General features: G+C 40.3%; 4 protein-coding genes, 1 long non-coding RNA gene and 1 other non-coding gene across 7 annotated transcripts in view; 5 read left to right on the forward strand and 1 right to left on the reverse strand.

Moving 5' to 3' along the window:
* Window positions 1–1,161: 1,161 nt before the first annotated feature.
* Window positions 1,162–41,344, reverse strand: LOC135482488 (protein unc-93 homolog A-like). The gene is made up of 3 exons (XM_064762555.1): window positions 39,936–41,344; window positions 5,097–5,364; window positions 1,162–3,930 (listed from the first exon to the last, which is right to left on the reverse strand). Exons 1-3 carry the CDS (start codon window positions 40,986–40,988, stop codon window positions 3,674–3,676), a joined length of 1,578 nt encoding a protein of 525 aa, XP_064618625.1. The 5' UTR covers window positions 40,989–41,344; the 3' UTR covers window positions 1,162–3,673.
* Window positions 37,910–37,982, forward strand: Trnat-ugu (transfer RNA threonine (anticodon UGU)). The gene has a single exon. It is a non-coding gene; the product is annotated as a tRNA-Thr (tRNA).
* Window positions 41,345–48,683: 7,339 nt separating the features above from the next.
* Window positions 48,684–51,587, forward strand: LOC135483614 (uncharacterized). Its single transcript, XM_064764592.1, has 3 exons — window positions 48,684–49,495; window positions 49,914–50,139; window positions 50,635–51,587. Exons 1-3 carry the CDS (start codon window positions 49,163–49,165, stop codon window positions 50,862–50,864), a joined length of 789 nt encoding a protein of 262 aa, XP_064620662.1. The 5' UTR covers window positions 48,684–49,162; the 3' UTR covers window positions 50,865–51,587.
* A 2,836-nt stretch (window positions 51,588–54,423) lies between these two features.
* On the forward strand, window positions 54,424–56,759 carry LOC135483615 (uncharacterized). Its single transcript, XR_010446348.1, has 3 exons — window positions 54,424–55,404; window positions 55,824–56,049; window positions 56,541–56,759. It is a non-coding gene; the product is annotated as an uncharacterized LOC135483615 (long non-coding RNA).
* Window positions 56,760–59,042: 2,283 nt separating this feature from the next.
* LOC135482489 (uncharacterized) lies at window positions 59,043–62,800 on the forward strand. 2 transcript variants are annotated; one of them, XR_010446226.1, is made up of 4 exons: window positions 59,043–59,746; window positions 60,779–61,004; window positions 61,387–61,749; window positions 62,383–62,800. XR_010446226.1 is itself a non-coding variant. In XM_064762556.1 (3 exons), exons 1-3 carry the CDS (start codon window positions 59,411–59,413, stop codon window positions 61,614–61,616), a joined length of 792 nt encoding a protein of 263 aa, XP_064618626.1. In that variant the 5' UTR covers window positions 59,043–59,410; the 3' UTR covers window positions 61,617–62,800. The 2 variants fall into 2 exon arrangements, 1 of the variants encoding a protein (XP_064618626.1); XM_064762556.1 differs by having other exon boundaries at window positions 61,387–62,800.
* A 4,610-nt stretch (window positions 62,801–67,410) lies between these two features.
* The window catches only part of LOC135499313 (uncharacterized), a 14,468-nt gene continuing 9,789 nt past the window's right edge, over window positions 67,411–72,089 (forward strand). Inside the window, exons 1-8 of the mRNA XM_064790045.1 lie at window positions 67,411–67,599; window positions 67,987–68,619; window positions 68,836–69,034; window positions 69,389–69,463; window positions 69,806–69,971; window positions 70,093–70,273; window positions 70,887–71,034; window positions 71,434–71,632. Coding sequence (XP_064646115.1) covers window positions 67,501–67,599; window positions 67,987–68,619; window positions 68,836–69,034; window positions 69,389–69,463; window positions 69,806–69,971; window positions 70,093–70,273; window positions 70,887–71,034; window positions 71,434–71,632 — 1,700 coding nt within the window. The 5' untranslated portion in view covers window positions 67,411–67,500. The remainder of the gene's footprint in view (window positions 67,600–67,986; window positions 68,620–68,835; window positions 69,035–69,388; window positions 69,464–69,805; window positions 69,972–70,092; window positions 70,274–70,886; window positions 71,035–71,433; window positions 71,633–72,089) is intronic.

A 72,089-nucleotide genomic window follows, 5' to 3' on the forward strand; every position in this document is an offset into this window, starting at 1 on the left:
TAGATAGTGTGATTTTTGTGAAATTTGCGAATAAACGAGATTCGCAAATTTTCTTTTGATTTGGAAAACCTGAAAGAACTTTCGTAATAAAGAAGCCAAAAATGGGCAGTTTGCTATCCAGCAATATTTTGAAATGATCTCCGATAATGTAAATGGCTGGATGCAAGGTGATGAAGGCATTAACATAAAAGGCGTCTCTCCTCCAAACTAAATACCTCATGGAACTTTGCCACTTTTTGGACTTTTTAGTTAATCAATGAATTACCACTTTAGCTTTACTTCAGCTCTCAGGGGGATGGCGATAGTTTTTGAAGATGTTTAACTGGTTAAGCCATAAAGTACCTCTATTTTGGATTTTCCTGCCAAATCAGATTTACAAGTAGCGAAGGAGCTTCATCGTAGATTACTTTCACGCAGCTTCAAACCCTCACCTATAATTGGTACAAGAATCTGGGCATTATTGGCTTTTGAATCGAACTGAACTTCTTGGCAGTTAGACCAACGGAGTGGTAAAACCGTGAGTAGTTCACGATGTGGCGTCTTGGGTTTTCTTCCTTCTTGCTCCGCGGCCTTCGGAGTATCGCCTGTTTCTCGGTGGAGTAGACCAGGGCAATAATGCACCATCATTTAAATCAGGAATGTTTATTTTACCAACGGGAACTTTCAGGTATGCCTCACGAGATGATCGATTCCATTCCACATTCCCGGGCTTCGATCGCAGGATTCCACACGTCTGATACGCATCAAGCCATGGCCAAGACGGTTCCGATCAAACTTTCTCATCATTCTTTTCAACTGAAATCCAGTATCAACTTTTTGCTAAAAAGATCTATGCATGGCGTATTTTGCCTCATTAGTTTGTCAATTAGTTGATGATCAAGAGTTGATGGCAAAATGTTTCCAATCGGTTTTTTGTATTTGCGTAAAAGATGTTGATTTTCGGAGAACTTGATGACAAGAAATGAATGCATTTGACACTTCATAATTAGAGTTGTTGACTATAGTCATTACAGTACGAGTCCCAACTGTCAGAATGAAAGATAACATCATTATCATCATGACCATTTGGGACCCTTACAATGAGAAGTCGACAACTCTAGGAAAAGAATAAAATAACAGTATAACAAGTTTATCTCTTATATAATTTCAGTTTATTTCTGAACTGCCTGATAATCAGCATTGGTCAACTGCGACATCACTAATGATGGCATACAACATACATTTATACACGTACATGTATATCCATAATATAAATTTGACATAATGTTATATTATCACAACCACATTTGCTACGGTACAAATGTACATGTATCATATTACTTTAAAAGATACTGATATTATACACCAATAACTTAAAAGTTCCCATTCAAAATGACTAGATAATTCAATGTTCCCCTCCGAAAAAGATTCGGAAAAAAACAGTAAGTTGCACAACCCACTTACTAATATAAACATCATAACTGCATTATCCTTTAAAAAAACCTTTAGCAGCGCTCCAAGGCCCGACCCACTGCACCCAGTTGTTGATGACATTTCTCAAGTCTATTGCCATGCACCGATGTAATCAGTCAGTCTTATCTCAAACGATAAGTACAATGCGAGTCGTGTCAATTTCCTCAGAAACTGCATGGTATCGAAATCCTTGCGGCACGCATTCAGTGCGTTTGATCTGTGCTCAGTCGCGCCGACACGCTCAGTCCTTGATGAAGTTATTCGAATATGTAGTATACACCATGCCGTTCACAGAATCTCGATATTTCCCTTAATAGACATCTTACTGAAGTCCGTTGGCAATGACGAGAATGATAAATGGCTAAGTTTCATTTTATTAGTCAATAGGTCCAAAACAAAAAAACCTTAACATTTCCTTAATTTTGACTCTAACCCCCCGGAATCGACATCAATCTAATCACATTGTGCCTATGATATAAACATAATGAAAAACTGAACAACACGTCATCTGAAAAGACATCACAAAGTTCTCCTGTGTACGAGATTATCCAGGGCAACGTAATTTCCATACCTTTCTTTAAGAAAGCTTATAACTTTCGCTGTGTCTTCTCACTTTGATAGTTGGGTGTACGATAGCGCCTACCAACTGATAACTCATCCAGGTAGCCTTCTAATGCATAGCCGAATTTGAAAAATGCATTACGTGATGTACTATTAGAACCTCCATCTGCGGTTCTGAAGGAGTGAATGGCAGATGATCTGTCTCCTTTTATAGTGGAGCCCATGTTTAATCAATCAACAAATCTCAAAATCCGGATTATATCCACAACACCTTACTTTTTACGACCACAGTGTGCGTATAACATGAACATCAGAAAGAAACTGAACAATACATCATCTCAATATGAGACCGTCATATGGGATAGTTTATAAAAATAATACTTTCTTTTAGCACATGATGATTAGTAAAATGTTGGATTACATGATATATGGATCGCCATCTTTTGTGCGAATGAAGACGAGCTGTAGAAAAGGGTAGAATAGGAACACGATATTGATATTAACATGATATGACAAGATTGGTGTCTGGAGTATAAGTGTACTATACTTAAAAGCCTAACTATATAGAGTCCTACGTCATAATATTTATCTACATGTAGAATGTTAGAGGGTTATATCATTTTTGGCATCGTGCAACATGTTCAAGGAATGACCAGTGTACTCCATAGCAAGCTGGCAACCTTTCGTACGGATTTTGAGATAATCTTATATTGATTATGGAGAAGATGAGATGAGAGGAATTTTAATCTATTTTTGGCAAATAAGTTAATAAAGGTACACGTTCATCATACGAACAATGTTAAACGCAAGTTAGTTGGTATTTCGAAGGAAACTTCGGAATAACCTACCGACGCCCGCCTCGGAATGCCCCTCGAAAAATGCCTCGCTTCATCATCGGTCCTGGAAAGGTATTCAAGGTACATGTATTATCATGACTTCATGTTTAGTTTATGAATCATAATATTTCAGCATTTTACTTATAGTTGTTAGAGTCTCGGTCATTTCCTGTTGTCAAGAAAATGCATTTTCGGTGATGGAGTAAGCAATTTCAGAGGTCAATGTCTTGTTTTTAATCACCGCACGATGATTAACGGAATACCTGATTAAGTATCAAATCATTGCTGAATGTCTGATAAGCTGCGTTGACAGCAACGACAATATTTGTCGTATCCCTGATATTGCCAGTACGGGGTGATTAAAAAAATCCCACCCATGATCATGTCGATGCTACTGCAGAAATCCACGAGGACAAGCCCAAAGCAATCCAAAACCTGAAAACGGCAATAGCAGTCATGGAAAAGCGTAGCCTGTCAGGAATGCGTTTCTGTCGTATTAACAATGAAATGTGCTTGATATGCCTTTTTTTGTTTTGACCATTTTCTTGAAAGGGCATACTACAAAGCCTAAAAGACCATCGTCGTGAAACTTGGTATGAAAGTCAGGCATAGATTTAACTTAATGTATAAGCTCATAATCTGGACTTGATTCGATAGGATACCTTCGATTCTAAATTTTATCAAAATGTTCATGGGTGGCACTTTTTTTGGGTCATCCTGAATAGATGGTCCCACACAAAGTTTACCACATGAAAATTTATAACTTTTTCACACCGCCATTGAAAATACAGTACATCAATATCACTGACGACACTACAATCTGCTTACAGCGTCACTAGTTGTGCTTTGATATGGTGGCAATCACGATGATGATGTCTGTGATGACTCTGTTTCAACCTGAATTCTATTACGCTGTATAATCCAAGTGATATGACGAGCACAGAAGCGAGGATATAGAGTTTGGTCTCCACACACAAGAAGTAACTGTAGCCGAATGCCAAGGCGAATCCCAAGGATTGAAATATACGATACGCTGCGAACGCGGCCTCTTGCTTTTCAGGAAACAGCACCCCGAACAAGGCTGAAAGAAGATTATACAGGAAATTAGATTTGGCAGATATTTTAGCACATCAGTACCCTGAAGGATGTCTATTAAGTGTTCTTCGTATTCTAAGAATCCGGGCCAAAAAATACCGACAGATTGCTTGGATATTCTCAGCAAATTGGTTCCGTAATTTAAAAAGGATGGTGATGAGATAACGTCCCAATGTACACCACATGCATTGCTATTTTTTACGTATCAGTTCTACTTTTTTTAGATAGAAGTTTCTGATAAATTATCTTCATCTGTACAAACGTGCAAAGGTTTACTGAGGCACAACCAGTGCCGCTGTCCAAAAAATAAAACAATTGTGATTGTCTCAGATACCGACTAAAGACTTTTAATTAGTTTTCTTAAAGATATATATTTTTCTTTTCCTTTTTAGTGACAACTAGTTAAATCAAATACACATTCGAAAATTCAATAAGGTCTGATTTAAAAAAAATTAAACCTGAAAAGTGTTGCCCATGTGTGAAGTGTATTTAACGCCATAATAATAATAATAATACTAATACAGCATACAACCCATATATTATCACCAATGTATTGTATCTTCTCCCAGATAGCATTTGTTGATTAGTTGATCTTATTGCAGAGTTAACCTTTCATCTGTACAAATGAGATTTACTTGTTCCTGAATATAATAACTAGCTCATTGCTGGCGGGGATTGTCAGACGCTAGCTCTATCACGTTCTGTCGCAGTCGCTCGAAACAAATTTAGCCCCAGGGAAATCATTGAAACAGACCGAAAATTCCGTTGTCATTCCAAATTCGGATGTTATAATGTCAAGGGAGAAGTTGATTTGGGGGTAAAGTCACTTAACCCACGCACTATATTAAACAATGCACATCGACAGAAGGAAGCTACTGGTTTATATTTGATAGACCAGAAATTACATTTTTTTCGATAATGGCTCACTGGGAGACCTATTTGGACTAAATTGAGCGGAGTTGCAATGTTTTCGCAGAACCACATCAATAAAAACGCCATTAACTTCAATTTAGGGTTCCTCATGTGTCCCGTGGGTGTAATTGGTCGAATATGAATTTGGAAAGGTAGATATTTTCCGTCGTTTTTGTCAAAACAAACTTGGCATTTCTAAACTCTTGGACTGCAATGAAATTAAGTTGCTTAGCTACTTACTGTTGCTCTGGGTCTGCCAAATAGCGTCACACAGGCCCAGACACGCTGCTACCACGTAGAACATAGGAATGTCTTCGATGCTCGGCTTCCAGAGGTAGAGGGCCAGAATGAGACTGGCGTGAAAGACAGCACCAGCGATTACAATAGCTATCCTCTTGATGTGCTTGACTAGGAAACCAATGACGAATGCACTTGCTGCAGTGATAGCACCAAATGTAATCATGGTGAAGCCGATATTGTGGACACCAAGTGCACAGTTCACGTACGACTGGAACGAGAGAGACGAGCATTGGAAGAGTTAGGCGTTGTTGATAGGAAAGACTGTAATACGATAGAGAAATAGAGGTAATTCAGGTGTTCCCCTAGTCTGTTCCATACACGTCAGACAGAATGTTTCTCGCGACTGAAAAGTATGGCCACATTAGCTGTCTATTCTATACATGGTAATACTGAAATTTCGGGAACAACCAAAACGTCTCACCGGTATTAAAGAGACAAGCTTCAATCTGAAAAAAAGAAATACGATGGGTGAAGCAAGCTATAGGCTTTTCAGAAGAATATGCTCTTTTAGATGATCTAATTGTGACCAAGCACAATTTCTAAGTAAAGACATCTCATTTTCGTCTTCATTTGAGCGTTTTTTTGGTCTGGATAGGGGCCGATCCTTCTCATAGATATTTTGAAACTCGGCTCATTACATGTGGAAAAGATACATGATTTTTACCTTACATTCTGAAAAAAACCTCTAGATACTCAGGTCAAAACCCGAACATTCGACCATCGTCACTAGAACTCGATTCCATGTTGTGTTATGACCACTTTTATCGTCTTCCATATGCCAGCCTGCATATGATCGCAAGCAGTTTCGCCTGAGTCTAATTAGCTTAAAAGCATTCCCTAAAAAACGTAGTAGCCGCCACTCTAAGTACTTAAGATTAAACATATCTAATTTCCAAGCAAATAATGTTATAACAAGATAGATTAAATACAATTATTCCATTTTAAGACGCACTTCGAGTCTTGTTGCTTCCGCTATTTAGAATATTTTAGAGACATACATTACACAAAAATCTAATATATAGAGGCTTAGATGTAAAGAAATGAATCTATTAGTATACTTAACAGTATCTGCTTGAGGGGCTAAAGAACATTTGTTATGCTCACGAGAAATCCGTTCGATAGTAAGGGATTTTGGTACTATTTGTTGGCTCTTCGTCTATTTCATATCAAATGACTCAGAAACATAGCTATTCAAATTTATTGTCATCCAACCATAATAATTGATAATGATAAAACAATGTCAGCTTATGTTCAGAAAATACTGTAGTGTGCATTTCATGAAGTATCACGACCCGACGATCCTGATTTCCCCGGGCCCAATAGTTCTTCGTTCTATTTCCAGCACGGAACACACAGGAATAGGGTCATGCCTATTATCGCTTCATAGGGGTGAGGTGATGGCCTGAAGCCCCTTTTATCAAAGTAAACAAGACCCAATTCCATTCATCTAACGTCATAAACAGAAACTGCGTCGGCGTTTGTATTAATTTTCAAACAATATTGCTGCTGCGCCATGAATACTAATGCAAATGCTAAATGAAATTGTGATCTCTTGGGATTTTCTTGTTTCCATAACTAACCGTCTCAGCCGTGCTTGCGCAAACGCGCGGCTGCCCGAGACACAGTACGAGGAGAAGAGCAACGCGGTGGAGCAAAATGAAACGGCGAGTGGAATGATGTATGATAGGTATAAAGTTGCATTGGAATACTTTGATAAGTAATGGGCCATTCGATCGTAGTTATGAGCTTCGAAACTTTGTCGAAGACCCCGTGTTTACGAGATTCAACCGTTGTAAATCAAATTTATTACAACGTGATGCTTTCAACCTATCAGTCAATTTAATCAGAAAAATACACTCCGATTATTGGTGATTACTCACCGAAAACACAAGAATTGAACAAATTTTCGATATCTTGAACGGTGTTTGTAATGTAGAATATGGAAAGGAAAATTCCTTCTTAACATTGTTCGTCGCTGTTGGTTGCCTTGCGCCGACACTAAGTGAGCAATTTCAACAAATTTGTAAAATAAATGGGAAATCACGATATATCAGTTTGTTTGATGATGTTGCTAGGGGAAAGGAATTGAAAATACAAATTTCAACTGTTCCATCTGCTTCTGCATGGTATTGGTAATGAGGTATAGCTTATCACTGCGAGGCACGGCGCTGGAAATTGTTTAAACTCCAGCACCGTGCTCGGCCCAGTGGTAGCTTCTTCAGCCGAATATATAAGATCAACGGCTTCCTCGTAAAAGTAGGTGGCCGGAACAAGACCCGCTTGTTGGCGCTTCCGAGATTTCCTTCACTCAGAAATGCCAGGCGCCGTGAGGTATGCGGCGCGTTTTCCGCGGCTAAACGGTAACATGATAAGATCATTAGGAAATAGCGCTAACAAAATCGGCGAAGTGTCGCGCAGATTCGCCTAAAAACATTTCTTTAATGATAAATCTAATTTGTGACTGCAGATGAAAGATCCGTGAACCTATTAGACCCATGGGGAATCAAGGATTCAATTATTGCAGAAATGGCCGAGGGAGTTCTTGGGAAACGATGGTGCGGCTTAATTTGGGTCTCCCTCGCGATGATTTCGCGCCGATACTACCTCAATGGCCTTCAGCGCATGGTTTGTGATCGAATCATAGATCCAATGATCAGGAATCGCTACAAGCTAGGAATTAATGAAATGGGAAAAGCAGCCACTCAATGGTACCGTGATTGTTTTCTTAGGGTGTGATAACATTCCGGGGGACTCGAATATGCAACAGTTACTTCCTGGGTCATGACTGGTTCAACACAACTGAGGAAATGAAGAACGAGAAAAAAATGGAGGTATCCGATATTACAAACCTCGTTCCATGTGTTTGCAGAGTTGGAATGGTATACAACAAGCATGCGAAAACTCCCACGTGTTGCTCAGCATTTTCACTATAAAAGTGAGCTTTGTCTAGATTTTAACTGTTTTCCCTCTTGTCATATGTTTTCTTTTATCGGTATGCCAGGCTAACAACGGCCAGGATACAAAGTTGATAAAACTCTGGCTGCATGGGATAATATATCTTGTACTCTCTCCGCGGACTTAAGAGGTCAGAGTCCCATTCTTACTCCAGCCTTTTCCTACATTCTTATCACAACTAAATGTATGACTGGAATCCATTTTTGACCTGTCTACAATGTACCATTCCGCAGCTATATGACTGGAAAACGTCCTCTGAATTCAAATTAACGCCCTACACGCGGAAAGAAAAGTACGGCATCTATGCGAAACTGACCTCTCATATCTATGGATAGAGTACGTGTATGTTTATGACGTAATCGCAGGACGTAATCAGCTTTTGCATCTCATTTGAGTCATGCTGTCAGTCAGATTGTGACAGTTGGGTTAACGTCGTCGTTCAAAGCACAGTATTATAAAGGGATTTGTTTCCCTGTTGTAGTCTGGTAGAACACGCGTCTGATCGAGAGCGCAAAACCATTTCCGACAATGCAATATTACTTTGTATAGTTATCATATAACTTCTTTATTTCCACGCCGGTTGCAGGCTGGCAGCGATCTAAAGCTCCTTGCATCTATTAGCGAATGTGATAAAAAATAGCCTTTGATGAGAAACCGCATGGTACATGTATATTGTGCGCATGGCCGTCTTTTTACAGTACGACGAAGAAAAATATCAGACGTTTTTCTTTTTTTCAGAAGATGCACGCTTTCCTCCACAATGAAACTACCACAGATGTTTGCGGTACATAATTATGAAGTAGTTATACCTTAGAAGTAGTTACAGTCTATCATTTGTGATCCACATCTTCCCATTGAAAAAAGGCACTCAATGTAATTATCTTGGAAACTCAGCAATTTTGACAGAAATGAACATCATCATCGCCTTCGAGTGCTTGGATTAGAATTATTACCAAGTTCTTTTTGAAAGCGAACTCTAGTCATTCAGATCACCTTGTTTGTCAGTATGATAAACACCGTTTTCTCGTGACCACTGACAAGTTTTAGTTACCCTGACTTAAAAACAAATTTTCCGTATCTAATTCGAGCGGAGATAGCTTTTTTCATCGTTCGGCGATGTTGTCGCATCACAACGCTAAACCGCGAACGTGTCCGCAGGTATAACGTCTAGTGAAAGGCGAAGCTTTCTTTTCTATTCTTAGACAGAATCTTGACCGGGTGCAAACTCAAATCACTGTTGTATAGCCTACATTGGATTACGTTTCCTTTCCTGAAATGACGTTGTCCGTAGACAGATGAGGCCGATTGGTTGCGATATGTTCAATCATGTGGGAGAGGCGGCCTATGCGTCCACCTCGCTATATACCAGAGCAGTCATGATATCAGATTCTCCCATATCTTTGATAGAAAGAGATAATCGAGTTAGGTCATCGGCGTCGGATATGACGGCGTCTGATGGGCACAGAGAGGCAAGAATGCCCTGTGGATCATTGCGTCTTCTCGTATTATTCACTTCCTCATCATGTTTGGTCTCGACCATCCTGAGAAATAAAGGGTCAATGTTCGCCTCTCCGACTCTGCACACAAACCCCTGAGACATTTTCCCTCATTGACGAAAGTTCAGACGTTCATCACCTTTAGTCATCATCCGAGCCTTAGCTGTCAACTACCCGATCGACTCATTGAATCATCTGCTGACTGCGCCATACACTGTGCACCAGTTTAGCACTGTTGATGGTTTGGCCACCGACGTACAAACTGCCCTGTCAACTACTCGTCGACGAGTTACTGAACCGTCTGCTTCAGACACTGTGAACCAGATTAGCACTGTTGATAGTTTGGCCAACGTTGTACAACTTGGCAAACTACATGAGGCACTGAACCGTCCGTAAATTGTATGCGCCATGCACTATGTGTACCCGCCTTGCAGACTTGATAGTTCGGCAACCATTCTATGCACTGCCCTGCCAACTACATCATGAAGCACTGAACCGTTCGCATACTGCGCCATGCACTATGTAGCTTTGCACTGTACTGTTGATGGCCATCATTGTCCGTACTGCCCAGCCAACTACTCAACTCAGTGAACAGCTAGGCACTTCTTTCCATCGGTCAGGATTGCGTGTCGTGATGGATGATCCAGTTGATGGGAATCTGATGTCTGGTTTGCCTAACGATGTGATAATCGTCCCATAAGACGCTATATGATATTGGTCTAATTGGTTGCCCGGGAAGAATATGGAAGTGATCGCATAACGGAACTGACGACAATGTAGGGGACAGTATCGGTCATGTGCGGCTGAGACGGGGTCAATTTAATATGTCTTTGTGATGACAAACGGCTGGCCTTCCTGTGACGGGATGAATGTACAAGGAATTAGCTTTCCGGTCGAAATATTATACTATTTCATTTTGGGGGAAATTCGGCCGATTGCCAACATATATAAAGCAACTGATTATTAGCCGTAAAATCTTTCAAGTGGATTTCTAACAAAGAGATAGTTTGAAAAAAAACTCATTCAGTGTGAAACATTGACGGGACGACGCATGTCAATTCCCCCCCACTGCATGGTCTTTGAATGGTAGTCCGATATTGCACCATCAATAATTGTACATCATTCAGTAAATTAATTTCGCACCACAGGTTCAAGCATTGCTGCAGTAACTTTGCCACTTAGTGTGGTTATTGCAGGGATGCGAGTGCAGTTGGGGGGTCACCGTAGTAACGGCTAAGTAAACATCGATTGCCGGACCAGGTTCATTGTCCCTGGATCATTATGAGTGACATTTTGATGGGACCTGAAAATTCACCGGGGTGATCATGTACAGGCGAGAGCATGAAAGGATTGTCCATCATTAAAGGTGTCTGGCTACGAAAGGCTTTCGGCGCCTGCACTCCAGCTAAGCTTTAACGGCTTTTTAGTATGAGATTAATGATTTTGCGCCACTTTCTGTCCAACGAAAAGGCGTTGTTGTAAATATCGTAGCTTTGAAGGGGGACAAAAGAAGCTAGCTCAACTGAAGGAAGAAGGTTGATCATTGCAGACAAGCTCAGAACTGTCAAGGGATTTTTAATCAAATCCGCCGCCGTATCACGACTTCAGATCATCAAGACTTCGACCTGATTTGCCAGAGTTAACGATTCGACTTTGACTTTGACATTGAAAAGACTGATCAATTATACATTTGTATATGGCACTGACAAAGATATCAGCGACGTTGGGTTTTGCGCTCAATTACTTTATCCACGTGATCACAGAACACACCACACACCAAAATTCAAAGAAACTTCAGAATGCGAGATGAGAAAATTCAATCCAACACCACAGGAGATAAGAGCAGCCACGAAAGCCTGCATCAACACAATCAAAGGCGAGCACATCTCACGAAAGACGCATTCCATCGGAACGAGTCTTTCTTCAGAAGTGATTAAAGCCCCGCCATAGTGCCGAGAGACTGCGATGGCTCTCAGAACACAACTGCAGGCAATCGATAGCCCAATCGAAATACTCCTAAGATACTTAGACCGGCTAATCAGAAAGTCTACAGGGATCTTAGAAGACGATTTCAACAGCTGTTTAGCTCGTCTCTTGGTCTCGCAGCTCTATTGTCTCGTAATGACTGTCCATCGCGGCAAATAGAGGTTGGTGTGGTAACTAAGCCGCGTTTTTCCGTATACCGACGCCATGGCGGTAATTAGAGTTGGTAGGAAGCCTCCTTCAGGCATTACTGGTGATGCGGTGTCAGGAAACGCATTTAATTACGATGCCCTTTTTCCACCTACAAGTTTGTTGTACAGTCACGTAGATGCATTATTTAAAAGTTTTAATTAGTTAGTAACATGGTAATGCCCGGGGATTTTCTGAAGGTTTCATATATATGTATACTGGTTTTTATATTCTATCAACTACTTTGAACAACTTACATTTCTGGTGGGAGAACGGATTCTTGTTTTCCGAACAGATCATTGGGTTTGTCTTTCGGTCAGCATCGGACGCCATCGCCGTCTACTCTGCTTTATGTTGTTTATATCTGAAAAAAGCTCTTCTTGGACTGACAGGAGTCCAGTCTGACAGCTTTAATGTCACGTATTACGTATTACGGATTTTGCTATTAAATGCCTATCCGTCCCTGCGAAAGATCGCTGTAAGAGATGTAGACAATGACGTCACCGTGTTTTCCGTCTAGCGGTAATTAGTGTCTTACAAAACCTTCTTCAGGCATTACCGGCTACATGTGAGCTAGGGAAACGCGTTAATTAGGTTGCCTTTTTGCAATCTTATAAGTTAGTTTCATACATAGATGCTGTTTTCAAAAGTTTTAATTAGATAGTTACTTGCTATTGCCTAGGGATTCTGTAATGTTTTGAGTTTTACTCATTTTAGTTTTTAAATCTCATCAGCAATTCACCTTCTTACAAAGTGCCTTGAATAACCGAGTTTACTTTGCATATCCACTTCAACAGGTTAATCTTGAGAATGATTAATCAGTTCATGAAGGTTTTGAATGCCAATTCGGGCAGAAAATTGTCATCATCAGTGTTTGATTACACATTCTGTCGCTGCTGAATGAAGAATGGGCTCTGAGCAGTTCTGTGCCTCGTTCCAGTAAAGCTATCGCTTCGCTGTTGATACCTTTTCAAAGCTACGTCTCGTCCCATCTGAGCAAATAAGTTAAGCATTTATGGATCATTTTCAAACAAAGGGCTGTTTTGTAATGGTGACGCTCATTAGGAGGTTTTTTTTCATCTCATAACTGTTTATCAAGTGATAAAAGCATCAGTTGAACCATCAGTCTAGGAAGTTTCTTGGCTGGATATAACATACATGTAGTTATCATTATCATCTACGGTATCAATAAAGTAACATAAATCACATAGCAATGTTCTATGATTATTGCGAGTATAAACATACTAACATTGGGCCATTAATTCGAACGGAATGAGCAAGAGTGGTAGATTTGTGTTTCATTATCATAGGCTGCGGCGGTAGATCTACACGAATATGCGGAAGTACAAACACCATGTTGGTCGGTTTAGAAAGGATGGTTTGTTCGTTGGCGTAATGTTAATGTTTGTACACGTAAACAGGTTGCTGTCAGTCATTTGAGTCAGCTTGAATCCTACTTATTAATAAACAAAGATAGAAAAAGCTACAACTGTTGCATATATTCCGAATATGATGTAAAAATTCTTACATACACGATTTCTGAAGATTATATTCCGTTTCTTCTACGTGTCTTGAACAGTGCTTGCTTGTGGTCCGTGTCATAAGGTGATTCTAGTATAAAGTACATGTATCAATCACAACATGTATGCTGCTTTTATACAGATAAAAGACAATGACTTGGCCATTTACACTATACTTAGTTCATTTATTTTATTTGTTTCTGTCTTAAAACGTAAAAATAGATGATCTGAAAAATCATAAAATGCACTCACTTAAATTTAATAACTTTGCTTGAGATTACAAACGTGGATTTTAAACAAAATCGGCGTTACATTGAGGCCTTTCTTTCATCTGAGCCGGCGCATTCAATGATGTTACTTTTAGAGAACTGCCAGGGGAACTACTCAGAGCAGGTGCAAACCCTTGAACCTCCTGTTAACACGACACCACCTTGTAAATATCGTGCTGAAGCAACTAGAAATTATCTTTTTTTACACCGGCATCTACGTAGTTGATGGCAACCAGTATCTTCTGCAAAGCAACCTTTCGGTTCGAATCACACTAAGAGTAGCATTACAAACAATATATTACCCTGCAATAATGGAGTTTTAATTGTATGATTTAGGTGCTCTTCCGGACAGCCATAGACTGAGTATTCACCACCGATGATAAATTTTCCAGTTTGCCATTGACTTTAGATATTATTAATGTTGTACCACCCTGCCTCGGCTTAGCAGTCTCAGTAGCATTTTGTTTTTTTTATTAAGTGTTTCTACTAGACGCGAATCGTTTTCTTACGGGTGTGCCGGGTGTCTCACTTCGTCTAAGCGTCCATGTATATGCAGAATTCCAGTAATTAGTTCCACAACTATCAGTTTTTAAGGTGAAAGCGCAGCGGCTGGCTCTTGAATATTGACGGGGCATATTCTCTAGGCGGGGCAATATCAGAGTAATTAAACACCCTCTTATGAGGCGACGAGTGCATTTCCGTCAGTTGGGGATATCGCGCAGGAAGCCGGGAAATGGATGAGTAAAATACAGGTTGATGGGACATCCGAAATTGATTACTAAGATGGCGGTTATTGCCATCATCCCTATCACGACGAACACTTCGCGAGAAAGCCAAGCTCAAATTGATTTGTGTTTACCTTTTGGCCATGTATCTGAACTATGTGACTCCTGTGTTGTGATTATGCACAAGACTTTTCTATGGTTGTTACCAGTGTTCGAAAATGGATCACTGTCTTGATAACGACCGAGTTGACATTCTCTTGGGTACAGTCGTTAGGCGTTCGAAATGATTAAGATGAGATGCGCTCGCCTGGTGCTCGGGGATGGCGTTATTGCAAGAATATCAACAATAACTTTGGTCCCCCCCCATCGACAGCTACAGTGGTGAACGTTTGCTGTGAACATTCGGCAGTACGTCTTGATTTCACAATTCTCCTGTGTACAGCACAATGTTATATCTCGACTGAAAAAGATCTAGAGACACCAATACATCAAATCACACGCCGTCAACTCCCGCTAGCGTGTTCGTGTAAGCCCGGGTGGCCTAAACGCCAACCAAACCATGCCTGGAGGCGCACTGCCACTCATAATCTAACTGATCGATAACCTATTAGACGCCTCGTATTCATGGCTTGATCTGGGTAGCCGATCAAACTTGTTCAATCTGATCATAACATCCAGTTATGCCGAGACACAAATCTTGTCAGATCTCTTCAGATAGGATGCTCGTCTGAGATTTTTGCCGAGAAGCTTCGCGATGGGATTTCAGCGGTGCGTCGTGACGCCTTGGGGAGTGTAATTCGAATTACACGTTATCACTCATAATATATGGACGTAAACAAGAAGAATTCGCTGTAAAAAGTATCGCCACATCATTACCGATGAGCTGACAGAAATTAAAAAAATAGATAAATTTTGAAGTGACAAAAATCGAGCAGCTGCAGCATTTTAGTTTAAACATAGGCCCTACGGCCGGTTCTACCACGTTTTATTTATTGGAAAAATGAGGATTATTATAGTTGAGCTGCTACACCTGAAAACTTTCTCGATACGTTGTTGCTGATCTATCACAGCATTTAGGGCTTACCAAAGTCGAAGATATAATATCTTTCAAGCAGAATGTTTCGCATGTAGAGTAGATCGGACATTGCGAAGTAAAAATAAAACTGTTATTATATCACTTTTATTGGTGCAGTTCCCTCTCTGCTCCTTAAAACCAAATTCGACAGACAAAAAGTCCTTTGGAGAGGAACCAGGCATAAACATACAAATTGGATAAATCCAATCATATTGTATTTGCATAGCACTCTTTCAATTTAGAATATCAGCGAAAGCAAATCTATAACCAATAATTGTATAACCTTCGCGAACATAGCGTGCTTCCTGCGCTTTATCACGCTGCGGCTAAAACAACATCTTATTCGTATTTATTCTGATGAGATCGAGTGAAATGAAGCGCACGCTTGATTTATTATTGAAGATTTCCAGCGCGGTCTGCGTGAGGAGTGATCCCTTATCACGCCCGGGGAAACCTCGGAAGAGCTTGTCGGAAAGCTGATCCTCCGGGTGACATGAACGCAATCAGAATAGCGGGGGACGACCGCAAAGGAGATGACAATAGTTCAGCCGCCTTGGTTCGGTCTCGGGTAACGCGCGAAATCGATCGGCGAAGTCCTCCTTTCGGGAAGCGGAAACTGAGACGCTCGCTGTCTGATTATGTGGAAGTAAGTACGACCCCTAGAGTTATTTCTGACATGATATGTTATCATCTCGCGAATACGAAAGCTTCCAAGTTCGAATTAGGTCCAAAATTTTTACGACTGCCAATTTCTTCGTATTTTATGTAGTTGGTGACTCTTCGTGGGAACCGACAGGCGATAAGCGTTAATACTTATATGTTAGACGGTTTTTCAGACCTATTTCTTTGGGACATGTCTTGTCGTATTTATATGGATTAACTGGACCATTCCCTGCACTTTATACTAATCCTTTCAAGAAAGGTTTCCTCTCGTTCTGATCTTAAGCCAAACAGCAACGGCAACAAAGTTTTTTTGACTACATGTACATATTGTATAGTTATACAAAAAGAGGTAAACCAGCAAACTTTATCTTCTTTTGACTATAAATACGCTTTCGTGGTAATTCAAAAAGGGCAGAACCAGCATTTTTATTTTGTTGAAGTGAAACATCAAAGGCATCGATTTGCTCTGCCAAAGTTAATCAGTGGCAAACCGAAGACGCACCTTTTGCCCGAGAAGCATTGATTACTATTTCTTTATGTGAATCTTGGTTCTTTGAGTCATTCTGAAAAATCTGGTAACGAAATGTTGGAAACTTTTCCTTTTGTTTTGCCATATAGAAAACTTCAGACAGTAGTTTTCGGAAATAGTTTGCTGTCGTTTCAGTTCACGATAATCAAAGCATTTATCGACGGGCAACAATATGAGTATGTATCTTTCAGTGCCTGCCTGAATCCACAAACAACGTTGATTATTTGATACCTGTTTATCAAATATCAGTTCATATAAAAATATACTGTGGACATGGGCAAATAATATCGGGCGACAAAAACCTACACTATAACCAATGTACCGATAATTTATAGCTTACAACAATTTTACATCTCGTGGTTCAGGTTTTTTTCCACTCGTAATGCGAAAGGGGTATACTGAAACGCCTGGTATACGAGGTTGCCACATGACGGCGTACGAAAAACACTTGAATGAAAGAAATTTTTAACCAACAGGATGTTTGCTACCAATCAATTTTCATTTCATGTTTATTGAACTCCATGTAGAAACATTTTAAGGTCTGCCTGTCAAACGCACCACTGTTTTAACAGCAACATACCAAAATTGCGGGACGTAAATTGCTGATGAAGAGGATTTTTTAAGCGCGCCTGTCAAATGCAACTCAGTTTCAAGTAGGTAAGTTGGTAATGGCAAGCTCTCAAATGATGCTCTCCCATACATACTGAAAAACGCCAAATTATTTACAGGACTGGTGTTCTATTTTCGCGAATTTAGCTTAAGCCTCAAGTGAGATAGGAGAAAATAAAAATCGCGAAGAACATTTTTTTGGTAAAAATTACCAAAAAGAGATTTCGTAACGCCCCAAACAAAAATCTTGAACATCTTACCTTTCTTAGAAAGGAAAACGCGGCGTAGTGAAAAGTCTGTGGTTGGCAGTATGCTGGAACTGACGTGTCTAAAAGCGGCAAACTTCAGAATGACAGGACTTCGAGAGCCTTTTGTATGTACCTCGGTATACACCAGCTGAGCTGAATAGGCAAAAACACTGAGCAATGTTAAAATGATGTTCCTCTATTTGAAATACTTACGCGTCAACATGGTTATCTGGCACTTTGCCGACTGAGGTGCTGCGGTACATCGATGTCGGAACAGCTCAGTTGAATAGGTGAGTCGAATGTTCAATGATTGCCGTTGCATTGGAATTGCTAAACCCATTAACGTGTTAAAATGGTGAAAATGACAAGCAGCGGGATGCTTTTGGTACACTGATTATACTGCAGACCGCGACATTATTCTTTTGACCGCAAAATATAAAAGGGAAATTGACACTGACCACGGAGGTTTGAGCCAGTCATGAATACCGTGTCTTCTTTTATCGGATACTTTGATATACAATTTCCTTTCTAACTGCTCTGTGCTGGCTCGAGCTCTTTTCCTTTACGTGTATCTGCATAATGGCGAAAGTAGTAAACGAGCCAAGCACAGGCGTATGTTACATCAATGGCTACATTTTCTCAACAACCTGTAGTTGTTTTGAGCTTGGAGTAAGCTTACTGCAGGAAGTGGTTACAATCGTCGGGTATGCCGGGGACCTTTGTAACAGCAAAGAGTATAAGATTATCCTTTCAGTCAAGACTTTGGCCGGAGGTAAAGGCACTGAAGACGAAGTTTTGAGGAACAATGCCCCGAGGAGCTGCAGCATATTTTATTGGCTGATGGCTACTCGGAACGCGGAAGAAGAAAGAGAATAAGCCGAAATAAAACTCTTGGTAACAGGTATTGAACTGTAACGGTTTTCAGTGGCCAATCCGTAGCGAATTTTTTTCTCACTCATTGGCACATCTTCCCGAACACTCACTATTCAAGATTTCACAGCCAAATCACAAATGATTCGTGGAGAGCTGTCTCTCTTCTGTTGGTTTTAGACGAGCTGGTAGCACGACCAAAATGCCTATATGTGGTTCTGAGCCCTTGAGGTATCGGTCAGCTGCAGTGGTCGTTACTTTATAGGATAAGGACGTCGCTAATACCTCTAACGACCATGTTGCGGTCAGATCCATTACGGGCATGGCCGCGGTGTACCACAAATCACCCCTCAGTGCGTGACAGCCATCGCTGAAGCATGAAATGAAGATGTCTCAAAGTGATCATCACCAGATCCATTCAGTTAGTTCATAAAAATCGCAGCGGCAGCGGCACGATTGGAAAATGCAAATACAAAACCCATTTCCGTCCCAATGATCATTTCTGAGCTTGCGGCTTTTTTTATTCGTTCAACAGTCAGGGGTGCCCCTCACAGGTAATTGGATAAGGAACAAGTCAGTTTTTGTACAGCGCCAAAATGGCCTACCTTGTCATAAGGACGTTTGGCACCCTCGTTATAGCCAACTGAGTGAAAGAGCAAGACATTATTATCGCCTTTCCCAGCCTTGAGGGATCTTAAATGGAGAAAACATCATGGAACAAACCACTTCTTTTTTGCACCGCACCAAAATGGCCACATTCGGTGACATTATAAACACCCATCAAAAACCATTTGGTGCTCCTACTCGACGGCGACCAAGCAAGAAGTCAAGTGTTTTTCACAATAACCGACGTTTACCGAGACTGACATCATCAATCCTTGTTGGAAGAAATGGGTGCAATGTGTTTATCTCAGCAAAGGTCGCCACTTGGACTGCTAGTTCAGCATCCGTCAAACTAATAGCGAGACGGCGGCAAATGACACAATACACAAATCTCTCACCAAATCGGACCATAATTGACGGGGTTAATTGATCAGGGGTGAGATAACATGTTTTGCTGGCGAAACCCCTCCATTTGTTTCTCAGCGCCGGCTTACATCACACTTAACTGTCACGTCCTGCACACAAACAAGGCAGGGGATGATATTATTATGGTAATACCACGCACCAGACAAAACAACACCACAATTAGTCCATTAGGAGAACCATGACTGCAGGGACATTAAGTATCAACCTTGATCGTGATTACCTCTTGGGATATTGAATAAGATCGAGAAAACAACATTCTTGATGAAGGCAAGGTTACAATAAGAGTTGACATCAAAGGAAAACACCCGGAGGTTTAATTGAAGAAAACTTTCAGATTACGTCGAATTTATATTTCAAAGCTGAAACCATTAGTTTCATAGCGGACTGAGGGTGATTCACTGTTTAATGAAGATTCCTTTTTTCATTGGAGCTCAATGTATTTTTTTCTTTATACGGAAAAAATGCCATGGTATGATTTAAAAAAAAGAGTTTTTGTGCACGGACGCAAATTTTGATCTTCCTTTCGACATCTCTCTTTATCTCATTTCCAATTATTAGCAGTTCTTCAAACAGAATCCTCTAAAACACCTCTCCAAAAGTTGCCTGCAACAAGTCAAATGTTCTTATAAACAAATGTGACCTTAAAGAACCTACCTCGAGGTGTCGATGTCAAGAAAAGCCGATACGATATGGATTTCTCCTGTATCGAGGGCTTAGGTGACTTAGCAGGTGCAAGGATGGATACTTTTTATTATCACTGCTTCGGGAGATTAATCAAACACACCTGCCAGAGCGATTCCCATCACGATTTATTTCCACTGAATATCAAGAACGAGGTGTCAATTTTATTTTAATCAATTCTGCGAGCATTTGAGACAATGGCATTCAATTGTGATGTTTAAGAGATGTTGTCATCCGACATTACATTTTTGCCGTTTGATTTCTTTTCGTGTTTATATGATGTGATCCCGGGAACATCCTATATACATGTACAAAGCGATAAATCACATAAAATCCCGATATACAATAAAGTACGAAATGAATAGTTTATTGGGGCTGTACATGTAAGTTCTAAACACTTAACCAATTGCCCAGAAGTTTTACAGCCATATTAGTCACAGAAGAAGGAAAATGGGCAAGAAAAGAAGGCATAGGCCGAATCTGAACCAGTTGAAGAACATAAGATTCTAAAAAAATTCTAAAAAAATTGTGTACCTTTTTTACCTATTTATGCCATTTTGTGTACCTTTATTTCCAGTACCTTTTTTTCCGGTACCTTTATTTCCAGTACTTTTATTTCCTGTACTTTTATTTCCTGTACCTTTATTTCCGTACCTTTTTTTCCTGTACCTTTTTTCCTGTACCTTTATTACCTAGAACCATAAAGAATTACTTCTGTTAGCCGCATTGATTGACGCAGTTTGTCACCCTTTGGCATTTTCTGATAAGACAAGAAGATATAGCAATCCATTATAATTACATCAATAACAATGGTTGGACAAACCTAATACAGTATGTGTTGTCGCTGATCATTCTTTCTTTAAAACCCTGGATAATATCTATTGTGTATGTGTATCTACATCACTTGCAAAACGTATACTTATGGTAAAAGTTAATCTGTTGTTTGTGACTGCGCAAGTGATTCTTACTTTTCTCCAACACTATCAGTTTCCAACTTCAACATTAGCATTTAGTATTTTCATAGTTATCACAACTACAAACCAAGAGCACAATGTTTTTGTTTTGATCATTCTTTCATCAACAACATCGGATTATGTCAAGTGCACTGCGAAATTGCACTCTAAATGTGAAAGCATTAATCTGCTGACGTCTATTGCGTATTAAAGCAGACTTCTCGCTTTTTGCATACTTTTGTATTTCGACGGAAAAGGATCTTGCATCATTTCGCTTGTTCTAGCATACATCTCATCATGCTGGTATTCCATGTGGCTCTACAGGAATCGTTGGCTTTTTTAAGGATTTGTCGATCAGTTTGTTTTAAGTCACCGTCTATTAATTATGGGTAATACACTCCTCAATTCTCTGTCACTCTTACACCATTGACGGGAAAATGATCAACAATTCGCAATTTACATTTCAACAGATCAAAATAGATAATCAGTTATCTAAAACCAGGGATGCAGATATTGTCTGGTTAAGTTTTGATCTTCAGGAGCTTTTCGTGTCGATTGTATCATAGATTTTCTGTTGAATACTCAGTTCTTTTCTGTGATGTTATATATTATAAGAATGGAATAATCCCGACATAGCCGTATCTCATAGCCGTATCGATGGTATCAGTCAGTCAAATTTGCACGTCTCCAGCCGGTGAAAACGTTCAACTTCACTGCGCCCAGTTGACTTACAATATTTTTTTACTGATCATTTGCAAAAGATGAAGGTTTGCCATTCTCGATTTTCTCGTCAAAGTGAAGTGGTCGGTTCAGCGAATGCAAATACTCCAACTTTAACACCGCCACTTTCAAACACTTCACCCAGCTCGAAAACAAGATCGATATTACTCCGCGGTAAACACGAATTCCTGTTGGCGTGTTGACGCAGGGCCAGCAAACCAAGCAAGTGTTTGCCTTTTCTGTGTTGAAGACTATTAAGGTGTAATGCTACTGGAAGGGTAAGAGCAAAGTCAACCTTGCGAATACTGCTACTCTAGCTATTGAGATGTTGACACCTAATCCTGCGATGTTGACACCCTGTTGTTGACCTCGGCACCATAGACGAAATTTGAGACTTTAAGATGATAGTGGGAAGATATCTTGGCGATTCGAAAATGTTTCATTACTCTTATCTTTTCTAAGGCGCATTTCTGAAGATCATACACTAAAAGGAGACAGGGGCAGTTGGTTTCTGTTGGTTATGGCACGAACCTCGGCTTTTTTTCCGTCCTCGGGTTCGATACCAGAGATTGGCAATTTGTTGCTGGTCTGCACAAATGTATGTCTCTGTCTGAGACTCGCAGCTAGTATTACCACAGCTAGGCACTTACATCGTTTGTGATTGATGACTGATAAACTATAGTTATAAGGTTAGAGTTCCGTATTGATTCGATGATGTGATGATCCATTGCTGCCCGAGTGCTCTCATAACCGCGAGGCAAATGAATAAATGAACAGGGTCGGCCAATACGTTACTCAATAGTGAGTGACGGCGTCGACAGCATCAGGGGATAGTCCACGATCAAGAAGTACGTGTACAGTCCAGGGAGAACGATGCACGGGGTACTGACAACGCCTAAGTAACCATTTAGGTAACGATTCGAAAGATAAGCCCGGTCACATCCTTTCTCATGTTCAAAATAATGTCACTATTCCCGTCGTATTGCTTTATATGCTACAAGTGGATCAGGGAAACAGCACCAGAATATCTTCAAGACCATTTACTGGTTCAGAAACCAACTCGAAGTTTAAGATCATCTGGTGGTGCAGCCGGGGTAAGGCCGGACAGGGCGTTCTCGGGTACATGTATTTCACCAGATCAATCATTTTTAGACAGGTCACTGGCACCTCTATCTATACAGATCACTTGCACATCTATCTTCGTGGGGCATCTAAAACCTAAACCTATTTGCTCCCTATAATGCAACATCTACATTGTATTGAGGCAGCAAAACACCCTTAGTTTGATTGATCGATTGATTGAGTCAATCCTTGAGGTGTTTACGAAGTGGGTTATTGAAATTCCGATGACTTGATTATATATGCCTCAGAGCTGATCACCTTGAAACTCCCGGGGGACTACTGATGTACCTGCCACACCAAAAGAAAACTGGAACAAAATTGGAGGCAATAATGATGAGTAAATCCAATCCGCTCAGTTGGTCTAGTTATCTAATCAGTTCCACTTGTGTTAAAATAACTTTAACCTGTTTTCAAACGAACTATTGAAGCACAAACGTACCTAACGTACTTGCAATGTTTCTTTTGGAAATGTCAGAAGTTGCTATATCGTGAACAGTCAGGTAGAAAATGATACACGTAGAAGACGCTTTAGAACGGAATTTAAACTAATTAGTATCTATAAACTTCCAAGTTTGCCATCTTTTTCATTGTGGACGACTGGTACTCGGAGTACGATATTTCCTTTGGTGGTGTCAGAGTTGGCTCAGTACATTATCTAGTCCTGAAAGGTCATTCATTCAGAGCAAAGTTTAGAATGCGCTAATGAACGATTCTCTTTGCTCTATCTGATCTTTGCCAACATTCCACCTGCGCACAACTGGAATATACATGAATGTACCCGGCGTATTTTCTTTGAAGTGTCAGGAATTGCCGTAAGCTTTTAGAAAGACGCCAAATGATGCCTACCTGATAAGGATTTACAATTCTACGTACCGAATTTCAGTTGAGGGTGCACGAACTTGCCTTATCTTGAAATGTCAGTAAGCAAGTGTTATAAGATGCTTTTAGAATACCGATATCCAACTTGGCTAAGTTCCTCCATCGATTGGCAATTTGAAATGCAATTCCTTCGCTATCTTCTTGTGCTCATTGATCAAATTTAAACCTCAAGAATGGCATACTAATGCCTCGCTTGGCATCTGTACAAATTAGGGGCTTTATGAAGTTACAGCTCGCGCGCAATGATGTTAGTGAAAAAAAGATGGATTGAGATGCTTTGGAGGAAACTAGAAACAGTAAGGCGATTATGGAAATCTACTTTTCCTTCAAGTAGTTCACAGAAGATTATCATTTTATATAAGGTCAGATATCTTGCGTTTGTGGAGGTTTTAGACACTTTACTATCTTAACTAGACGTTGTATACAGCACAACTGAAGCAAAAATGTCAAGTATCTTGGCCTCCAGGCGCTTCCGCAAGAAAAAGGGACAGAACTGGTCCCCAAACATAAAAATCTGTATCCAGAACCCTATCGTGACTGAACATGTACATGTAGATCATGACATCCTATTCATTCCAACGGCACACTGTTATCAAAGAGTGTTCGTTTTTCAGTATATGTACATGTACACAAGAATATTCCTAAAAACAATGCGGGGAAGATATCACAATACATTATTCAAATATTCAAATATATTCATCCAGCGGTTTGGCAGGGAAATAATCAAGAACCTACTCGCCGGGATTCCATAAATTGATGGCTTTTTGCTGGCTTGATGTGCCAAGCGGGCTATTAGATCAGCGGGAGATGGAAGTCATCAATTTGCCAATTTCATCGCTTCCGACATACCTGCTATAGCTCGGTATACCAAGTACGCGGGTAACTTATAGCGTATTTGGTGGAGAACATTCTGGATGAAGAGGACCAAACATTACCTTTAGATTCAAGCTCTCATCATCAACCAGTGTGATCTGATGATACCTTTACTTCCATACAACAAAAAAGATTTATTCTTCTTTCTCCAAAAAATATATGAACTGCACAATTTCAAGATTGCAAGATTAAACTTAACTTTATTACAAAATTTTAACCTTAAAGGTTTACAAGCGATTATAGGTTTGGGTCAGGTTATTTTCCCCTCTTAATGTACTATTCAAACATAATACTTGCTCAAAAATTGAATTTTGTATTGGTTTACGAAAAAAGAATTGTTAAAAGAAACCGCCTACAGAGCAGGCTAATGGATTTAGTGGATCCTAAGGCATGTATTTTAATTTGTAACAGAAAGAAACGCTGCAAAATGAAATACTACAAAAGGTCTGGGTGTTTTCATGCTTTTTCCACATGCAAGACGCGGATAAAACAGGCCCAAAGAAATTCATTAAATTGGCCAATCAGAATCCAGTATTCATGTTCATTGTGTTTTGGTGACAATGCATGGACGCACATGACGTAGTTAATATCCAGGAAAGGCTACTTGGTAAACTTCACAATTCAAATTGGTGAGGACAAAATAGCACAGGCCACTGAATAAGGGTCAGTAAGCGGTTAAAATATTGTAAAAGGTCCATGACGGATTAAGGTAAAAGAGAAAGAAGTGATCCTAACTAAACCCTTTTAGTACGATGTTTAATCCCTTCCTGATCTCTGATTTAGTGACCGGTGGTTTCGGCGACTTGCGAAGCACAATACTCGGCGTCTGAGTTCCACTCGAATCTGTCACACCAACATCAACTTCAAGCAACTGCAAAATAATCTCTGCATGGCGTACACATAAACAAGTTGCCATCACATTAGATTTATACGAACAAATCATGACGGAATCCATCGACCACGCTGTTATTGATTCGGATTGAGTTTGACAAACAGCAATCAAGAACTGCGGGCCATGATAGGGTGCGAAGAATGCCAGACCATGAAGGCAATTACTCTAGTATTGAGGGAATGTCTGACGGAAGACTGATATTATTGACCCATTGCATTGCAAGTGCGGATGGATGACCGCAGTGTCCACAACCAATTTCTTATCTTAATAGCATTTTATGAAATGGCGTCACAATGATGATGTTCTCTTTATGATTTGGTTGACTATGCGGTTACAGGATGTGCCGCGTGCAGTTCATGAACCGGACCAAGATGGTTGCCAAATACAGGGTGTTCCATAACAAATGGACGGTATCCTAGACAATGTTATGAACGTCTTCAACGAGTTAACCTTAATCCGATAATCATTCAACTTGGAATGTACATTGTACAGTACGTTTCCTTTTTGCAGTATTATGCCTATCAGACTTTAGTTTAAAATTATAAATGATCACTTCTCCGATGCCCTTTTTTGAAATAGGTTACCAGAGTTTAGACCCATGTAATCAAACTCTTCAGAAAAGAGGTACAAATCCAGTCATACACTATACTAAATGTTCGTTAGAAACAATGCACATTTTAGCGTCTAACCAAAACTCAAGGAAACCACAGCGTTTCGATAGTCTCCCAAGGCCTTTAGTGATTGGATATTTTACAACTTGTATATTACATAACTTTCGGTACTTGGTCCGCTTGGGGTGTTAGCTAAAATTGCTAAATGATGTGATTTTCAACAAAACACGTCAGTCGCGCATCCCCCTTATTGCGCCGTCAGAAATAAGACGTTTTCCGTAATCACCACAGAAATTCCTACCTCTGCAGTGCCGTGTTCACAATTTGGTTCCTTGCATGGCGTCATTAGGGCAAATGTCATGTGAATGACAAATTTCGCCAAGAAGAAATGCAAAAAGTAACGAACGTGATTTGTCTTCCGGTGCCATGCCTGATGGGTAAGAACACACCATTAATCTATTAGGAAGACTGATGGGTAATATTATATGATTTGCAAATGGTGACACGTGCTAAATTGAGCAAAGTTTCGCACGATACTTTCTGATGGACGACCTTGTTATGTTTGAGACGGTGTCAGTGTGGGTGGTCGGGCGAGATCAGTATGCAACTTTGATTAGGTTATGTGCCGAAGGCGTAGAATTCTTGCGAAATGCCTCGAACATTTTTTCAGGAGAGCAGATGTTAAGTAGCAGTTTTAGATGTCCCCCAGGAATACGTGTCCTATACATCTACCGTATGATGGCATATCAAGTTATTGTTTTCTACCAAATAGATTCAGAAATCTAGAATCATTTAGCACTGTATCTTAGATAGAACAGATTTTCGCACCACACCAAGTTGGATGAAATCTAAAAACTTTCATTACAAACGATTCTCAAAAAAATGATGCCTGTTGAATACTGTTGATATTCCTCTTATCAATGGAACATAACATAAAGTGCTAGTTCACATCGATCCATTCTGACTGAAGCCATTGTCGTAGACCACCTCTCAGTTATTAATGATAACCAATAACTCTAGCGTAAATATAATCAGGGTGTCACCAATGAAGTTGCTTTATTTATCTAAGCATTCCCATGGCTTGGTATTGATTAGACGATAGCCATGTTATAGTAGCCCATACAGATCGATCAGAACTTATCAGTCTCATATACCAACATTTTGGTATGGGTAATTATCCTTGTGAAGCATTTAATGATTTGTTGTGAATTATCATCACTCAGCACTATTTTGGAGAGTGATAATTGTCTCGGTCAGGACAACTGCTCGGCTGTACGAAACATGTTGCTGGCGGATGGGCGGATATCTGCCCGAGTCATCGATTGGCCGAACGTCTCACATGATGTAAAGCGGTTTCTCGTGGTATCTCGCGTAGTTTCTTTTATCCAAATGTTTTCTACAATATTTCCAGATTATATACTTGCTATAACATTTCAATAAGGTGATTTCATTTGTTAAATATCGGTACTATTTCGGCTTCAAAGAAATAATTCAGATGCTTGCGCATATTGAAAGGTTGTCGTTTGATCATGAATGAGCCAATCATATTGCTCAGATTAAAGAGGGTCTTGGGGTTGAATATATCAATGGAAATAAGGTCTTCTTCACACAGTCATTGACGGTAGAAGTATTGATGCTTCGGTAATTTCTTGTGTGTGCAGAGCGCCAAATTACCATCCAAGGACTGAGCAAATCAGAGTTTGCATCAGTTAGCTATAAAATGTCATAAAACTCGGAAGCTGGAGAAAACCATGGAGTCCAACCCTAATTTCATTACTGCCCAACGACAATAGGACATGGCTATGCAAACCAATACCCGGAATGACGTCACAAAGCAATTAGTCGTAAATTGTTTATATTCCCCAGTGGATTGTAAACAAAGATACGAACGGAATATCAATGCAGGACAGTGAACATTTTTTTCCTCTTCAACCGTCCTGGGCTCGATGATGTAAACGCTTTTGGTGCAGAGACCCCGCGGAGGCAAGCGAATGTACTGTAAAGAATGGCAAGTTGGAAAAGCAACCAACTGAACAGCTTGACGTGTTCTACACAATTCCGAGGTCTTTTTCTATCTTTCACTGCACAATATATACAGGCGGTACGATAATGTATAGTCGAAACGGCGCCGGGCATGTCTGAAAAAGTATGACCACATAATGACTCCCTTGGCGTTTAATTGACTAAACATCGTTTAGCTGATGGAAATATCATACATGCAACAGTTTTTGGGGGCAATTATAGCCATTTTCGACGTTGAGTGCAATTGGGTACTTATGTCCGGTAGCTGATTTAAGTTGATCAGCTATATTGTGCGTGCAGATCAAGTTACTGGCAGACCGAGGGTAAAAAAACTATTCCCTGCTCACGAGTTTGCCGAAACATTCACATCAACTGGTCTGCCAGGATACATTGGTATGTCCGAGAAAGACTAGCCTAATGGAAACTTCTTGGCCTGAATCTCAATGATCCGGGGATTCTGAACCCGGACTGGCATCCGCGCCGCGGGAACACAGCAACAGGTTCATCGCCATTACCAATATTAAATTGTCGCATTGTACGTGACCGAAATACCCTGTCCTTCTTTCTAATGGAGTGCAATGAGGCTGGGACGGTGTGTGTACGCGACAGTGTCTGTAGATGGATGGATTGTGTGAACGAAAGCAATGGCGTTTCGGGACATTCTTAGCAGTGGTTACCTTCATTAGCCATACGACACCGCAGAAGCAGATGTTTTTAGTGAGCGATGGTCAAAAGAAGCTTCACCCTTCATCTCTTGAATAGCAGATGTTGTTCAAACCAGGAATAATCAACGGACAAGCACTCGACCTGCACAGCACAGATACCTAATAATAATATTTCAAAGGTTCAGGACTCCGACATAGGCACGGCGAGTCATTCTCAGCCTTTTCAGTACTTCCAAGTTTAAAAAAAAAGTGTCTGCAAAATTAACCTGCTTTATCAAACTGTCAACTGGTTGTTGCCTGTCTTTTCGTATGCTTCTAAAGAAGAACAAAGGAAAGATGATCAGTGAAGTCGAGTAGGGCTCGACGCTAGCAGTTCATTCAGGAGTATTCTAGCTTTATCATGTTACAGAGCAAATCCATTAATCATCTCCTGGACATATAGCTGAATCAACTCGTTACAGAATCCCAATAAGCTGCTAACAGCTAATTGTGATGTCAAGTCATCGGCACGTACATGTACGGTATCTGTCAAAGACTACGGGGGCTAATACTTAAAGTACTCATCGACTCATTCTTAATGTGTCTGCTTGAATTGAATAGATGCAAGTACGGGCATTCTTGCTCCTGACGCTATGGAGAGAATGCAAATTCTCGGAGGTGAAAAGTACACTAATACTTGAATCGACTGCTCAATCGAATTCCTTTCTATGAAATTGATGGATGCCACCAACAGAATCTTCGGGTATATTGGGAAGAGAGGCAGTATCAACATGTAGTCGGCAAGATTCGTTGAACCTCGTCTTTGGCTGTGATGTTGAAATTGTTTCCATTAGGGAGAATGTGGCATGGACGCTCCTTCACCGTAGCTATCACTTGCAATATATGTTTTAAGTTGCAGTGTCAACGCAACTTTCAGCTACTCTTACCCTCGGGCATAGGCATAGGCCGAGGGGGGGGGGAGCGACCAATCCTTCGCAGGAAAACTAAATAACAGGTGACCAAAAAGATCTCTTGGCTGATCGAAACACAACAGAACATTGAGAATATCCGTGTGTTTTCTTTTGAAATACGACCGCACCCCTCGTAAATCCTGGCTACGCAAATTTCAGATCTAAGTGACATTTTCAATCACGTTACAATTCTAATCGACAGGTGGGCGAAATGCTTTCCAAAAGCTTTCAAGTTAATGCGTACACTTCTCTGCTTGAAACTTTCAATCAAAACCTATAGGACCAGCACTTGTCAAGTCAATTTTAGCAAACCTTATGTTAACATTTTAGTTTGAGTGGTCATAACCAAACAAAATTCTGTAGGTAACCATAACAAATCATAAAAGCATTGAGAGCACTTTTCTCCGTTATGGTTAAAAATTGATTTCAAATTGTTATCTTGTGCACTTTTACCGATGAACTAATAGCTATATTAACGTTATGGTTTGCATAAGCCAATAATTTGTATCAGCATTAATAAGTGACCAGCCTACATGTATTTCGCGGTATCAAACATGAAGGATCCGTGGACCCGGTGTACGCAGATAGCGCGGAGACACGTTACTCTATCACGGCCTTTTCATCCTTGAAGCTTTGAAGGTTTTGGGTCGATACATCCACATCTTCGTTCCCCATACAATAGGGAAGGACACTTTTGCTTGAGGTGACATTTAACATCGGGCGGCCATGAAATATGGCTAAGATAATCCAGAATACCTTTCGACAATTAACGATCATCCCTTCAACACTTTTCATATCACATTATATTTAACCGGACGTATATGCCTGAACAAGTTTGCTTTCAAGTGAGATTATAAAACTAAGTGGCTAATGACGCCTCTCATTGTCAATGCCAGTCCGTACTTGCCATCTCAGAGAGATTGTGAATAGGATGTCACAAACAGAAGGCGGGCGATTGACCGCACCAGCTCCCCTGAAATTGACTAGTAGAATTGGAGGAGTGAATGGTATATACATATAACACCGGACATTGCGAAGACTAGCATGATATACTTGCACCATGGGCATGGCGTAATCCCGGGGACTGGGTAATGTATGTTGACGACAGCAGCTGTGGAAGACACTTCGCTTGATATGGTGATGTATACGGTTCATTTGGGGCTGATTGCATGTTATGGGTGATCCATGTCCTCCTACTCAGCGCTCGATCTGGAGCCAATATCCTGATCTATCTATACCGACCTCAACAAATAGATCCAGAATTGCTGAGGTAGAGAATGAGTCTAACTCGTCGGCGGCGGAGTCACTCAACCGGAAGGTGTTTGCATTTGACGGCGACGCCTTGAGCTGTCGAAGAGTGATGACTATCGTGCACATATTGTTATTAGCCCTAACACGATGGTAGTGGATCTTCTGTTTTATCTCAGGTGCCTCGGAATGTGGCCTATGATAAATGAATGATGTTCAGATGACGGCCGGTTCGGTTCCATTCGTTCACTTTATGCACTATACTTCCTTAAGACAAAAAGCACCCGACGAATATCTCCGCCTTTAAATAGCAGATTTAGCAATAAATGAATAAAACATCCCAGATCGCAGCATCTTGCGCTTCTTTGATCGATCATAGCGTTGATCGCTATTTTGACGAGAAATTGCAAAAACAAATCAGGTAGAGCCGGAGTCGCGTGTGCCCCCCACCGCAACCAAAGAAACCAAGCCTATTATGATTAAGAGGCAATTCAATATCATTATTGGTGCTCACACCAATCAATCGGCCATCTGTTGCTGCAGAATCTAAGCTAAAGTAAATTCACTTTGCAAGCAATTCTCGTCACGTTTCTCGTATGTCCTCTGCAAAATATCGCAACGACAAACGACCTCATTTGAAAGTTTAGAACGTATACGTAGACGATTTATGCTCCCGGATCACCGTTACAGCAGTCCTTTGACAGAGATAAAAGAGTCAGTAGCTGCAGTTCTCCATGGTAAAATGCTTTTATTCCCAATTGAACCCCATGGACTGATTAATCAAAAGTGAAGTGTTCCTGTTCTGTTCCCTGGGTAAATTCATTGGCCACCTGGGCGATATAATCTACTGAGCCTTCGCCATTCACATATTTCTTCTTGTTTCTGATAAATTTTCAACTCCCCCAGTCGATTTTGCCGTGTTTGTAGCCCATTTGTTGAAAGATGAACAGAGAATCATGAAATTATGCTGCTTTTAAAAAACACTTAAGTTCAGCATCTCGTAAATTTCCAACGGTTTTTTCTACATGTTTTCTCTATGCGTTTGATGGCAAATTCTGAAGCCCCTTTGTTGCAAGATAAACACAAAATCACGAAATTATGTTACTATTCAAGACAGGAGGAACGGATGTCGGATTGTTTTTGGTTCCATTTTGTTGAATGTGAATTCATGTTGATCATGACGGTAGTGCTCATTATTCGTCATTCGATGTTCAAATTGAATTAAACCTACACGCAGCCAAAGGAATTAATAGACAGCTCAAAAGACGGAGGATATTTTTCAAATAGAATAAAACAGTTGATAGAAGCCAGAACGTTGCACAGTGAACGATTCAGCACACTCAACGCTCTGTGAATTTAGTATCCCAAAAAGGATTGGTACATATTAAGTATATACTCTTAGAAAGTTTCGAGGTTTTAGAAAAACCTTTAAAGATTTTTCAGAAAAACACAAATAATACATCCGTTAGAGGTTTTTCAGTGAAGTGAAAATCCATCAGGGGTTTTCAGAATCTCAAAAACTAATAGGGGTATTTCACCGAAAAACCTCAACGGTTGGCATTTTCGTGTTGGCCAAAACTTGAAATTTTTCGAAAGCTCAAAATCTTTATTTTTAAGAGTGTAACATAACCAACGGAATGAAATGATCAGAGTAATACAATGAAACGAAACGAAATTAACTCCCAGTTTTATTTTACATAGTAATGTCATTTGAAAACTCTGTCGTGCTTGCATCTCAAGTTCGTCAACCCGATACTGCCGTAATGTGGAATCCGATAAAAGAAGAATAAGAATGGTAATCAGAACCAAGACGAGCTTGATGAAAGAACATCCAACATTTACATGAATAAGAAACATTTGAAATATGCATCTTACTATGGAAACAGCGGTCCAGAATGAGCAACCTAACCGGATATATCTTCACTCTATAAGGATACATACAGCGGGGGTTCTGTTATAGTTTTTTTACCGCTACAGAATAGATTTCCATATTCCAAATTCGTATGATTGTGGAATTATCCATTGATGTAGAAATATATTAGGTCAGATGGTAAATGTGATATTTGATAAAATGTACGCAATTACATAGGCATTGTAGGCTGTATAGCATCTCCTCCCTCAATTCGTGCGAAAACGTTGTAGTGATGCTGAAACCGTGAGCCGGCCGCACTTCAAAGTTTTACTCCTGCACAATGAAGAAGTAACGAATTTCTTTTCAAAGCAAAATGCAACCCTTAATTGAAAGTTAGCATTCAATAAGACAGCTTCAAGCAGCATCAGGGGAGGCTATTAATTAGTTGGCAGTTTAGCATTTTCTAATTAAATCCAAATGATTTACTACCTCGAAATTTCATTATCTTTATTTCAGTGTGTGCACAGAATAACTCCAGCAAATTTCTAACGGTCGGATGCACGGTATTTGGTTTTTACATTCATTGGCATTCTTGCTGTGGAATTTTTCTGACATATCGATTTAACTTCAACTAGAACACGGTTGCAACATCAAAAAGGCCAACATAGTAGTTAGCATATCGCCTATGGACAGATGATCGCAAGACAGTCTAAGTCACAGTGTGACCTATAGCTGTTTAAAGTATATATTTTAAGTCTTTACGGATTATACCAAAAAAGCAAAGTTTATTATAAAGGATCATAAATCTAGCCAAAAAACACTTAATATTGTCTCAAATTTCCTAACATCTCCGCAATGACGAGACGTTTTCTAATTTTTCTGAAATGTCTGTACAAGCAAAAAGCAAATGAAGGGTATCGGAGTTTTCACCGGAAAATCTCACAAGCCGTTATTCCTCCTGTGACTTTAGCGAAGAAGAGACCTCGATTGGAGCGCCGGCCTTCTATGTATGATAATTAGAGTCTGGTCTCACCAGTCTAATCAAAGTGTTGTCGTATTAAAGGCTCCATATAGAACTCCAACTAGAGGGCAAACGAATTAGCAGCTGTCGTCTCAGTACGACATTTGATCAGTTGTGAATATGATTTGAGCGCGTTATCATTAGGGTATGTGTCTCTTGAAAGAAATACCCGTTTCACAGGACTGATCATTTGATGTCCGCACTCGCTTCGGGCGTGCAATACGCCTTGATTGACAAACTGAATCGGCGTGTCACAATCGATGCTTGAAGCTGATCGCGGAAGGTCATCAATACAAATTACCTTCGTTGAAGTCTCCTACGCTACCTTATCAGTTCCCTCCCGCCTTCGGCAAAATTAGCTGTCAATGTAAAAGAACAGTCAGCACAAATCAGTTCTCAAAGATTCGTTACCACAGCAGGCAATTTTTTATTCCCCATCTTGCCGCAAGAAGCATACCTTTATCTTTTTACAGTGACATTCTTTATAAATCTTTTGCGTGGTACATATTTCGTGAAAAAGGTGACCCCTCGATCCTTTAGCGCAAACGAGGGACTGACCACGAAAGTTGTTGGGGTGCCCGGGGATTGTGAAAGCAAGATCATTTGTAAGACTTTTCATCTAATAATACGCCACGGTTTGTAGTTGCCGTTACTGCTATACATCATAATTTTATCACATTTTATTTCACAAACTGATCCAATAAAATGGCAACGGAACACATGTCATTCCTTCCCTTAATTTCCTGTACTGTACACAATGCCCACTATTGGACGATCATTCCCCGAAGCTAATGGATAGCCCGTGTTAGCACGGCACACGAATGCACGATTAGCCGCGAATATCTTGATACGGATATGGCGAGTATCCCGGTCGGTGATCTGATGAATTCTTTATGAACTACCGGCAATGACCGGTCAGTAAATGCCATGGGATGGGATACTGGGCAGCCAGACCACGGCGAATCCTGTTGACTTCACATTCTTGTGGCTGGTTTCCGGCGTGGTTGGTGGAGTCAAGAGAGTTCAGCTGCATGCCTGAGGTTGCCATTCAATAATATGATTTGGCCAATTAAACAACCTAACGGGACACGTGTTGCAAATAGATAGGGCACACGAGGAGCTTAATAGCTAGTCTTTACAGTTAGCTTTCACCGGGTGACACGGTACCAATAAACTAGCACTTTCTATAATTTATTGGTCAATATTTAAAGCGGAAACGATCTTGATTTTACGTTTGCTTCCACGAGTCATGATTATAGCCAGTATCAGTCATGGCTATTCTCCATCTAGTATCTAGAGTCATGACGATTGAGCCTTGATGTTATTGTAGTCATGATAGCTCATATTGGGGTTCGAGAGAATGAAGACATCGTCATTACTTATGACAGGAAAGGTCAGGCGAGCCTCAAGCGATGGATATAAAGATCGCATGTTTCGTGGCCATTATCAGAACTTAATATCATAAGTGCTAAGCTACGGTTCGGTATTTGTAATGATCATTCCAAGGGCTCTGGGGCACAATAGCAGGAACTGATCCTGGAACGAGGCATATTATGATATCTTGGTGCTTAAAGGTGATGACGGACAAGGTACCACGAAACCTTTTGGTAACTGAGTAATCCTCTATAATTCTAAAATGCATGTACCTTGATTATCATAAACCACAGTTTACCGTTTATATTACACTATGCGCCCACTGTGCCTCGTTTTGTCGGCAGCGGTTATGGTAAGCAACAATCCGCTTGGGTGGTGCAAAATATGGAAGCAGTCAAAATGCAGTCAAAATCACATTTCATTGTACAGTCTGAGGTGGGTTTTGGTTGTGTCACCAAACACCGCCCGGGTTTAGATTTTCATGAAGATGGCCGGGTAGTACTTTCAACCCCCTCTACTAAGATGAGCTTCTATCAAGCAGGCATCAGGAGGGACAAGTTCTGGAACACGGCCATGATTGAGAAACCTCAGGTCAGTTTCCTCAATAAATTGCCTTGAGAAGGAAGCGCGGTGTCAATGTCCCGGTATTTCGCCAACAGCAATGTATATAAAGATGCACGCCCAGCGGGATACTGTTACTTTAAAACCAATAAGTGGCGATCGATTTTTGTCGCGGCTTCTTTTAAGGACAGAGACATGGTCGATAGGTTAGCCTCAGGGTATTCAATCCAATTTGGTCTATTATAAGCTTGATATGAACCTAACACTCTCCACTACTTTTTGCGCAATGTCAGTGTCCAATTTCTCATACTAGGATTTGCAATGTGTAATGGCCAAATAAAGCAAGTTAAACAAAGCACCATGCAACCGGTGTGATGGAATAATATTTACTGGGAATTACCTTGATGGATTCCAGCTAACGGGTTATGTTGTTCTCCAAGGAGTGATTAGAATATTAATTGTTGTTTGGTGGCACCGGACCGGACATCAGTGATCATTGTGTGTCAGATACTAGTGTTATGATGTTGTTTGGCTGTCGTTAGCAAGATGAGGTCCAGGGATTACTCCAGGTTAAGTGATTTAGCTTCACAATGCCAACGGTGATGGCGTTAATAGGAGCTTATCCTAAGTTACTTTTTGGCTCTATGATTCATTTCTTCGTGATGTCTGCTGCTTAATACACCACCTGTGTGCTGGGACCGTACGCGTTGAAACGAACACGACAACGATTTCCAACATGAGTAAAGTTGGCAATCTTAAAGAGACATATTGATCACTGTATGGTTTGGCGTGATGACGTCATATTCACAACCACCAATCAAATGATCGTATATTGCTCTTGCTCTCTGGGTGTTTTGTAACACAAAATATTATGTTGATAGCTAGAGTTTTATTCAGTCAAAGCCCTGTGACTTTTAATTAGTGGATCAGTGCCTAGTATGTCTTTTATAAACAATATCAAGTATGATTTATATTTGATGTATACCTGATCATATCTTCTATTCATCTTTGGGTTTTTAATCTGTATTGTAACATCTTACAGTTCGTAAATGATGGCATTGTTTCCGCAACTAGCGGCAGAGAAGGTTCACTTAGAATAAGGATTACATTAATCTTGTTAACTTTCTTGGAGAGTGACTTCAGATCAACAGAAACAAAAGCCCGATTGAAGGGTTATAAAAGTCTTAAGGACACCAGTTGCAACATCGCTTGGTTTAGTTCCAGTGATGACTGCCTAAGTACCGATATGACGCAATACGGTTACGTATACATGGAACATAAGCTTATGATGTGTCCATGGTGACGCTGACGACAGCGAAGGCATTAAAAGAAAGCCTACATTAGGCCTGTACCGACTTAGGTTATGTGTCAGAATAGCTTGAATGAATTCATCCCTAATCGTTTTTATTAGCTGATCTGTTATACTTTGTATCTATCATGTGAAAAATGCCAAACCAAGTTGGAAATTTTATAATATGCAGCCATAGATGTGATGTTAGCGAGAGTAATGTCCTAAGTTCTATTTTTGCAGCATCCATGTAGGCCTATAATTTAGTGTAAAGTTAGTGAAGTTAGGTTATATACGAAGATTGAAAACAGCTACTACTGAAATCTTTGCCGGCGGCACCTTTTTTCCATACCGTTGTTATTCCGACAAACCTCGATCAGATCTTAGGTTTGGGCTAAGTTTTGCGATATCGCCGAAGAAACAGCTCGAAGCTATGGATACGTTTTCTTAATTTGCCGCTGATGTGACTGGAATGCGAACTGACAGCTCTCGCAAAGGGAACCTAGTAGAATATTCACAAATCTTGAGATGATAAATATTTGATTGCCATTTTCTCTTGGGAGAAGATAAATGTCGTTACGATTATTCCTGTACTCGTATTGATCGACTTGCGTAGCCCAGTCGGCCGTAAGGAAATCAAGAAAATGCAATTTAGAAACTGGAGCAGGACGGTCTAAAGTCACTTATTTCATATATTCGTTTATTGCAAGTATGGTTTTAGCCGCTGATGCAGTTTCCACCTAACCGCCAATCTCAAGGGCGGCAAACAAAGGATTGTTTAGAATTTTTATTCTGTTTCAGACATTAAAGCAATTTTTCCTGTGTTCTTGGCAATTTCTTCGGGTGTCGTAGTGCATGTGCAAGAGAGGTCCAACAAGCAGGCCTCCATAGCTCAGGGGTTAGAGCACTGGTCTTGTAAACCAGGGGTCGTGAGTTCAAATCTCACTGGGGGCTGGTCTTTTTCTTTTAAATCTATTTTTTAGGCCAGCAAATTGCATTAAATATTTTCTTAAACAGCAATCGAATATGATTATGAAATTTAATTGTTAGGATCGAGTTCTTTCCCGTAAGTGTTTTTCTTTCCGCTGGAAATCACAAAGAATGGTTTCATTTAATCGCGGTATCTGATAGCCCGTGGACGACCAACGCATATAGTCAATTATTCATGCAAGGAAATAGAGTTGTTTCGTAAGCATGCGTTCCCTCAGGAGAGAAAGCATATGGTCAACTAAGTACGTTCCTTTTCCAGCGGGGTTTGATTTTCATACTTTCACGGCAGAGTGGTGGTAAAAAGACCAAACACGCAAATGGACTACTTACAGAGTCGAAGAACGAAGATGCCTTTTTAGTGACTATACGTGAACCTGAGATGTTTAGATCATCTGTTGCTGTTTATTTACTCGGTGAATAGAGAGAAAATGGCAGAAAGACAAATCACGTCTAATTGCTCAAATCCATTATTTCATATTCACCATTGCATGAAAAGGTTTTGGTTCTGCATGGAGGGTATAGCTATATACATGTATTTACCATCATCGGAAATGCAAGGAAACGTTTTGATCATGAGGAATTTAGAAAATTACGAACACAATACTAATATCTCATTAACTCTGGTAAATCTGGTTTTGAAATCAAGTTGTACTGCGACAACAAGCACTAGCAGCAATTGAATGATTTCCTCACAGGCACTATAGGCTATAGGATTTATCAGCGTAGGACACTTAATGGTTAATTCTTAGCCTAGTTGACGTAATCAAAGGTGGTAATTTTACATTTTAAAAGAAGACGCGACACTTCAAACCACCGAACGTACTGTACCTACGGCAACTGCGGGAAGGCTCCGAGCAAAATCACTCATCAACGATATTAGAAGTAACGGATGCTGAACTTTTCAAAGGTAGTGAATTACTTGTAGCTAGAACAGGCACTACCAATCTTCAGCAAGTGTGATATTTACCAGAATACTCGGAATATTTTCTGTTTTCACTGAAATGAACTGCTGAATGAACTAGTTGCGAAGCAGGTAGTCGGAGTAAACAGGCCTCTGTTTGGCATTGCATGGTGATTGTTTTACTCATGTTTCCTACAAAGCTCGTCTCAAAGATAACTCTCATACCACTCGCCAGCTTACAACCATTCATGTTTTTTTCGTCTTCTAATTCTTGGAAGGTATTTCTGGTTCGGTTGTACGTGCACGGCTGCAGTCCTCGTGTAGGTGGATCACGTCGGTATGTTTTGAGATATATGTAAATGATGTAACGTTTGTTAAAGGTATGTAACACATGTTGATTCAGCGAATATTTTCTGCAAATGAAATTCCAAAGTATTTCACTCCGTGCAGAATCCATGACTAAACAATTCGAGGCAGGCAGGCACACGGTCCTACAAAACAATGTCAAGGAAATGCTAAGCATTACATAACGTTCACAGGTGTCCTTAAACCTTCTACGCTGCTGTCGACATGATATTTGAACCAGGAAAGATGATGAATCATTCCTGCTTTATATCACACTGTATACTACATTTCAAAAGCAAACTCAATGTGATCAATTAGATTTCTGAAGATGAGGGATTCGTCGAAAGTAGGTCAGCTTGAACTCTATGTTCACTTTGTCATTATACATTTCTGATCTTGAATCTCTATGGCTAGGAACTACGATGAACAACATTCTCAATGAAAGAGAAGTCAGTGTGGTGATGAATATACTGGTCACATGTAATTACGGGCCGCCATATATTCAATAGACTCGCCAGAATCCGTCGTGGGCTGATAAAATTGAGGGGTGATGGGGTTGAAAGCGCTCCTGATCCATTTTTGCTCTCAATTTCACCAACTTACAAAGGATTCTGGCGAATCTCCACACTGATGACAGGAAACGAAAGGATGACTCGGATAAAATGCCCTACCTTCGTAAAGTCTCCAAATATAAACCCCTGTTCTAATCCAGTGAAAATTACCAGGGGGAATAGGAGATGTAACCGTGGGTCAGCGAACATCTTGACCGTGGCGCAGAACATAGTCCTGGAGCTCCCCTGAACCGATTGCCATTCTCTGTCAGCAGTTTTCGGTGGGGCCAAAACGTCCAGCAGGGAAACAATGATGACTACCCCCATCAGCGAACAGCCAATGTAGATACTTAGAAGCATATAAAGAGAGTTATCCGGAATTAAAGCGACGTGCATAGTCTGGTTTAAGTCATTATTGTTCCAACCACAGTCTTGGGCCCCACAGGGGTGAGGCCGGGAGGAATTCTCATTCAGTACTTTCGTGTGGTCATTATATAACACAGCAGCTGAAAGAATGTTTCCCCAGATTTGACTCAGCTGAAACACACTGCAAAACACAGCGTTGAATTTCCCGACGACTCGGTCGTAGGCTGTACCCATCTCCTTGGCGTAGTTGTACGCTGTAGTAGTTAGGTACGTTGACTGTGCAATCCACAAAGGTCCCATCAAGAACCCTAGGAGAATGGAAGTCGGTATCAGCATAAAATCCTTTGGGTAGAAATGTATTATAACGTAGACAGTGAAAAGACCGAATGCAAGAATAATTGTCCATTTGGTTTTGAGTTTGTGAATAATCCATGGTGCAAAGAAACATGACAGTAAAGTAGCAGTGTAAATTGAACAAAGAGAAGCCACTCCGAGACCCTCTTTAGCATTCATTGTACTTTGCAAACTTTGTAATGACACAAAAGCAGTATATACAAACATGAAAGCTACTCCGAGTACCACAATGTTTTTGACTGCTCCTTTCGAAGTTGGCTTCTCCGCATCTTCGGGAACAGCATCCGTGGTGTACTGGATGCTGTTATAAGTCGAGTAGTAGTAAGAACTCTTCATTGCCATGCCTTCCTTTTCTTTCCATTTCTCGACTTCATTTTGCCACTTTCGTTTGTCCTTGTATGGTAAGTCCACTTCATCTTTGAAAGCAATGTGTTGGTTCTTCTGCTTTTCCATCCTTAATATCAAAGAGATTGGCAAAGCCCAGTCCTAATCACACAATCCAAGCAAGCGTGGAAACAGTAAGCCTGATTGTTGTAACACGGGTACTGTTATACAGTTGTTGCAGGCATGAATCGATTCCACGTGCTTCCAAGTTTCTTGAGATGCCTATTCCACGTAACACCACAACAAAATATCCCTTTATTTCGTTTGAACTTGCATAAGTTGCAGTGCTTTGCTAGCTAGTCCCTCTCGACGATGAAGTTGGGTCAATTCTGAACGCTATTCCGCTGAGAGCGACGGGATGTTTAGGTGGTCACGTGGTCCTACTTAAATCCATGAATGGGGGAGCCTGTTTAACATCCCATCAGAATTTGGTGTGGCGAATAGGATAGTTCTACACCAGCGCCGCTATGCGTCGGTACGTCGAATCGCAGATAGACTGAAAGCGTTGGGACCAGCAGCCACTACAGCGTCGCGATGCAGGGCAGGTTGAACTACTGTAGATACTTCGTACTACATCGAACTCGCATAAACCGTATCGGGCTCGACGAGGGACAACTCTTCCAACAAGACCCATACAAGTATGCAAGGTTGATGTGTTTTTTTTCATATATTCATCAACTGTATGTCGTGTTCAAGCAGGTTATGAATCCTATCGTATAACCGAAACTGAATAAGAAACAATGTACATGTATTTATGAATCAGATCCTAGCGATATTTTCGACCTGGATTCCGTTTGTTGGTCATGTTGCCATAAAAAAGGATGGAAGCAGACGATCACTCCTTCTCGGGCATGACAGGAGGCACATCACGTTGTGTTCTGATGATTACTCACATGAAGTATTAACTCGATCCATCATCCGACTTCTTCACTAATTAGATGATGTGAACAACCTACTCATCAATCATGTACATCAGGAGGTTAAGATGTGCTAAGCGCCAGGAAAACACGGCATGGCCAGGGTTGGTTTATCCCGGTATACGTCATCATTATGACAGGATTTTAGACGGTGTATTTTCATGCCTTTATAGACGATCTGTATTGTTGTAATAGCAGACCAATGTACCGACCTTCGCTATCTCCATCATCGCCAAACGACGTCCATAAGAATGTGAATTCTGCCCTCGGGGCAGTAGATGCCCTTGAAGTGAGCCACACCAATCTTATTATGGAATTTCGGTCGCATATACTGGTCATGAGTGACTGAACGGTTTATCGGCAGAGAATATTTTGTTTGTTTGTTTATAATGACGCTTCGAGCAGAAAATCGCGTTCCTTTCTGCAAAGAAGAAGAAGAAGAAAGGAAAGGAAATGCAAGGCTATGCTCAACGCTACAGCGAGCAAAGCAGGATACAAGAATCTGTTGGTACAACTGTTTTCTCCCCAGTCTAGCAGCTGTCAAATTCAGAGCTTCTTCTAAACCAGGGTTCACGGTTAAAACAAATTAGATTGACGTGTTGCATTTCAAGACATCGACCGTCTTTGAAGAATTTAAATTTTGGATGAGCGCACCGCGCAGAGATTGAAATCGATCCACTGGCATATTAGTTTGAAGATCATACGCCCGAGGGGTTAGCTTGTCAATACAACATGTCTGTTGATGATGTTTATGACGCTATCGGAATAGCGAATAGAGAGGGGGAGTTGAAGTATTATTGTGAAAGAAAAGAACAAGTTTCTCTTTTCTTGGCTTAAATATTTTCTGGAAGCGAATCATTGTTGGTCCTTAGCGAAATGTATTTGTTTCGTAGCCATTAAGCAGCAGCAACTCTTGGTCCTTAGCGAAATGTATTTGTTTCGTAGCCATTAAGCAGCAGCAACTCTATTCAACAGCTTTCAGAGAGACGTTAAGAAAATGCACACTCCAGACGAGATATCCACAAGGTCACTTGTTTTTCGCCAGCATCAGGGATAGTCGTCACCTTCGCTCGGCATACAACTCTGTTTCCGCCGCCAGTACCAGTTCGTAGTGCTGCCATCTAAAAACGGACAAATCAGCTAAACGCCACTGTGCGCTGTAACATCTATCACTTTTTCCATTATTTTACTATTTTCCATTAACCAGGTTTCATTACGCTAAAAGCTTCATCATAAATAAGTAACTTGTTTATAGTCTTCAGCTACATATATATATATTAGACCATGATTTCAATGTTATGGTAACCGTATTTAGATATTGGGATTTTAATTTTTCAGTACATGTATGAATGAGTCATCAATATTTTTAGCATCGACCGCCAGACAATATTCACGAATTGGTAAAACAGTGATGAGATCGAAAATTGAATTTGCAGTCGGCGATTGACCGCCGTCTACAGTGTAGTTCCAACACCAGTCTTCCCAGTAACTGAAATACATTTTAAATCTTGAATCTTAAAGGCCATACTGTTTAAGGTAGCTTTCATACAGTGGCTGGCTAGTACGGTGGCTTTAAAGGGACAACTCGTATTTTATTTTTTTTAACATAAAAAAACGTATCCTGAAATATCTCAATCGATTAACTTATTTTCTCGATCGATCGAGAGAGTAAGTCAATCGATCGATACATACGACTGAGGAATTTCTTTTTTCATGTTAAAATATTCATCCTTAGATATCCTCACGGCCAGCCATCGTAATTACTTGTTGACTGCCAGACAGTTTTTACCAGTTGCTAGCCACCTTTTTATATTGACACAGATTTATTGGCATGAAATATCGCATACTCAAATTAACAGGGACGACCTCCAGACAGGCGGCGGGCTGTACAATCTCTGGTTGAGCAACAATCTTCTAACTTGGCGAGATCTTGTCCTCCTGCTCTGTTGCTTTGAGAAACGTGCAAGTAAACTGATCAACGACACCGGTATATTTCTGCATATCAATTTTGGTGTACCCTTGGCGTATTCAGATCTTTTGTTACTTGAAATATTTTTGGGCGTAATAGCTTGGTGGATGACTGCACCTGTAGAATGAATCAGACTTTGCAAAAGCTTAGAGAGGAAGGAGCAAAAATCGTAATGATGGTACCGAAATAACTAGTATATCATTCCATTTATAACTGTCGTATATGTAAATAATTAACCACTCTGAGACGATGTTATAGAGAACTGATTGATACCAGCTGGTTGACCACAGTTGGGTGCTCAGCAACAAAATAACGAAAAATAGATTAAGTTTTTTTCCAAAACAGTTATTAATCATGATACAAGTACGGTATGTGATAACTATCTGCGTTTAGTTTAGCTCCGATCAAAGATTATTCGATTTGATTGGTCGATTTTGAGTTTTTAATTTCAAAGTCAGATTGCGGATCAACTTTTGACTTGTTAGCCCGTAGTAAAATAATGAATCAAATATAGACCTAATTTTGCCATTTAAAGTTACGGTTTTTATCACACTGTACTTAATAAATAATGCATCAAATCTCATTAATTCCATACGTACATTACATGTATGTTTCAGGATTTTTAAATGCAACGGTAAATCATGTAACAAAAATGTCAACAACTGTATTATACACCGTGCATGGTGCAGCTCAAATAAGGGTGATATTTGATTTACCGTTGCATTAGAGAATTCTGAAACACAAATCTGAATTGTTTGATGATGAATGTACATTACATGTGTAGCCGGATGTGTGGGGCTCTATTTTGACCCACGCGGCATAATCACGTACTTATACATGTAGAACAGAAGCTCTTCTGTCGGCGGCCTTAGGAATCAAACGGTCGGCCTGTGTTGGTGGTCAAACGGGCTGAATAGGCCTACGTTATACCACAGTCTTTTAGACTCTGAAGTGTATTAAGTCCATTCGTCGATATATTTCAGGAACTTCTTTTTTCATGTTAAAAATATAAATCATGTGATGACCTCTCCCAGCCAGCCATGGTAAATAGATTAGCTAGCCACTTTATTATATTAACACTGATTAATTTGCGTGATGTGAACATCACTTACTCAAATTAACAGGGACGACCTCGCGACTGCCAGGTGGCTGTATAATCTGGTTGAGCAACACCCTTCCAAGGCGGTTAATGTGAGATTCTGTCCTTGGGTGACTGACATTCTGCGCTGTTGCTTTGAGAAACGTGCAAGTAAACTGATCAACGACACCCGTGTATTCTGCATATCAATTTGGGTGTAGGCCAAGGCAAAGGTAACGATGAAAGTTTTCGGTAACTGCTTTACTTTCCTTATACTTTGCCATATCGGGCTAGGAAGTGATAAGTGTAAAGAGATTAGATATATTGGAGGCGACCTGGTTGAAACGGATAAGACACACGTAGAGTCACTCCAGATTCTACTTGGCTCAACTTATACCATCAGCGCTGACGGGAATGTAGTAGGATGGCAGTTTATGAATGCGCACGCCGGCAGCAAGTTTTATCTTGATATTTGGGAACGGGTGACGAACCTGAAGTACAAGCTAGTCAGCAAGACGGAATCTTCAAATGCCCAAATCGGACTAAACACCATATACCTCAGCACGCCAACTGCGGTAAGTTTTGATAAACACTGCGCTTCGCATTATTATGACTGTTCACCAAAGGGGCCAGTTTAATTTTTTGTGCACATGGTCCTTTTTTGCGGCTGTACCCTCTATACAGTATATATCTACACTGTAACTCACTGTTCCTTTCCTTTCCTTTGCGATCGATGGATCGATTGGTCCAAAGAATGAAGCAGAACCAGACAGGAGGTTTAGGGTATATCATGACTGTCAGTGCAGAAATACAAGTTGACACCAAATAACCAATTGATAAAGTCGGCAGCAGATATCAATTTTAAAAGAATTAGGTTGACTTTGATAACACATCAGGATCAACCGTTTCCCGCAGGATGTCGCCGGTTTTCGACGCCGGTGATTGTTGGCGATTTGCAAACTAAATTCAGTTTGATTCTCGAAAAATCTTAGTGAAGACATGTTGTTGTTTTTGTGTCCATCTACTCATGTGCAAAGTATGAATGAGAAGTACCCAGAAATAAAGTTTGGCCTATCTCGGTTATCCCCAAAATGATGGATATCCTTCGCAGGTCAAGAAAGGACAGTACCTTGGTTTACATGTACCGACTGCATCCGTGGGTGGTGTGTCAAACGGAATTGAGGAACCGAGTTCAGACTACCCTAGCTTTATGGTGCGACACTATTTTGATGAGATGTTGGTAGGCAACGGGAACGTGTACGAGGGGAATTCTAACAATTACAGGACTCGTGGAAAAAAGTACTCTTTTAGAGCTTTGCTGTTTGTTCAAAACATTGGTGAGTAAAACAACCTCATGGTGACTTTTAAACGGTTCACAAGTAAAGTCTCTTTAGATCGGATGAGAACATCTCTAAGAATAACAACAAATCAGTTCACCATCGTCCCCTGGTCTGTTAAACTTTGAAATCAGTTGGCATCATTACCTAATCAGCTGCAATGCATACTTAGGCCTGAATTGATACATATACAACATGTATTTCTTTCGACAAACATTGTCGCTGCGTTCTATAAAGTGGAGCAGTGAACTAGACAATGCAGTCTTAATGTGTCAACATTCTTTATTTTGGCTATTTAATAAAGACATTGAACAAGAGCTGTATATCTTGCCTCGTGTGGGATCCTTTTACCACCCTATTATTTGGAGATGCGCTGGATCTAGATTTCTGTGGAATGTAAAAAGACTTCCTTTCTCTTTTAGATACGTCGTGCTACTGGTTGTTCACCAAAAACTCGGCCTTAGACGTCTCGAAGGTAGCCCTCATCTCGACACAGACGACCGATGGTGTGCTCTCGTGTGCCCGGATGTGCAGTCATAATAAAAAGTGTATGACCTTCAAGTTAAACTCGAGTACGAAGGAGTGTTCGTTGTATCCTAGTGTCTTTGATACACTTCTGTCGCCGGGACCTGATGACATTTACGGAACATAGAAGTTGCTGGTACCCTTGGCGTATTCAGATCTTTTGTTGCTTGAAATATTTTTGGGTGTAAAAGCTTGGTGGAGGGCTACACCTGTAGAATGAATCAGACTTTGCAAAAGCTTAGAGAGGAAGGAGCAAAAATCGTAATAATGGTACCGAAATAACTAGTATATCATTCCATTTATAACTGTCGTATATGTAAATAATTAACCACTCTGAGACGATGTTATAGAGAACTGATTGATACCAGCTGGTTGACCACAGTTGGGTGCTCAGCAACAGAATAACGAAAAATAGATTAAGTTTTTTTTCCAAAACAGTTATAATTCATGATACAAGTACGGTATGTGATAACAATCTGCGGATCACTTGTTGCTTGAAATATACTGGGCGTAAAAGCTTGGTGGAGGGCTTGACCAACAATATATACAATGTAGAATCATTCAGACTTTGCAAAGGTTTAGAGAGAAAGGAGCGAAAATAGTAACGACGGTACCGAAATAACTAGTATTTATATCTTTTAATTGCTAACTGTCCTACATGTACATGTAAATCATTAACCACTCTACATTGTAAGATGATTTTATAGAGAAATGATTGATCCCGGCTGGTTGACTACAGTTGGCGGGCGCGCAGCAACAAAATAACGTAAAATAGAATGAAAAAAGATACAAACAAAAGTTTGTTTTCCGAATTACGGCGTATGATAACTTTCTGCGTTGAAATGTGTTCCGAAAAACAAAGAACATACGATTTTATTGGTCAATTTTGAGTTTTCAAACTCGAAATCAGATCCGATGTGAATCGAATATTGACTTGGTAGCTCGCAGTTAAATAATAAATCAAATATAGGCCTACAGTAATATTGCCATTTAAAATTACTGTTTTTATTACATTATACATAATGCATCGACTCCCATTAATTTTTCTTCCATATATGTACATGTATGTTTGAGGATTCTTTAATGCACCGGTAAATCATATATCACGCTTAGTTGAGTTGCCCCATGCACTGTGTATATTATTGGTCAGTGTGTGACGATCATTTATTTCACCAACAGATATATTATTGCAAGACATCACTATTTTATATTAAATTCTGATTAAAAAACCCCGGTAATACGTTGTTGACATTTTGTTACATTTGACCGAAGCAGGAAAAATCGTTTGATGATGTAAATGTTCATTACATGTGTACCAGGATGTGTAGGGCTCTCTTTTGACCCACGCGGCATAATCAATCTGAAGCTACAAACTAGACAGTCTTCTGCCGACGGCCTTAGGAATCATCGGCCTGATACTGTTCGTCAAACGGGCCGAATACCTTATACATGATAACTAGATGGACATGTATGTGTGGCTTCGTTACATGAACAACTAGTTTGGCCGTTCGTACCGGCGTCTACATTTCCGTCATCTCACATGATCCGCATCGTCGCTCCTTTCATTTGTCGATAACAGCAAAGTGGAGCCTGAATTATGGATTTGCAATGGTTTCGGTGATATTAAAGTAATAACTTTTTCCACTTATTGATATGCTTGCCAAGTTATCAGTGCGAGTACCGCCGAGTTAACATAAAATAGTAAGATAATAAAATCTGCAGCATATAAATATTTCTAAAATTATCAACCAAGTTGCATTTGATACCACATCAATCTTCCGCCATTGTAATCCGGAGTTTTGCGGACATAATGCAATTTTGAAAGAGATTTCTTGATTCAAACACTTACTGTCTGTCGCCTGTTCGTTGGCAGGTCATTTTGCGTGTCATGCTGATAAGCAGGTCCAAAGTCAACGCATGCAGGTCATTGGTTTCAATTTAGTCATCCTGGAGAATCAACACCACATTTCCCAATTGCGAGGGTATGGTTCAAGGTACTTTAACATTTCGAGCCATCATATTGTTATTTTGATCTAAACTTTTAGCACTTTCTTTGGGTTAGCGAGGTGACCTCGGGAATAGCGATGACTTTCATTGTACCGAGAAGCAAAATGCCCTCGAAAATTGTGTAGCTGATTCTTCAGGGTGAAGTGAATTTACCAATTATGGACTCTCAGCAGACAGAAGATGGAATGACTCAGTATGAGAGAATGTTTTTGACGACGAAAAGTTGTGCAGTTACATAGTAGGGAAGGGATCGTGGCTTTCTTGCTGCTCTCTTAAGTCTTGCAAGTCGGCGGATTAAAGTTGAGGCTTGATCGGATGTATTGCGCCTATGGACTGTTAAACTGTGTCAAAATTGGACTTGGATCAACAAAACTATCAGACCTTTCATTCTAGGTAGGAGTCAATACGAAATGACAAGTTTATCGAACTGGTTTGTTTTACTCGTGCTTTGCCATAGTGGCCTAGGAAGTGAAAAATGTAAAGAGATTAGATACATTGGAGGTGACCTTGTAAAGGAAAATAAGACACATGATGCTTTTCTATGGGTGTTCCTCAGTCCATCCTACACCATCAGTGCTGATGGGAATGTAATAGGATGGCAGTTTATGAATATGCGCGCCAGCAAGTTTTACCTGGACATTTGGGAAAAAGTGACAGTCTTCAGGTACAAACTAATTAGCAAGACGGAATTTTCAAACGCTCCAGTTGGGCTGAACACCATGCACCTTAGCACACCAATAGCGGTAAGTTATAAGCAACTCTTATCAATCCATCCATTTTCTCTTTTCTGGAGAGAAATTATATGGTATCCTTCGGCGTATTCCAATTCTTCGTCTTCGGTGTTCCTGGGACTTTCCGTCTGTTTTAACAATTTTAACGAAGTGCAGGGGCGCATTCAAATTTGGATGTGATAGCGTCTAAAATTTTCCGGTACTGTCTGATCGAGTGCCGAACAAGCTTTTTTGTTGCGACCTGCGATTATAATCCCTGCTACAAGATTAGGCCGGCGACAAAAGATCTCTCGTCTGTGGGTCAAACCGGTAATCGTTTGGTAAGATGTTGATTGTACATTTAAGAGCTAGAATTTGAGTATAATGTTTTAAACTTAAGGCTTGAGGTTGCAGGCTCTACGAGGCCAATCAAGTAAGATTTTCTTCCCAGGTCAAGAAAGGACAGTACCTCGGTTTACATGTACCTACTGGATTTTTGGGAGGTGTGTCAAGGAGAAGTAAGGATAAGAGGTTGGCTTACCAATCCATTGGAGAGCACAGATATTATGATGAGATGTTGGTGGGCAACGGAAACGTGTTCGAGGGAAATTCAAGAAACTACAGAAAATACGGTGGAATGTACGCATTCAAAGCTTTACTCTTTGTTGAAAACACTGGTGAGTAAAACCAACGTATTAGTGATTATGGTGATAGTCAGTGGGTTCACAGCAAAGTCTGTTTGGATCAGATGAGAACCTCTCTAAAATGAAACAAATTTTGATTACCTGGTCAGTTCAGGTCCAACTTTGAACTCTGCTCTCATTAATAGCTTAAGTCATCTGAAATTCATATTACTTATTGTATATAATCATAGCGATAACCATTTCATCGATTCGACCATTATAATGTTTTAGTATTATTATTAAAGCCGCGAATCTGCGTTATCATTATAAAGTGGGACTGTGGACTAATATAGGCTTTTTGCAATTAAAATGCAGTGTTTATATTATATGTGCCAACATCATCCTTAATTGTTTAGTAATAAAGAAATTACACAAGAGCTACATGTATATATCTTGCCTCGTTTGGGATCCTTTCACCAGCCTTTTGCTTACAAATGTGATTTGTTTTAGATCTCCGTGGAATATTAAAAGACTTCCTTTCTCTTTTAGATACGTCGTGCTACTGGTTGTTCACCAAAAACTCGGCCTTAGACGTCTCGAAGGTGGCCCTCATCTCGACACAGACAACCGATGAGGTGCTCTCGTGTGCCCGGATGTGCAGTCATAATAAACAGTGTATGACCTTCAAGTTAAAGACGAGTACGAAGGAGTGTTCGATGTATCCTAGTGTCTTTGATACACTCCTGTCGCCGGGATCTGATGACATTTACGGAACATAGAAGTTGGTGGTACCCTTGGCGTACTTAGATCATTTGTTGCTTGAAATGTATTTGGTGCGTGTAGGGCTAGATCAAGAATGTGTACAATCATGTAGAATGAATCCGACTTTGGTCGAACATGCGGGCAAAGGCAGTAATAAAGTGTAGGCTATTTTCCGCATCTTATAGATCTTACGAAGAAATACAGTTGCCACGAATTCCTGAATGATTGTTTTGAATCTGATACATGTAGCTTTCCAGATAATGGTATCTCGAAAATCATAGTGAACGAAGCAAAGTTGTTGTTTGAAAACAAACGATTTGTGTTAGACTGCCTAGAGAATGGTCATCAGAGAATATTTAATATTGAACAATCTCAGCATTTTCCGCCCATGCTTTGATTTGTGCAAAGAACGATCCAAACGTAGCATCCAATTATGCCTTTCTAGCAAAACTGCGCACCCTGTGTATCGAACCAACTGAAAAATCCTGCGAACAATGCAACAGCGTGCACAGATCCGCACATCCTCTTTATAGAATGTTTCTGGGACAGCATAGAACAAATACATGTATGTGATGTGTACGTTAGTAGCAAACGATGGAACATGACAGACAATGAACTGGTAGAAACATTGCTAGGGAAGTAAATAGATGGGCTTGACTTTGACGCAGTGTCCCACGTTCTTGTTCTTGATGTCACTGCCGCCACCTGCGGCCTTGAGGAAGAATGTTAAGAAGAATAGTTCACCGACACTCTTTCTTTTCTATTTTGTGCAATTTTTGTTGTTGCTGTTGACTAAATATACCTTGTTGTTTTGTAATCTTCTAGCAAAGGGGAAATAAAGAAATATATCTTTTAAGTCACACTGTCCAACATGTAGATTTTAAAAAATTAACCACGCCAAGATGATTTTACAGAGAAATGATTGAGCCAAGCTGGTTGACCACAGTTTGGTGCGCAGCGAGCAACAAAATAACGAATAGAATGAAAAAAAGATACAAAGGACAGTTTCTTCCATATCAGTTATAAATCATGATATAAGTACGGCATGTTATGATAACTATCTGCGTTGAGATTTGTCCTGATCAACAAAGAACATACGATTTTGTTGGTCAATTTTGAGCTTTTAATTTCAGTTCGAAATCAGATTGTGAATCGAATTTTGTCTTGGTAGCCCGCAGTTAAAGGCCATAACTCAAGGTTTTTTGGCATTTTCTGCTGTAAGACGATTTCAAAAGTGTACCTAACACTTTATACAATACAGAAAACCAAATGCAATTAGCTCCATCCATTTTGAAGATATAGCCAATTATGTGTTTGACAACTTGATTACCTGATCAGGCTAGCAACTGGCTTGTTAGAGCCAGGCGGCGGGTTCAGCAAAAGTTGTGATGTAGATCAGGTTATCTGTACATGTCATGCAATCATAAAAGCAGGAGGGCCTTAATTAATTATGCACACCTGGAAGTAATGTGTTTCATTCACTATGGTGTATTGTGTGGCTCCGAATTGTGTCAAGGATAGCACAAAGAACAATCGAATGACGGATGGGACCCATTTTCATGAATTTCCAAATCCAGTTGAACGAGAGAGGAGGAAGCTGTGGATTCGGAAGTGCAAACGTTTGGAGTGTTGGAAGCCTGGGCCTTCGGCCAAACTTTGCAGTGATCACTTTATCGATACGGATTTTCGCATGAAGCCGGATATCTGCATCCAACTGAATATTAAATGCCACTTGTTAAAAACAGCTGTTCCATCTGTATTCGATTTGACCAACCCCACTTACATGCGACAGCCTCCAAAGGAACGTTCGTTAGCCAAAAAACGTAAACATCAAGAAGTGAGTTGAACACTATTTCATGATTTATACACTGCTGATGCACACAACACTCATACTACCCAAATGGCACATGTCATCCACTGTACAGTGGCTACACAACCATGTCAACTGCATTTAATGCCCGAGGCTGCTCAGGTCGGTTGTTGTACATAATGTGTAGGCCCTATTGGGGCCTGTGATACCGCATAGTGTCTTCTTGTGTTCCAGCCATAGCAAGGTGACAGCGACACAGGTCAGTGTCAGTGACAGCCACTGTCAATGACAGATTATTGTCATCTGACATCTAGGCCTATCTTACGTTGCACGGCATTATATCGTCACGTCAAGATGATTGTGCATAATACCGTCACTTTTCAATAGTAGTTCAGCGTCATGACATAACTGGCGATACAACACAGACGAGGCGAAACAATATTGTGCAACATTAGTCTGTTCAAAAATCATACATGTTATGCATCTGCAACCGTCTATCAATGTCTTCTTTGCTATATCGGCAGGTCTACCATGCAAATTGGTTAACCACAAATTCTAATCACTTTCGTCCGAATGATCACTCTCATTATGATCTAGTGATATTAATGGCTCGAACATGTACGGCTCAACGTTTAAATATCCTTCTGTATCGACCAAAACATCCTCAAATTCACTGCTCTCACTCTCTGAACTGTATGCGGAAGCCATCTTGCTTTGTTCTGACTGGCCTGATCTACGTCATCAAAAAATCCCTAGCGGCCACATGTGGAACTAATCTAAAGTTGTGTGTGGTGGGAAATTCAAATAGTTTAAAATTGAAAATTGAAATAACTAAATAATAACTTTATTATTAGAATTTTGTTAATGTCTGGGATCTTGTTTTTTTAACCCTCAACATATTTCATGAGTATCAAGCATGTTTTCAAACCTTGATATATATGGCCTTTAAACAACAAATCAAATTCAAATAAAGGCCTACAGTAATTGTGCCATTTAAAATTACGGTTTTTATTACATTATGCACTTAATATTAATAAATAAATAATGCATCAAACCTAATTTTTATCCATACGTACATGTATGTTTGAGGATTCTTTAATGCACCGGTAAATCATATATCACGCTTATTTGAGTTGCCCCATGCACTGTGTATATTATCAGTCAGTGTGTAACGATCATTTATTTCACCAACAGATATATTATTGCAAGACATCACTATTTTATATCAATTCTGAATTAAAAAATCCCGGTTATACGTTGTTGACATTTTTGTTACATTTTTCCGTAGCGGGAAAAATCTGAATTGTTTGATGATGTAAATGTTGACCCACGCGGCATAATCAATCTGAAGCTACAAACTAGACAGTCTTCTGCCGACGGCCTTAGGAATCATCGGCCTGATGCTGTTCGTCAAACGGGCTGAATACCTTATACATGATAACTAGATGGACATGTATGTGTGGCTTCGTTACGTGAACAACTAGTTTGGCCGTTATTCGTACCGGTGTCTACGTTTACGTCATCTCACATGATCCGCATCGTCGCTCCTTTCATTTGTCGATAAAAGCAAAGTGGAGCCTGAATTATGGATTTGCAATGGTTTCAGTGATATTAAAGTAATAACTTTTTCCACTTATTGATATGCTTGCCAACTTATCAGTGCGAGTACTGCCGAGTTAACATGAAATAGTAAGTTAATAAAATCTGCAGCATATAAATTTTTCTAAAATTATCAACCAAGTTGCATTTGATACCACATCAATCTTCCGCCATTGTAATCCGGAGTTTTGCGGACATAATGCAATTTTGAAAGAGATTTCTTGATTCAAACACTTACTGTCTGTCGCCTGTTCGTTGGCAGGTCATTTTGCGTGATTTTATGTCATGCTGATAAGGAGGTCCAAAATCAACGCATGCAGGTCATTGGTTTCAATTTAGTCATCCTGGAGAATCAACACCACATTTCCCAATCGCGAGGGTATGGTTCAAGGTACTTTAACATTTAGAACCATCATATTGTTATTTTGATCTAAACTTTTAGCATTTTCTTTGGGTTAGCGAGGTGACCTCGGGAATAGCGATGACTTTCATTGTACCGAGAACCAAAATGCCCTCGAAAATTGTGTAGCTGATTCTTCAGGCGGAAGTGCATTTACCAATTATGGACACTCAGCAGACAGAAGATGGAATGACTCAGTTTGAGAGAATGTTTTTGACGACGAAAAGTTGTGCAGTTACATAGTAGGGAAGGGATCGTGGCTTTCTTGCTGCTGTCTTAAGTCTTGCAAGTCGGCGGATTAAAGTTGAGGCTTGAACGGATGTATTGCGGCCAATGGACTGTTAAACTGTGCCAAAATTGGACTTGGATCAACAAAACTATCAGGCCTTTCATTCTAGGTAGGAGTCAATACGAAATGACAAGTTTATCGAACTGGTTTGTTTTACTCGTGCTTTGCCATAGTGGACTAGGAAATGAGAAGTGTACAGATATCAGATACATTGGGGGTGACCTTGTAAAGGAAAATGAAAGACACCGTACTGCTCTACGGGTGTTCCTCGGTCCATCCTACACCATCAGTGCTGATGGGAATGTAATAGGATGGCAGTTTATGAATATGCGCGCCAGCAAGTTTTACCTGGACATTTGGGAAAAAGTGACAGTGTTCAGGTACAAATTAATTAGCAAGACGGAATCTTCAAACGCTCCAGTTGGGCTGAACACCATGCACCTTAGCACACCAATAGCGGTAAGTTATAAGCAACTATTATCAATCCATCCATTTTCCCTTTTCTGGGGAGAAATTACATGGTAACTTCGGCGTATTCCAATTCTTCGTCTTCGGTGTTCCTGGGACTTTCCGTCTGTTTTAACAATTTAAACGAAGCGCAGGGGCACATTCAAATTTGGATGTGATAGCGTCTTAAATTTTCCGGTACTGTCTGTGATCGAGTGCCGAACAAGCTTTTTTGCTGCGACCTGCGATTATAATCCCTGCTACAAGATTAGGCCGGCGACAAAAGATCTTTCGTCTGTGGGTCAAACGAGAAATCGCTTGATTAGATGTTGATTGTACATTTAAGAGCTAGAATTTGAGTATAATGTTTTAAAATTAAGGCTTGAGGTTGCATGCTCTACGAGGCCAATCAAGTAAGATTTTCTTCCCAGGTCAAGAAAGGACAGTACCTCGGTTTACATGTACCTACTGGATTTTCGGGAGGTGTGTCAAGGAGAAGTAAGGATAAGAGGTCGGATTACCAATTCTTTGGAGAGCCCGGATATTATGATGAGATGTTGGTGGGCAACGGAAACGTGTTCGAGGGAAATTCAACAAACTACAAAAAATACGGTGGAATGTACGCATTCAAAGCTTTACTCTTTGTTCAAAACACTGGTGAGTAAAACCAACTTATTGGTGATTAGGGTGATTGTCAGTGGGTTCACAGCAAAATCTGTTTGGATCAGATGAGAACCTCTCTAAAATAAAACAAAATTTGATTACCTGGTCAGTTCAGGTCCAACTTTGAACTCTGCTCTCATAAATAGCTTAAGTCATCTGAAAATATACTACATACTGTATATAATCATAGCGACAACCATTTCATCGATTCGACCATTATAATGTTTTAGCATTATTATTAAAGCCGCGAATCTACGTTCTCACTAAGTAGGACTGTGGACTAATATTGGCTTTTTGCAATTAAAATGCAGTCTTAAGATTATATGTGCCAACTTCATCCTTAATTGTTTAGTAATAAAGAAATTACACAAGAGCTACATGTATATATCTTGCCTCGTTTGGGATCCTTTCACCAGCCTTTTGCTTACAAATGTGATTTGTTTTAGATCTCCGTGGAATATCAAAAGACTTCCTTTCTCTTTTAGATACGTCGTGCTACTGGTTGTTCACCAAAAACTCGGCCTTAGACGTCTCGAAGGTGGCCGTCATCTCGACACAGACGACCGATGGTGTGCTCTCGTGTGCCCGGATGTGTAGTCATAATAAACAGTGTATGACCTTCAAGTTTAAGACGAGTACGAAGGAGTGTTCGATGTATCCTAGTGTCTTTGATACACTCCTGTCGCCGGGACTTGATGACATTTACGGAACATAGAAGTTGGTGGTACCCTTGGCGTACTTAGATCATTTGCTGCTTGAAATGTATTTGGTGCGTGTAGGGCTAGATCAAGAATGTGTACAATCATGTAGAATGAATCCGACTTTGGTCGAACATGCGGGCAAAGACAGTAATAAAGTGTAGGCTATTTTCCGCATCTTATAGATCTTACGAACAAATACAGTTGCCACGAATTCCTGAATGATTGTTTTGAATCTGATACATGTAGCTTTCCAGATAATGGTATCTGGAAAATCATAGTGAACGAAGCAAAGTTGTTGTTTGAAAACAAACGATTCGTGTTAGACTGCCTAGAGAATGGTCATCAGAGAAATTTAATATTGAACAATCTCAGCATTTTCCGCCCATGCTTTGATTTGTGCAAAGAACGATCCAAACGTAGCATCCAATTATGCCTTTCTGGCAAAATTGTGCACCCTGCGTATCGAACTAACTGAAAAATCCTGCGAACAATGCAACAGAGTGCACACGGATCCGCAGATCCTCTTTATAGAATGTTTCTGGGACAGCATAGAACAAATATGTGATGTGTACGTTAGTAGCAAACGATGGAACATGACAGACAATGAACTGGTAGAAACATTGCTAGGGAAGTAAATAGATGGGCTTGACTTTGATGCAATGTCCCAAGTTCTTGTTCTTGATGTCACTGCCGCCATCGGCCTTGAGGAAGAATGTTAAGAAGAATAATTCACCGACACTCTTTCTTTTCTATTTTGTGCAATTTTTGTTGTTGCTGTTGACTAAATATACCTTGTTGTTTTGTAATCTTCTAGCAAGGGGGAAATAAAGAATTATATCTTTTAAGTCGTAACTGTCCTACATGTAGATGTAAAAAATTAACCACGCCAAGATAATTTTACAGAGAAATGATTGATCCAATCTGGTTGACCACAGTTGGGTGCGCAGTGAGCAACAAAATAACGAATAGAATGAAAAAAGATACAAACGACAGTTTTTTCCATATTAGTTATAAATCATGATATAAGTACGGCATGTTATGATAACTATCTGCGTTGAGATTTGTCCTGATCAACAAAGAACATACGATTTTGTTGGTCAATTTTGAGCTTTTAATTTCAGTTCGAAATCAGATTGTGAATCGAATTTTGTCTTGGTAGCCCGCAGTTAAACAACAAATCAAATTCAAATAAAGGCCTACAGTAATTGTGCCATTTAAAATTACGGTTTTTATTACATTATGCACTTGATATTAATGAATAATGCATTAAACCTAATTTTTATCCATACGTACATGTATGTTTGAGGATTCTTTAATGCACCGGTAAATCATATATCACGCTTAGTTGAGTTGCCCCATGCACTGTGTATATTATTAGTCAGTGTGTAACGATCATTTATTTCACCAACAGATATATCATTGCAAGATATCACTATTTTATATTAAATTCTGATTAAAAAACCCCGGTAATACGTTGTTGACATTTTGCTACATTTGACCGAAGCGGGAAAAATCTGAATTGTTTGATGATGTAAATGTTCATTACATGTGTACCAGGATGTGTTGGGCTCTCTTTTGACGCACGCGGCATAATCAATCTGAAGCTACAAACTAGACAGTCTTCTGCCGACGGCCTTAGGAAGCATCGGCCTGATGCTGTTCGTCAAACGGGCCGAATACCTTATACATGATAACTAGATGGACATGTATGTGTGGCTTCGTTACGTGAACAACTAGTTTGGCCGTTCGTACCGGTGTCTACATTTGCGTCATCTCACATGATTCGCATCTGGCATTGACAGCAAAGCGGAGCCTGAATTATGGATGTGACTTAAAGTAATATAATTATTTACTTTGTGATCTACTTACGATTAAAACGACTATCCCAGAGTTAACATAAAATATTCTATTGATAAAGTCTGCAGCAAATATCAATTGTTCTAAAATCATTAACCAAGTTGCATTTGACAGCTCATCAATCGCTTTCTGCAGAATTCCGCCATTGTTATCCGGAATTTTGCGGACAAAATGCAATTTTGAAAGAGATAACTGAATGGAATGGAATATTACTACATGTAGGTCATGTTTGCGAGATTTTATATCATGCTGAGAAGCAAGTCCATAGTCGACATCGCATGCACGTTTGGTTTCAATTTAATCAACAGTAACACCCTAGAGAATCAACAACACATTTCCCGAGGGTATTAGCCTCGGTCCGAGACACTTTCGAGCCATCATGATATTCTAATTTCGATCAAACAATTTAACATTTTCTGTTGGTTAGCGAGGTGACCTCGGGAATAGCGATGACTCGCCATTTGTACCGAGAACATAAAATTCCCACGTAAAATGTGTAGCTGATTCTTCAGGGTGAAGTGCATTTACCAATTATGGACTATGAGAAGACATGCTTTCTAAGATGGAACGACTCAGTATGAGTGAATGTTTTTGACGACGAAAAGTTGTGCAGTTACATAGTAGGGAACGGATCGTGGCTTTCTTGCTGCTCTCTTAAGTCTTGCAAGTCGGCGGATTAATGTTGAAGCTTGATCGGATGTATTACGGTCTATATATGGACTGTTAAACTGTGCCAAATTTGGACTTGGATCAACAAAACTATCAGGCCTTTCATTCTAGGTAGGAGTCAATACGAAATGAAAAGTTTATCGAACTGGTTTGTTTTACTCGTGCTTTGCCAGAGTGGTCTAGGAAGTGAAAAATGTAAAGAGATTAGATACATTGGAGGTGAGCCTGTAAACCAAGATCAAGGCGTACACTCCACTGTTTTCCGGGTGTTCCTCGACACGTCTTACATCATCAGCGCTGACGGCAATGTAATAGGATGGCAGTTTATGAATATGCGTGAGAGCAAGTTTTACCTGGACATTTGGGAAAAGGTGACGAACGTAAAATACAAATTAATTAGCAAGACTGAAATTTCAAACGCTCCAGTTGGGCTGAACACCATGCCCCTTAGCACACCAATAGCGGTAAGTTTATAAACAATTTTTATTTATCTATCCATGACAAATGTTCCTTTTTCTGCAGGTAAGTTACATTGTATCCTTCCGCGTCTTTCACCCCATCATCTTCAGTGCTCCAGAGTCTATAATTGTCATATTGGTTACGACGCGCTTTGAAATTTTGCTCAGCGTTATTTAAAGCCTAGTTCATACTCCGACGCACGATCAAATTCTCGACGCCGACGTCGTGGTGTTGATTCATACTTTCGCGTGCGACGGCGATGGCAATCGGCGTCCGGACGCGCGTTCGGTCGGCGTGCGATATTAAAGAGTTCAACAAATTTGAACTCTCTGCGTCCGATCGCGGCGTCGTACCAATGAATGATCACTTTTCTGGTCATGGGACCAAGGACTCATGTTTATGCATATTTTCAAAGGCGCCTAGTTCAAACTGGAAAGACGGGGAATGGGAATTGATTACGTCGTTTTACGCTTGAGCTTCCTCACATAACGAAGTTAAAATGTCGGACGCAGAAGAGCTACTAATATGTGAAGTAAAACGTTACATACATTTCTCGTCGGTGGCGTTTCCTTCGCATCCTGTAGAGGACAGCCATTGCCTGGACATTTAAAATAAGCAGTGCGTCCTCCTCCTCCATTTTGACGTGGCAGAATGGTATAATCGCGTGAGCATTCATAGTCACGCGATACGACGCCTACAAAATCGTGCGATGGCATAGGCGACCGACGCAGGACGCTGCGTTCGACGCCGGCGATGGTCGTGCGTCGGAGTATGAATCCACCTTTAAACATTCAAGTGAAGATCTGTGATCGAGTTGAAGCACCGAGCGTTCGAACCGTGTCTTTGCGATCTGCGATTTCATGTAAACACATTGTATAATCCCTGCTACATGTACATGAATGTGCGACGAAAGATCTCATGCCTGCGGATCGTTTGGTTGGATATTGATAGCATTGTGCTAGGATTTGGGGATGTTTTAAATTAAGGCTTGAGGCTGCTATACGAGGTCATGCAATCAAGTGAGATTTCTTTCACAGGTCAAGAAAGGCCAGTACCTCGGTATACACGTACCGACTGGATATGAGGGTGGTGTTTCAACTGGGAATGGGGAAACGAATTCGGACTACCCAAACTTTGGAGAGCAAGACTATTATGATGAGCAGTTGGTAGGCAATGGGAACGTGTACGAGGGGAGTTATAAAAATTACAGGACTCCTGGAAGAAAGTACTCTTTTAGAGCGTTACTGTCTGTTCCAAACACTGGTGAGTAAAACAACCTTATTGGTGATAGTCAGTGGGTTCACAGTAAAGCATGTTTTTAGATCGGATGAGAAAATCTCTAAAGAGATCTAAAACTCTTGATAACCAACATCCCCTGGTCAGTACAAGTCCAAAAGGATTTAGCATTTTTATATCGCCCGCGAATCTGCTTTAGTCCTCATCAAGTTGGGCGCGGTGGACTAATAGGGACTTTTTGCAATAAAAATGCAGTTAAGGTGCCTACATTCTCTTCAATTGGTCATTTGATATCAAAAGAAATTGCACTATATCTTGCCTCATTTGGGATCCTTTTACCAGCCTTTTTTGAAAATGTGATTGGATCTAGTACTCCGTGGGATATTGAAAGACTTTCTTTCTCTTTAAGACCCGTCATGTTACCGGTTGTTCGCCAAAAACTCGGCCTTAGACGTCTCGAAGGTAGCCCTCATCTCGACACAGACGACCGATGATGTGCTCTCGTGTGCCCGGATGTGTAGTCATAATGAAAAGTGTATGACCTTCAAGTTAAAGATGAGTACGAAGGAGTGTTCGATGTACCCTAGTGTCTTTGATACACTTCTGTCGCCGGGACCTGATGAAATTTACGGAACATAGCAGTTGGTTGTACCCTTGGCGTATTCAGATCACTTGTTGCTTTATCTTGGGCGTAGTAAACCGTGCTGTAGGACTAGAATGAATCAGGCCTTGCAAAGACTTAAAGAGAAAGGATCGAAATTTCAGAACAACGGTACTGTGAAATAACAATTTTGCATGATTTAATCGATTTCTCCTAAATAATTGAACCACTTTGAGATGATTGATATAGGGAACGTGATCCAAATTCGATGCAGTAAACGATTTAAGCAGATGATACATTTCATAAATTTAAAATGGGTATGAATTAAGTGAATGGTCTATTTGTGAACAACGATTTACCTTTGGGAATCCTAATCATTCGCGATGTATCAAGCAATCAACTATTCATTCAGTAGCATTGCATACGTAGGGGTTTTGAAATCATTTACACGTGGAAAAACTTAACTGTAGTAATAACGTACATGTTGAAAATCGCGTAGATGCAACTAATTTATAGTATTCGCGTATTCCTAATGAAATATGGCGATGATAGGCACGAAGTCCTGACGAGGTGGCGATAGCATGTCTCCTGACGTTATACCTTTTCGTGTTCACTGATAAAGATAATCTTTGTCTTTCCATAGATATTTCTGGTCATGCAAAAGTTGTGCAAGAGTTTCTCTGAAAGGTCGAAACACATCATCGAGAATTTTCCTCGTGGCGTGAAACATCGGTTTCATTCCAGGTGTACTGTACTCCTCCTTGGTGTTCCGGTGTTTCTTATTTCCTATCCGATTCATTTCAGCCTTTCCTGGGGAGTCTGGAATAGAATGAACAGGTTATTATAGATAAAAGGTGAAGTCCAGTTAACTGAATCTCTGGCAAGTATAAACCAACGATATATGAAGAGTATTAACAGATTTTAGAGAGCATACGCATGCCAAATGATTCCAACAAATTAATAAGGATGATGAATTATAATCGATTCGTATTCTGTCAATTCATTTGGGCTCCAAATGTTTGAAACCGGTGTACATGTAGCAGGCAAAATGTCAGTCCCCCCAGGAAAAAGTGTCCGGCCCCATAATCTTTTGGCGGATTATGACAAATGGTTCTAAAGAGACGTCGAGTTTTGAATTTCAAAGTCATTTTGAGTTGGCGCCAACGAAGTTGAGTTTTAAATTTCTATTTGAGAATCGGAATGAACCTTCTGGGCCTTTGCAGAATCATACCTATTTCAAGAAACTTAAGGATATTCTCCAGGGTCTTGGCGCCATTTGCTGCGTACTCCTCGGTTTTTATGAAGAGGACCTGATCCTTTGGGAACACCTTCATCCAATCGCTGATGTAGATTGGGTACCAGTAGTTGTATAAGCGCACCTGTAAAACATGTGCAAGCGTTCTGGTTAACTAAAGAAACCCTATGGTTGCAGACAATGACAGACAAAAGAGAGACTGCCCGCACCCACTAATGGCCTTCACCTACTTTAATTACCTCAGCAATGTCTCCTTCGACGATGAGATTTGGATCATAGACACAAGCTCGAACTGGGTATCTCTGAAAACAGTATTTGTACATGCCCACCATCTGAGTGGTTCGATAGTGGAATCTATAAGGCGTTTTGACGAACTCAGTGGTGTTTTCGAAACTACCGCCATAGTAGTTGTGTTCGGAATACGTGCTGGAAAAATAAAAATATTTGTGAAAGTCAGTCAAGGGTTCACGGTTTACAACACCAGTTCAATCAATACAAAAGGCAACGTTGTCATCTCTATATTCCCTGGATCCGAGCGATGTGAAAGACCTTTGGGAAAATTGAGTGAAGTTGACCAAGAAAATACCTAAGCTAAAATACATTTGACCGAGAAAAGCCCTTGCATTTTTGGACAAAAACGACTCCTCTGTCTTGTAACACCTACCTCTCAGTTGGATTCCTCACCATGATGATAATCTTCGCCTTGGGAGTGTAACTTTTGATGCGATGGGCATTTAGGACGGTTGGAATCCACGGGGTCAGCCATAGTTTCCTTTTCGGGTTTCCACGTTCTCTCAGGTAGTGGTAGAGATCCCAGACGGTCTTTGGACTACCGTCAACTAGAATGCAAGAAAGCTTTAAAGTTAAGGTGAGGTAACGAAAATTATCAAATTGACTAAAAATAAACTATTCAAGAAACTGGTGTGAAAGCGATTCAACCCCAAGTTTTAAATTAGTCTTTCTCTATTTTTTCGGTGATTGTTAAGGGATTTACTGCTAAAGAGACGGTCATGGCCACTTTAGAACCATATAGTATGCCATAATCCGTCAGAATACAATAAGGCCGAACACTTTTCTAGGGGGGCATTTTCTACTTCTTCACCAATTGAAACGAGAATACCGTTTGCTGTATAGCGAGGAGGATCTTCAAGGGAAAACAACGATATTACTTGTAGGAGGCCCTTTTTACACATACGAAAAATAGTATCCTTAAGTTTCTTTTGTTCCATGATATCGCCATATTGCCCTGCAATCTCACTTAAGTTCATATCTGAAACAAGAAAAAGAAGCTAATACAGACTGGGTGGACTAACTGAACACTTTTGTTGCAAAAAATACAAATTAAGGAATTTGGTTTGAACTCTGTTACCGTACTTGATGCATATCGTATAACATCTGAAATGGCATGTAACTTCGGAAAATATGACGTTTGAATATGATTTGGAGGCGTCCAGATAGACCGAGGACTACTTTGCGACAATCAACAGAACATGTAATGAGGCGAAGGAGATATTGAAACGATCTGGACACAAGTTGTGCCTGCGTGAGAAAACTGCCAAGGACAGGATCGAGGAAGTGTATGAATCTTTTGGGCGACCTTGGAATGATATAGGGTAGCGTCAGGTTACATAAGTCAACATTTATTCGCAGTCAACAAAATTGACAAATCCGGAGGGGAATTGTATTGCGATAAGGTAGTGGATGCAATGATAATACTAGAACACTCACCATATCTTCGCTCGTTCCACCAGAGTGGTTCTTTATCAAGCAAAGCCTTAATCTGCGGAATGTTTTCTGTCAAGCGACTCCAGAGGTCCGTAGTTGCACACTTGCGAAATCCGATAATGTAGGCGTACGGTAAGCACAGAAGTTTTCCCTTGTTGTCTTTCCAACAAGGATTTTTGTATTCCTTCAGTAATTTCAAAGGCGGCTGGAAATGTAAAATTGAAATGCATACCGTAAAATTTCCAGGCCTATTTATTTTTGCGACTCGTAAAAATTTCCCAGAATAAAGATTTCACGATTTCACCCTCTGGGATTAGAAATGTTTATGTCCTTTTTCACGAATCGTAGTTCGCGAAAATATACAAGCCCGTGAAAATTTCACAGTTCGCAGCATTAACTGTAAATTTCCCATTTTGCCAGACGCCTGATGACTTATAACCAACAGTGGGCCTAATTAACAGTCCGACATTGTCGTAGGATTTCAAAGACAACTACAGGGTATGTCACAAAAACACGGCCCGTAATTCGTAAATATAAACTGTTTTAAAACGAATAGCAATAAGTTACCTGAATATCAAATCCTTCAGCCTTCGTCAGTGCATCTTTCATCTGCTGTTCGGTAGGCTCCCTATAGTCATTTTTCATACTCTTCAAAATCGTTGCCTTATCCAACCAAGGCAAGCGTCCCTCATTGGCGTTGGTATGTCGCTTGGCCGCAGCGGAGGCCCGCTTGCCACTTGATTGTGAATGCTCTTGCGGCACCCGTGCTGCAAAGAGAGGACAGGGACGAGCATCCTGGAATAAGGGATGCGTCAACTCAAGAGTCGTCCACGCCACGAGTACGGCAGTTAGAACTAAGACCACCGCGATAGCAACTCTCTGGAGACCCATGCCTTGCGGTGTTTTCTGGTTTAAATTTTGACAATTCGGAAAGGACTTGGATTTCACCACTTCATTTGACGACTTCCCTGATAAATGATGTAAATGAGTGCACCCCATTCATTCGCGTTCCCTACAGTCTGAATGTTTATGACGCGTTTATATACAATCGAGTGTAACAAAAGATGAATGTTGATCACAAAGACGCATGCTCCGCGTGATATTGTCTATAACACGTTTTCATCATTTTCATGACAACATTATAAACAGCGCAGTGATCCTTCTTTGAGTTGTGAAAACAAATCGAAGGTTGAAAACTGTGAGCCTTTTTTTTACTCACCTTATTCTATAGTCCACTTAGGATATCAAACGTGTTACCCGACTCTTACCATAGATTTCTCATTCATATACTAGTTGAAAAGAACTTTACGAAGGAACTTATACACAACAAAGTTTTGAATTTTCTATACGTTAATGGGTGAAGCTAGCGGGGGAGGGGGAGGGGGGGGGCAGTGGCAAAACAGTGGCAAAAAACCCCCCCCCCCGAGGTCACCAAAAAATACATTTTTTACTATGATTTTGCTGCCCCCGACCAAAATGCTAGTCTGACCTGGAGCCATAATAATCACAACACTTTAGTTTGGCTGATCAAAAGCATTCATTAGAACATGACAAAAAAAACGAAAAGGAAATTAAGTTTTTAATAATATTAATATCATAGTAAAATCTCCCAAAGCGTGTTGGTTTTTGCTTTTAATAACCATGGCACAAAGTTGTGGGACATTTTCGTCCCAAATTTGTTTTCAAATGCGTTTAACTCATTATTGCGTAACCAATGGGGATATTGTTCCATAACAATGACATACAAATAAAAGTGGATGGAATTTCTATTTTGCCCAAACTTAACTCGTTAAACTACTTAAATAAAGTCATTCATCTGTTGCCGAGACCTTAGAATATAGACTTATACACGTCGTTTTTAACTTTTGGTTAATGGTGTATATATATTTTCCACTCAAATTTAAGACTTTAGTCAGTGTCAGTCAATGGATTATATGCGTGTGGAGTGCGAGTATCAGCGAATATCACTAAACACGAACTTGCCCCACTTTCCTTCGGATCAAAGAGAAGATATCGCTGGAAAGTACGGCTGATTGACGCCGAATCACCTCATTTTTAGAAAAATGAGAGAAAGCAAGTCAGCATGCTTGTTGCCGCTCTCAGACGAATCGCTGTGAGGATACTGAAACCAATTGCTGTGAGTAAACCTAGAATTTTTTGTTATTAAGATGATGGATGATCAGCGGTTACATTTAGTTAAGGGTCTGGGGAATGCATTTTTGGCGATCCCCTTTCTTACCTACATGATCCCGCCGTGCATATAGAGCGCTATCACGTCAGCCATGTTGGGGGCATAGAACAATGATTTGCATGCTTGACTTAACTGAATCAATTGATGTCATTGTCATTTGGCTTGCTTTCTTTTGTCTTGTGACATAATTAATTTTGGAACCCTTTTTTTCGACCTTCTAGATCAGTACACGTCATGATTAGGCCTACCAGATAGTTTCTGATACATATATATCTGTGGTCATATCGCTCAACGTGCTCGCCACAGGCGTTCGATTGTTGGATAGGCCTGTCACTATGATAGAAACTTTTCCTGATAAGGAAGAATCCTTTCAGACAAATTTGTAACAGACTATAGCCCCTCACGACAATCCTACCAGTAAAGTTTATTCAAGGGGATTTTCTTGGGCGGCACCGGCTACGATGTTCCTGGACTTCTAAGTAATAACGAACGTAAACAATCAGCCCCGCTGTGGACAAAATTTAGAGGCCATACATGCCAAACTAAATCATTATATGCTCCTCATTTACTTTAAGTCTATGTGATTATTCGACAGTGCTTGTGAGAAGCCCTTTACAGAATACCATGTTTAAATCCGTAGAATAAATAAACTAAAGAATAATGTGCCGGCCAATTCTTACATGATGGAGAAAGCACTTTACCGGTAACAACAAGTTATTGAGTTGTCCAAGGCATGCTAGCTAGGTAAAATATGAAACCCGTTGGCCTTCCCGTATCTACCCTCGGTCACTGCACAACTTTCTCGGAAAACGATTCGAGATTTGGCAACAAGAAAATTCGTCTGTTAAAGGTAGGGTTGATTTGAGCAGTATGTTCCACCATGAAACATCGAACTTTCAGATTGCATGAGATAAAACCCATGAAAATAAGCTTAGGCGATGGTATTTTCTTCGAGATGGTAGTCGTCATCAGATGGAGTGGTAAAATTTCCTTTCTCTGACCATTTGATTATCATTAAAAGCGCCTATAGGCCCGGTTGTTTAAAACAAGTTCGTAACTAACTAACATTAACTTAGCCTTGAGGCTAGTGCCAATATAATGTCGAGGCATTAAATGCCATGATAAAGCTACATGTCCGTTAAAGTGAACTTATTTTGAACAAACGGCCGTGTGTTATTCCAGTTGGTTATTCACATGTCACGGAACATCCTAAATAATGGACATTCTTTTTTTTCAGATGATCCTTGACGAAACTTCAGAGCCTCCAATGTTCAACAAGTACACGGAAACCGAGTTCTACGTCCCTCAAACGTCATACGAACTACATGCCGTATCCAACTACGCCGCCCAGCTCCGCTGGTACGCCCGCATGCGGAAGAAGCGGACAAACCAAAACAGGAGTATGATTCGTGGACTGTACGCTCTATGCACTGTGTCTGTATTAGCTACCCTCCTTATGTACACCAATGGCACAGAGAAAATATCAGTTGGGTTTCAGAACACGAAACATTTCGCAGAACAGTTCATAAGGATTGGGCGATCTTTGAGCACTGAAGGATTATTCGTCGGAGAGAATCCGGTAGTAAAAAAGGAAGCTAAGCCAAAGGTTCCTTTAAGTGAAGGGATGAGGTGGCTGACGTCGTTTAAGGCATTTAAGGAAAATCTCACGGAGCTAGCACAGGAGTTTGCAGAAGAGTCGGCGAATGGGGAATTTGATGTAACTCAGCTGGTGAGAGGAAAATATAATGGAAAAGTAAAGAAAATTACGAAGGATTTGATACTGGAAGAGTTGGAGGTGACTGGTTATCAGAAGCGCCTTAAAGAATATATAGCCACAAGGACGGTGCCAAGAAATGGATTCGATCAAATGGTAAGTTTCTTAATTGAAGTACAATGTATGTAGCCTCACTGCTATACACCTTTCCAGAAATGGGGCGCTGACTGTCCGAAATAGTGATGTCATAAGGGGAAACTTTTCTCTTTTCTATTTCAGCTAACATGATGAGAGAATATGGATGTTGTCCAAAGCCAAACATCTTGTTAAAGATTTTTTCGATTTTAGAGTAACTGCAATATTCTGTTTCAGGCACCACTGCCATTTATGAACAAATGGAGAACTCCGTGTTGGCAGCATAACACTACTTCCAACTTTATGTGCCTGCCCGGGTTCTATATCATTGGCTTTCCGAAGTGTGCCACCACTGATCTGTGGACTCGGCTGACGAAACATCACCAGCTGAAGGGATGGGCGAAGGAACTGCATTGGTGGACCAGATTAAGATACCGTAAGTGATTACTGAGGCGCGCGTCCATACACCAAACCTGATGAAATATTTCCGGGCATTTCCCAGGGATGGAATATTCCGATTCCCGATTGTGGCGTAAAGGATTTAGGAAAATTCATTGGCTATTCTATTCTGTTCTAGGCGGCTGAAGGATGTTGTACCGAAGATGATAGCATCGCTTTTATCGGGCGGTCGTGCCCCCCCGTCATCTCTAAACAGTTAAAACTCCTTTTTGCTAAGATATACGTGCTTTCAACACTTATGGATTGAGGACCAATCCTGACTTCATCAATGGACAAGGAGCAAGTATCTCATTTCAGCCGCGGATTTGAAGCTCTCTTTTTCCTTTTTCAGGTTATTCGATGGCAAGGTATGCCAAAAAGCTTGGGGACATGGTGCGTGCGAGAAACGACACCCGAGTGCTAATGGGTTAGTAATCCTTCGTATTTGTCTCAAGCTATTGTTCACGTAATAAAACCTCTCAAAGGTCTGCGTACCGTATCCGCGATTGTACTGTAGACCACTATGATGACCCCACAATCGAGGTCGCAAGATTATCCGCCCGCTTGTGCGAATTTATGCAGCTAAATGTTGCTACGGGTATTAGGTCAACAGAAACTGCCAGCATTTCTAAAGGTGGAGAGGTTGTGTGAGTAGGTCATGTCCTATGGGTTTAACACGGGAGTGTGTATACCGTCCTGTACATTGAGGTGATTTTTTGTAAAAAAACATATACACGGTCATTGGCTATGCTTCTTTACGTTTTTGAAGGAGACGGGAGTCCCTCGACGCTATGGGATATCAGCTACCTTGAGAGAAAGCTTAGGAAGGATCCAGGGTTACCTGACAAGCCGCCAAAGGTTCTCAACGCGCATCTGATGTACAAGTACCAGCCCAATGCAAAATTTATCGTTTTAGTTCGTAATCCGTCGGATAGGTAAGCAACAACTGCAACTGAGACAATACTGGACTATATGCTTTCAAAATATTGTACAATTCTTAAGTAGCCGGTGATCTTACACAGTCCTGTGAAAAATCTATATTCTTTTCCTTTTTAGCGTATATTCTGACTACACCTACCATGGTGTCGACAAAGTCAAAAAACTTTATAGAGATAAAGAAGAGTTGCACAACAGGACTATAGAACTTATCAAATACTACCACGAGTGCATAAACACCACTTCTATTAAGGCCTGCGCATATAATGGGAAGGTTTATTTACACAGCACCGACCAAAAGGTAAGCGAAACAAAAATGCAAATATTGCAATCGGAACTTGGCTGTAATGAAGTGAGTATGAGGTAAAGACATTCAACGAAATGTTGACATTATTTGTCTTGAGGTGAAGCTACTTTATTCTGTAGTGAGCAAACATATACTCGATGGTGGCCCATGTTGATACATGTATTATACCATTGCAGTGATAGCCCTAGCTCTGTCGTTAACGAACAGCTTGTTTCATCATGTCATTGGGAACTAATGTATAGAACAAGCAAGTTTCGCAACACATACGAAGAGCTACACACATAACGAAGTACGACGTATGTGCATGTACCATCGACGATTTAAAAAAAACTTTTTCCACGTTTCCTTGTACAAGTAAGTACATGAACATGTGCATGTACATGTACATGTATAGAAGATGATTTACGAGTGTCGCGAAAATGAATTGGCACATGACTTGATGACGAAACAGACCTTTATATTTGATCGTACTTCTTCGTTCGTATAGGGGTTTCGAAACGTATAGGCCTAGTTCTGTCGTTCTGGTGGATGAAGTTAGTCGAGAGAAGATGACACTTGAATGCTGCACATTAAAGTAGGTTGATGATATTTCAATCATTATTTGCAGCTCCGCCTGTTTATCTACTTGTACTCAGTTTATATCGGTGACTGGCTGACTGTCTTTCCCCGGAGTCAAGTCCATGTGGTCCGAGCAGAAGACTACGGACGAAACACAGCTGGGGTGCTGCAAGATATATTCAAGTTTTTAGAAGTTGGTGAGTTCAGACCAAATATTCTTCATTTAACCATAAGGCTTGTTGGCCTCTTTTCCTTCTCTTCTCCTCTCCTCTCCTCTCCTCTCCTTTTTTTTTCTTTTCCACCTCCTCCTCCTCCTCCTCTTTGTTCTCTCTCTCAATCTCCTTCTTTTTCTCTTTCGCCATTTCCTTCTTTCCGTTTCCTACTCCTCTTTTTCTTTTTCGTCTATTTTCGGATTCCGTGTGGCCAGATCGAGGCAGCCGCTACGATGTACATCAATACACAAATACTGGCTGCAAAATATCGTTGGTCTCTATAAGGCGGTACAGATATTACAACTGCGATGTACTGCCTCGATTGCACAGTTGTTTCCTCAAAAGTACACTGGTAATTAATTTGAACCTTCTCTTTTACTCCAGACGCCTTGCCGCCTGACACACTGAAAGAAATAGCTGAAGGTCCGAGAATGAACACAAACAGGCAATACAGTTACGATGTCGGCCCGATGCAGGCATCAACAAGAAAACTTTTGGACGACTTTTTCAAACCTTTTAACGAAGCCCTTGCCCACATTTTACAAGACGACCGCTTTCTTTGGAAAGATGTACGACATGACATGTCCAGATAACACAAGTCAAGACCACCGTTAGTGATTCGAATTAATCATACCGGTTACGGGCAATAATAGATTAGCCGGAAACTTTTGTCGCGATATTTTAAAAGGGGTCAAAGGTACTTTTTTCAGTTCCTTTCGTCCCTTGATTTCACCAGCGACAAAGGATTCAGACGAGTCTATTGTGGTCCGTAACCGGTGATCAATTTGAATAACCGCCGTCTTCAGAACAAATATAATGTTACAGTATTTCCATTTCCCATATAATATGTTTTCGCTCTCCACATCCCCGATAGGTCTCCTAGCAAAGCCTGTGTCAAATAGTCTATTTCAAATATCTGTTTGTTTTGGCAAAATAACATGGCGTCTTCTATCATGCATTTCAACTGTAAATAATGATTAATTTATCTTTCTTTTAAATAAAAAATATTTTATTTTACGAGTTATTGATTTAAAATTTCT

Source organism: Lineus longissimus, chromosome 2, assembly GCF_910592395.1.
Source record: "Lineus longissimus chromosome 2, tnLinLong1.2, whole genome shotgun sequence".
Taxonomy (NCBI): Eukaryota; Metazoa; Nemertea; class Pilidiophora; order Heteronemertea; family Lineidae; genus Lineus; species Lineus longissimus.

Excerpts from the sequence above, each read along its gene's own strand:
- LOC135482488 (XM_064762555.1), bottom strand. The coding sequence starts at position 40,988 with ATGGAAAAGCAGAAGAACCAACACATTGCTTTCAAAGATGAAGTGGAC. Across the intron at positions 5,365-39,935 it reads TATTTGGAGACTTTACGAAG|TCGTACGTGAACTGTGCACT; the intron begins GTAGGGCATTTT and ends CTCTCGTTCCAG. Across the intron at positions 3,931-5,096 it reads TTGGCAGACCCAGAGCAACA|CCTTGTTCGGGGTGCTGTTT; the intron begins GTAAGTAGCTAA and ends ATCTTCTTTCAG.
- LOC135483614 (XM_064764592.1), top strand. The coding sequence starts at position 49,163 with ATGACAAGTTTATCGAACTGGTTTGTTTTACTCGTGCTTTGCCATAGT. Across the intron at positions 49,496-49,913 it reads ACCTTAGCACACCAATAGCG|GTCAAGAAAGGACAGTACCT; the intron begins GTAAGTTATAAG and ends TTTTCTTCCCAG. Across the intron at positions 50,140-50,634 it reads ACTCTTTGTTGAAAACACTG|ATACGTCGTGCTACTGGTTG; the intron begins GTGAGTAAAACC and ends TTTCTCTTTTAG.
- LOC135482489 (XM_064762556.1), top strand. The coding sequence starts at position 59,411 with ATGAAAAGTTTATCGAACTGGTTTGTTTTACTCGTGCTTTGCCAGAGT. Across the intron at positions 59,747-60,778 it reads CCCTTAGCACACCAATAGCG|GTCAAGAAAGGCCAGTACCT; the intron begins GTAAGTTTATAA and ends TTTCTTTCACAG. Across the intron at positions 61,005-61,386 it reads ACTGTCTGTTCCAAACACTG|ACCCGTCATGTTACCGGTTG; the intron begins GTGAGTAAAACA and ends TTTCTCTTTAAG.